This window comes from Poecile atricapillus, chromosome 8 (genome assembly GCF_030490865.1).
Source record: "Poecile atricapillus isolate bPoeAtr1 chromosome 8, bPoeAtr1.hap1, whole genome shotgun sequence".
Taxonomy (NCBI): domain Eukaryota; kingdom Metazoa; phylum Chordata; class Aves; order Passeriformes; family Paridae; genus Poecile; species Poecile atricapillus.
Genome location: NC_081256.1, coordinates 20,125,414 through 20,197,502, shown reverse-complemented (window position 1 = coordinate 20,197,502; position 72,089 = coordinate 20,125,414). Strand labels below are relative to the sequence as shown.

The window sequence follows — 72,089 nt, the reverse complement described above, 5'->3', positions numbered from 1 at the left end:
GTATACTCCTCTGGGTGACTTCCCTCTTTCCAGGAGAGGAATAAAAACTGCCTCTATTCTGTCCCAATGGGGCTGTCAGGCTTTGTGCTAATCCTGTCCATTATCCACTTGTCATTATCTTTGCAGGTTCCTACACTCAAGGCGGAGCTGTGGTTTTCCTACACCAGTGCCCAACTCCATGCCAGTTTTCTCAGCCTTGCTTTCAAGCTAAGTGGGAATTCTAATGGAAACACTAAATAATTTTGCTGTGGAAAGTAAGTCTGCTTTGTCTATTAGCTGTGATTAGCATTCACCCTTCCTGTTTTAAATGAGCACTCTGCTCTGGGATCCCCCTCTAAACACAACATTTTGCTCATTTTAGGTCTTTCTTCCCTTACTGGTAAATAAGTACCTTGAGAACTCCTCAGCTATCACAGCTCATCTTTCCTCAAGGCTGGGAGTTTATGATGAATTTGTACATTATTTATATAAACAATGGCTAACACAGTTGTGCAAATTATTTCCCTTTTGTACTAAAGAATGAATCATTAGCATGAACTTAAAACCTGTTAGTTTATGCTTTACACATTGAATTATCATTTATGTATATGAGATATGACTGTAAAAGTCTTCAAATTATTTTCTCTTTGCCTTGTGCAGCTCTAGGGATCAGCTTATGCAACATGTGAAAATAAAACCCATTGAGATAGATAATGACCCTTTCCAGCTCCATTCTGCCATTCTAGGGACTAAACTTACCAAAATCCTGGCGTGCCTGGGAATTTCTTGTTAGTAAATGGGCCTTCAGGGTGGGAGAGTGACCAAGTTATTGGCTGCCTCCTGCCTCCTGTCCTTGGACTATGATCTGGGAAATGCCCTCAGCCATGGTGCATCCTTTTCTGCAAGAATATCCCTTTGGGGCTGTGCCAGCCCATGATGCACCAGAGCAGCCTCTATTAGATGGCTCCGTGCCATGGAACCAAGCCAATCTCCAGCTGAAAACCGAAGAGAGAACAGAAGATTTAAGGTCACTTTACCCAAAGCTGTGCCTGCTGAGGGCAGTTTGGAGCACAGAGTTGCTACAGAAACGTGGTGCCAGCACCCGTGAAGTGTGTTTGTTGTGGGACTGAAAATGCCATTTGGACACAGTCATTTACATGGGAAATGGTAACTGTGCTGATGGGCTGCTGTAATTGATCCCTTTTGGGAGAATCCAGTGAAATGGATTCAGAAATGGAAGAGTCAAAAGGAAGAATAAGAGTTTGAAGGGGAAGGGGACACTTTTTTCTTTTTTAGGTTTTTTTTTTAAATACATGTTTTCTCTTCAGTGGTAGAAGGCAAAATAACTGAAGAATTTTAAAGTGGAGAAGGGGTTTGGACATGAAAAGGAAGGCAGTGCAGAACATCCAGACTATGAGCAGTGGGAAGCTGTGCAGAGGTGCTCTGTGACAGCTCAGGGAACATGAGATGTCAGAGCAGCAAGGTTTGGGCTGGGATTTTTAAAGTAACTCATCTGTTTTGCACTGGAGCAGATAAGCAATGCTCATCTGACCCATTTTGTTATTTCACTGCTGTGAAGTCCATCTGAAGGTGACTTTACTAGAGCCTAAAGCAGTAGTGAAGCACACAGGATGTTTCTCTGTGGTGGCCGAAGCTCAGAGCTAGGAGTGATCACTGCTTCAGGACACTGTCCAAAACACAGTGTCTGCCACCCTGTCACCTGCCCTTCATAAAATCTGTGCCCATCTCCACTGAATCCCGACCTCTGCAGTAACAGCTGCATCTGGGAACTAGGAAATGCACCAAGTTGGCCAGTACCAAGCAGGGCCACTTTGGATTAAATATTTACCAAAGTGTTTGCAGATAAAGGGGCTGGAAGAGCTGTCTGCTCCATCTCCTGCTGTTTGCACAGTAAATAACCCAGGCATGCAGCTGTCCCCTACATACACAGGTGCTCCCAATGCAGGGGAGTATAAAGCCTGGTGTTCTGCCTGCCTGGGTGGGCTTCTAAGACACAGACAAGTGAATTGATTGAGGAAATATTTAGATGCCTCAGGAATCTTCCATCCTTCATTGCTCACATCACATTCAGAGAGACATTTCTTCCACAGAACACTTGTTTTTGGAGGAGGGAAGGAATTTCTGAATGCCCAAATACTTTGGTAGGCTAAACATCAAAGTAGGCTTATGTTTAAACAGTCATCATGTAGTAAAAATTATGTAATTTCCAGGTTGTATGGAAAGAAATACACGGCTTGTGAGTCTCACTGCTTTTCCTCTTTAGACTAAAAGCACACCAGGATGAATGGGCAAAACTCACTGTTTTTGCACATGGCCCCAATCCCACAAGCCCAAACAGTGCAGCCTTTTCCCACAGTGGCTCTCTGCCAAGGTGATGGGCTACTGCCACAGCAAGCAGTGAATCAGAAATAGCAGAACCCCTCAGATAACTCACTCAGCACTTGAACTGCTGTTTAAAAACATGTCCTCAATCCTCAAGTTTATAGCAAGCTCAGACAAATCTGTTCACAGCCAAAATTTTGTCCTGAAACCACTATTTGGACTAAGCTGGAGGTGGTATTAGGAAGTACTAAATATTTATTTGGGGATTCTGATGATGCTGAGCATTTTTTTTTTTCATGTGGAATCTCCTATCCCAGTGACCATAAAGGAAGAACAGGACTTGGATGGAGCAGATGGTTCAGCAGATGGTGACTTGCTCCTTTTTTAACCAGGCTTTTGTGTAAACGGAGTGTGGCATGGATCTCTGTATGCTTTTTGACTTTGAGAGTGTGTATGTGTGCTTTTGGTCTTTAATAAGTATTTAGTTATGAAACCATGTATCATGATGATGGTGTAGATTTTATTGCCTTTTTAAAGACTTAGGAATCTCTTGAAAACGTGGGTTTTTTCAGTGATTTATGAAACCAGCACTGTGTTTGCCAAAAAGGTTTTGGTTCAGATTTTTAATTAAATGAGAGTAGCTACAAACCTTGACTGTGGGACTGGACAAAGCAAGATTTTATAACAGTCTCAAATTTTTTAGTTTTTTCTTGTTTTGGTTCTTCACCGTTTGGCTTAACTTTCCTCACTGCCCAGAGCATTAAGGCTGCAATGAACCTGAAAGAGGTAACTGGAGAAGGGTGAAGTGTGAGGTTCACTCTGCAAATGCTTCTCTCAAGCTGTCAAAAGTTCTAAAGTCCCCAGCACCTACTTACCATTCCTGTGCTGGAGGTAACAGCCCACTCAAACATGCCAGCAGCACTGCTTGTGTGTGTGCTCCCTAAGCCATTTTATTCAAAAATTAGATGGGTTAGTGAAAAAATAATACTGTTGAACCATTTCAACTAATGTGCCTTTTTTAGGCTGATAAAGGTCAAGGAAAAGTCACCTAAGCAGCCTGAGCATCAGCAGATCTGAGGCAGCATAATATCTGCCACAGAGAATCTGAGGATTTGCCATGAGGATTACAGTGAGAGTGGCAGGATACAGCACTGGCACAGCTGGAACAGAAGATCATGTCCTTTTACTGCCTAGGAAATAAATTAATTAAACCGATAGTGTCTTCTGTCTTAAAATTCACATTCCTGTAACTCATCTGTACATTTATTCCTAATTTCACATTATTTCTTAGGGCCACACAATGGTCTTCTAGGATCCAGCTTTGTGGTTGTCCTGTCTCTCCTTTCATGTAAATTTTTCTATCTTCTTTTAACGTTAGGTGTTTGTTCTTCTGCTCATTATTGTCTCAGGTAGGAGATTGTGGAGGCAAGATGTTGTTTCTGCTTCCAGAGCTCACAGGTTTTGCAGTCTGTTTTAAACTACACTGAAATATATTTTGGGTTCCAAGACAAAAGACAAGCTACTTGCAGAATTGTCCAGCTTCCCTTTGTCTCCTGCTTGAAGTGCTTCTAAGCTGAATATAATGAAGATCTATTCTAAGAATTCCTAAGGGATCTCTTTACACAGGATCTGGAACTGATCCATGGGTTTCAACACTTTAACCAATGCACCGTCTAATATTGATTTCCTTCAGAAGTCAAAGCAATTTGTTTTTCTTCCCTGGAGACTTTGGGTTTCTACCTTTGGCTGCAGTCCTTGAATTAATATGGAAATTGAGAACATCACTTAGGACTAGTCTCACATGCAGGCACAACGTGCAGTCTCATGGAGCCAGGTATTCATTTGGGCACTCAGAGGATTCCTCGGTCTCCTCTGGCAGCTGGACAACTCACACAGATCTTTTCTCACCCTGCTCTGAGCTCTTGTCAGAGGAGCAGAACACTAAGTGACTTATTTCTGATCTTTTTTTTCTTCTCCCCTTTCTTTTGATCACTCTTTTGTCATTTCACTGGAGAAAATGCCAGCACAGTCCTCTGGAAATTTTCTTAGGCTGGTGAGGTAATAAGGAGCTGATTACAAGCCAGAAGGCAGCTCCATGGAAAGCAGCCATCTCTCCCATCATTAATCCATAGTCACCCACAGGTGACTGTCTAGCAAGCCGAAAGTTTCAGATTTACAGCTAAAGCCTAATACCTTTCTGCTAATCAGCATTTCCAAGCTGCCAGTGAGTGTGATCACTGCCTGTGTGATGCTTTCTTCATCCCCTGGCAGTCTCAAGGCAGAGTGGCTCTCACTTGCTTTATACCACATAGACCTGGGGGTGAAACACCGGGGCAGCAGATGTCCCATGAGGGTGCTCCATGCTGGAATTCCTGGTGTAAGCCTCAGTATGACTGAGGCCTGAGGAGCTTGTGCTGTGCACATGTGGATTCAACAAAGCATGAAGAGAGCAGGGGCACTTGCAGCAGTACAGGTCATCAAAGTCATCCTTTTAAATGCCACCTGGTCTTGTGAATTTGTCACAATGCCAAAGGAGCTGAAACAATTCCTCTGGGACACGAAGACACGAGTGCAGGCAGGATGTAACCTGTTAGGATCACATCCAGCCTCGTTTGAAGGGTAAGGCTCTTGGTGGTGTTAAATGACAATCTGTTCTGAATTTCTCCTGCCCATATGTCATCAGTAACAACCTACAAAACACACCTCTCGTTTTAGATCCAAGTTTGCATCTGATCCAAGGAAAACATGTGCCATCTCCCTGTATGTCCCTAGCAAGTCTATATTAGACAACACAGGAGTAAGCTGAAACAGGAAAAATTCCTTTTGGTATTAATTATGGGAAAATTAATCAAAAGTCACTTTCATTTTGACTTGGCTTTGCATGAATATAAAATCTCAGAGGAGAAAACATCTCAAAATACTTCCCCATGGTTCCATGACATATGCAGGGTTATTGTAGCTCAGGTACTGTCCCTTAGCAGAAACATTCTGATGCTTCAGCTGTGATTTGCCCATCTGTGTTTGGTTGCTGCATCGTACAGGTAAAGAGCATCTTTTAAATCAGGATCCTAGCTGTGAGCAATCTATTCCTGGACACTGAGATGCCAATAGCTGATAAGGTTTATGAGAGGTTTTAGCTCCAAAGGAATTGATTTACGATTGTTTTCTATTTTTAAACATGGATCTGGACATCCAATATGATCTACAGAAGCATCTGACAGACTTACATGCTTAATATACATTGACTAAAACCAATGCTTATGTGCTTCTATAAATCTCCCTGGCTGTTTTTCTTGATCTCTAGATCAAGCAAATTCTTTGGAAAGCTGAAACAAAAAACTTAAGGCCTGATTTTCAAAATCTCATATCCCATATGACATCAATGGCCAGAAATTTAAAATTTTCTTTTCTCAGCATCCCGAACTCTTGCAAATTCTACCCATTTGCTGTCATAATTTGATATACACTTTTTCACGGGTTTTGAACTTGTAATCTGAAAGAAGTCAAGCCATATTGCATAGAAATTTGCAATCCCAGAGTATAAACATTCTAACACTAGTATTTACAATTAAATGAGATTTTTTTACTGTTATAGCGATGCAGGAAAAAACCCTCTAAAGTGAAATTCTGTTGAATAAAATGAACTAAATGAATCTTGTTGGTGCTTTGTTTGCTTAGCCTACTAATTTTCTACATATAATACACACACTTTACATTTTAATTTTTTTTTTTATGAAGAGAGAAGTCAAGGGAAAAAGAATCAAACACCTTTTCATACATTATTGTCAAGAGCAAAACTTCTGAAGCCTGGACTCTTCAGACTTTTAGACCAATGCCACTCCTGTGCCTTCAGGGAGCCCCTGAAAGGGAGGCCATGAAAATGTAGTGATTCTTCTGTTGTACAAAGTAGTAATATAAACACATTTCCATCCTCTTAGATGTGTCAGTTCCAGGAGGAATGGGAGAGCAAAAGTTTACTTGCAGCATCTAAGTGAGCAGCAATGTCAGACATCAACCTTGTTGAACAAGAAGGTGCCATGAGAGCTCTTCAGAACAAGCCTGTCTCAAGGGGTTTAAATAACTGTGTTTTATTCAATATTTAGAAGATATTTGAATTTCCAAATATTTTTCTAAGGGATCTTTCTGCTGAGCTGGCACTGAAATTCCAAGTTGTGGAACCGAGGAAGGGTTTTAAGATCCAATTACAATAAAAAAAGAAAGCAAATTATGTCCTACAGAAATGTTGATACCAACACAAACCCAGCCACATTCCCAAGTGCTGCCTTTGTTAATAATGTCCTTTTTTATACTTTTGTGGTAGGAGGTCACGCATGACAAATTTTTTGCTGGCATGAATATTAATGTCTTTTAGAATTCCTTCTCTTTCCCCATGAACCCTTCTTCCTGTTAGTGTGTCAATATGAATCAAAATTAGGCCAAAATTATTTTGATGATAAAACCTGAGCTGTGTCATAATTAAAATGATATTGCTGAACTGTGCTGCACTTTGAGATATTCTGCCAGCTTACTGAGAGTGGCTGAAATGTGTTGCACCATTTCATCCATCTGCTTCCCAAACCACCAGCCTCCCTAGGAGGAGAGATGGAGAGATGCTATGAGTTCCTCCTTGTTTCACAAGGCTATAGTTAGGGCTGCAAGCTCCTATTTTTGGACACTTCAGCGACTACTGTGAGAGTTTGTGTGATAAGGAAGGGAAAATTCACATCTTCCCAAATTAGCAGCCTCTATGCACCCATTTTCCTGCTCTTTGTCCCATTTTGCTCAAGACCAGCTGCCCCTGCGGGGGTACAGAGAAGGTGACAGCTGAATGCAGCCAGTGTGATGTGTTGTAGGATCTAAATGGCTCCTGACAAGAGCTTCAGGGTGGCTAAGAGCATTAGGGTTGTAGCTTGGCCTGCAATTTATTTTGTCTGTTTTGCCAGAATTTCATTGGTTTGCTGATGTTTCTCTAAAACTGGAATCCATACTTTAAAACGAGACAATTCAAGTCAGAAATGGTTTTGGGACAACTTCATAATTCAATAGAAAGCAAGGAGACACTCAGAAAGTTTAAAAATCCCTGTTTTCATATATTCAAACTCCAAGTTTAGGTTTTAAAATCACAGCAATTCGATTTCATTTTAAGGAGACTCCAGGATATTTCAAAAATCAGAAAGGACCTGAAAACGGCTTCTTATTAGATGGTAGGCACATATTAATGTGACCTGATCCAGTAAAAGATTTCCTAATTCAAAATAACCCAAATGCAATTTAAGCTCAATTATACATGAAAATGACTCAAGGAGTGTAGAGTTGGAAATTTTTTCAATAAATAATGTATAAAATTGACCCATTCCACCACATTGGTGTCACAAAGGCAACATGTCAAGGATACCACATTAAGAAAAATTGTGGATGAATATAGAAAACACAAAGTATAATTAATTCTGACTGCTATTACACTCGCTTTTCTTCTGCCTGATCAAAATTTAACTGAAATTAAATTTAAAATAATGGGGAAAAAAAATTGCCCAGCAACCTGAAACCTCTTCCTAAGCTTTGTGCACTTGCTGAAGTTTTCTTCCTGTAGTTCTGTTGACTTCAAATAGCTCAGAGCTGTAAATTTTCCAGCAGATAAATGTGGCATTTTGATAAAGGTCTGAGTAGGAAAAAGTGGAGAATCCAGTCTCTTCTGGTAGAGCACAAAACACCTGTGGGGACAGGCAGGCAGGAATAATGATGGGCTGAAAGGAGCAGTGTCAGGCCAGCTCCTGTCCCGCTGTCGGAGCCCCTTGCAGCGGACAAGGCTCAGCCCAGCTCACACCTCCAGCACCTCTTCCCACCCAGCCCAGCCTCTTGGCAATTCAAAATCAACACTGCTGACATCTCTTCCAATAGATGGGCCCAGCCAGCTCTGCCTCCCCCCCCTATCAAGGAGGGGGTTCCAGGGGTTTGTTGGTGCTCACTCTACACCTGAGAGGAGGAAAGAGTTTTGTGGCAGAAACAAAACCACCCGCAGTGAGGACGAGCTGCAGCCTAATTAAACCTAACTGTCCCCAAGTGCTTTCTTGAGAATAGTTGTTCAAAATTACCTAAACTAATCCACATTCTTAAAACCCCCTGAGGTTTTGTTTTCCTCTCATTTATTAGGATTCAACATGTCTAATTCCCATGATTGTGATAATGTTGCCTTTGATTTATTAGGAACCTGCAAGCAAAATTTGACGACTCAGCATTAAGGCTGAAATGCTCTCAGCCTAAGGAATGTTTTCATCTCTTGACCAGTAAGATAATCACAGAACTCTCCATCTGATAGCACAAGGAAATAGCAAGCTAAACTCTCTATTAGAAGTTTTGAGAATAACCAGAGTTAGACAGTGAAAACAGAAGTTCCCACTGACTGTTACAGTAGATTCAAAGACCCAGAAAGAAAATGAAAAAAACTTTCTTGCTAATGAGAAAATATAATTGTCTATTTATATAACTCCTTTTTTATTCTAGAGAACCTCATCAGTTTGGGCTTGACCTTCTCTTTCTCCCTATGTGTTCACCACTTACATATTTTCTGTGCAATGTCTCCCAATTAAGGGGACTGCAAAAGCAGAATTAGGCCCTTTCTAAGTCAGTAGCAATCTAACTATAAATGAGTAATAAACTAGCACTTAGGAAAAGCTTTAAGAGGGCAAAAGATCACTGCAGTGCTGTATAATGACTGTCACAGCTGAATTCAGGACAAGAGGAGGAGATCCCAAACGGAAAAGGGAGAATTTAGGGGCACAGATAAAATGAAATAAGAAACATGTGATTTGGCTTTGCTGACATTTCAATATCAGCATATAATAAGAGCTCATTGGGAATTTTCAGGAAGAATTTGTTTCCTTTGGGAAATGCTGATAATTTCAACATCAAAACTTTTATCTGGACTGTGTTCTATGACGCTCCCTCCCCAGAAATGAGACAAGGCAGGGAGTTCTGCCACATTCTGCATTGCCCAGGCCAGAGCTCACCCTTTGGCCAGCTGTGGTTTTTTCCCTGAATTTCAGGCATGGAACAAAAAACCATTCTGCATGCCAGAATTCAGAATTATTCATGCCTCTCTTTGTCAAGTCACTGTTAAAAAACCAGTTTAGGTAGTCACATCCCCCATCTCACATCATCACCACGTTCTCCTGTGCCATGTGGGCACTCCACATGATTCCCCACCCTGTCCCATGTGCTCCAGGGGGTTCTGTGCTCTTAGGAACACACAGAATTGGCCTGACACTGAAGAGCTGCTGGCCTGGAGAGTTTCATAGAGATGGGCCAAAAAGCTGCTTCTCAGTTATTGAAAAGTTGAAGGGAATTTTCTCCCCATTTGGTCATAATAATATTAATATTTACCTTCACAGGAAATGTTGAAATTTATATTTACATTTAGAATTTGTCATTTGCTTTGTTGTTTGGGGTTTTTTTGTTGTTTGCTTGTTTAAAAATAATAAATTACTATTTTCTGCAAGAATTATTTATTTGGTCTAATACCACAAAATTGAGCTTTTTTTTTTCTAACAATCAAGTCTTCAGACTTTTACTCTTTCCAGAAATTCAGAGACCTTGACCACGTGTGTGTTTTATTTAGCTTCAGGAGCAGATTATGGGTTTTATGAAGACTGATTGATGCATATACTTGGCCCTTGCCCTCGTGTTTAATTTCATTAGTATTCCATTCATTTTCCCATGGCTTTAATGAACATGTCATTTATAGCCCTATTTTTATCATAGAATTGCACTGGTGTAATTAAATCAGTTTCACCTAAGATGGTTAAACCAGTGCAGAAAAACTGAGGTTTCTTTTAGTTCAGTTTGTGTGGTTTATTTTGTTTCATTTTATTTAAAACTGTTAGAAGTATTTTAATCTAATTGATAACAAGCAACTCTTCTCAGTAAATAATAGGGTGTTAAATCTTTTGCTTTGCTGTAATTACTCTGGTAGGGAATCTGTTCATCTTGTATCAATGTTGCTTTCTCATATAATCATCCTTTGTACTCCAAAATTGTAAAGAAACTTATAGATTCTCTTGCATCTGATGATCTATTTGAACACTTGGCAACAGAAAATAAAGCAGCTGTAAAAAAATCTATTTTATATTCTTGGCTGCTAATTTTCTGTTTATGTGAACCTGAGCAGTCACATAAAGAATTTTATTTTTTTTCCATTTCAAACATATACAACAGTGGCCTTCTGGACCTTTTCCTAAGAAATACAAGATGTATTCCTAAGCATTTTATTCTGCCCTTGAAATGTGGGTCTATGCAGAGAGGTAACACTTCTGCTCACAAAAGCAAAGCCTGGTGCCATCTGCTTTAAGAATCACTCTCCAGCCTTTGCTGAGGACCTCTGATGCAGCTCCTCCTTGTGCTCTTACAGCCTCAGAGTCTGGCAATTGAGATCATAGAGGAGAAGGTGAAGTGGAAGCAGTTGTGACCTTGTCTGGTTTAGGGACAGTCCCGAACCCATTCAGTTTGCTCACACAGAATGAAGACTTTGTAGGGAAAAATGGAGATGAGAGACAGAAGGAGGATAAACACAGACTTACGCATTCAACAAACCAGAGGAGATTATTTTCCTGTTTCTCAGATGAATAGAGCTGAATCCCACTAAATGCAGTTTCTGCTTAGTGGGATTCTCTGTGTACTTTGATCAAAACCACAGGAAACCAGTAAAAAAGAATACAACCCTTTCCAAGCACCCCCTGGTATTTTGACCGGCTTTGATCTCTGAGGCAGCTTTTACTTGAAAACTTTAAGAAATGTATGTGGACTTAACAGCAAGGGAGCCAAAAATGTGAAATTCTGAACATATAAGAAAGATTTTTTGATAAAAAAAAGGATTATAACTGTATCTCTTGAAGACAAACACTAATATTTACCAGTTTTATATAACAGACCTGACACATTAGGTTCTACCTAGTTCAGGAAGATAAATTTCTGTGGCAATGCCAGATGCTCATTTTGGGAACCTGAACTTCATTTCCAGGTTATGAATTGACCTGAACATCAGTAATTTCTTTCTGAAATCCTTAAACACATCAAGGTGATGCAAATGTTTTGAAATCTTCTCTTTTCACTGATATTTCTGACCCACTGGAGGGTATTAGGCAAGGGATTTCACCTCTGTGTACCTTAATTTCCTCATCTAGATACTGAGGATCATCATACTTCTGTATATTACTTTGAGATCTAATGATTGTAAGTTCTATACAAAAGCAGTACTATTTTTATAAATAGTATTTTTATTTTTCTACAATACCTCCACTCTGTTAATTAAAACAGTTTGGTTTTATTTCAAAAGATAAGAGACTTAAATGCAACAGGGAAACTTGTGGATATATGAGGTTTATATTTTTGTTATGTTATTATTTTTTATATGAATTTATACTTCTCTGTGGATTTTTTGTATAGAAAATCTTCCTGAAAAGTCCAGGGCTCTCACCTCCCTGAGGCTACATTATTTTTTTTTATTTCTCTGTGCAACAAGTTGGACCTTGGGCATCATGGTATTCTTCTCTGTTTTAATAATTTCAAAGCATTGATGATATTTTAAATATTTTTAAACTATCAAAAAGCCAGATATTAAAGTACCTAAAGAAAAAAACATATATTCTATGTCTCCATCAGACAATAATCTCATTCAAATTGTAGCTCTGAGTCAGGTAAGATTTACTCTATTTCTCTTCACAGTGGGCAGAGAGGGAGTTTTTGTCCATAATTAGATCCGAGGAGCTGGACTCCTGTTAAGAGTTTGCTCATCAGCAAGAGAGGTGAGTTCTTGTTGTTGGCATCTTTGCTCCTCACAGCTGGGACCCAGCATTAACAAGGTGTCCTGGAGGAGAGCAGTGGCCTGGTGACACTCCTGGGAGCAGGAGGAGCAGCAGAGGTGTCCCAGGTAACCCTCGCCAGCCCCAGGCTGCGCTGATCAATCAGCCAGCGCCGGGAGAGCCGGCAGCCAGCAGAGCTTGGCTCTTCATCCCTCTCTGATCATTTCCCCTCTGCCTCATGGCTGGCACGTTTTAGTTTTGACTTCATTAGAGACGTGACTCAAAGCATTTAAGCGTTGGAGCCCAGGCATACAAGCAATTAATAGTGGATTTATAAATGTCACCGGCTGGTCGCCTCATTGTTGTGGCACACAAAAGGCTATCCTGAACTCTGGATTCCTTAAGGCACAAAATCAATGAGGAAAATGGTTTCAAAAATATGAGCCCATAGAGCTTTATGTCCTTGTGGCTCTTGCCAGAGTAAAATGCATTAGTTCCCTGGGGAACTGTGGGAACCACACTAATTTTCTCAAGAAAATAAAATTTGAAAGCCCTCAGCAAGAACTCAGGAAATGGCACTTTGCATTTGATGCTTGGTCACAATAAAAATATTTATTCAGTGGAATAACTGTAAGAGAACATCTTTAGAGCTTTTTTTTTCATTTTTCCACTCAAACTTACATCAAACAGAGGCTTGTCAACCACTTGAAATACACATTACAAAAACATGTCCAGAAAGTGCAAGGAAATGATTCTTTGAGACACAGGAGACTTCTGAGTTGGATTTTTTTTTTTAATTTTCTGTTTCCATTGTGACTTTTGGAAGTTCAGGCATGCCATTAATGGTTTGTGAGGATGAACTGGCCAGTCAATCACAACTGGCTCCTGAATTTGCTGCTCCAGGAAACAGCAGGCAAAGGGAAGCAGCAGAGTCTGTCAAGAGTTCAGCTGTTTGATCTGCTGCCTGGTAAAATCTCCAGGCTCTAAGCCCTGCTCTAACCTGTTTCTTATTACTTGTAGTTGAAGCTATTTTTGAGTGGGTCAGCAATCATATATTGTGCTATTTGCTGCAGACCTAATTAAAATAATATCGGTACAGGATCTAGTTATGTTGTTTTCCTTGGTGGAGTGTTTGCCTGAGCTGAATAGGGGTAATGTGGGAGTCACAGTGTAATACATTTCAGCCCTACTTTGGCCCCTAACACCAGTCTCCTGAGATTAGCTTCTCTCAAATGGTTCTTTTGCTCTAAGCCATAGGCCTCAAATTCAGCAGTGAGCTGAAATGGCTGCTAAATGGCTGAAAAAGTTATAACTGATACAGATATCCACTGAAACTGGATTTTAGAGAGAACATTCAGTTTATACAGAAAGAACACTGAATTACACCTCATTAGTCGTGAGTACAGTTTCATGTAAATGTTTTGCAGTAAATGTAATTGTGAGCTAATGCATTTGGGCTAAAATCACTGCTGTCCTGAGTGCTGTGACTTCACTAGTGTTTGCTGCCATCAAATCTGGCCTTCCCAGATCAGTATTAGCAGAAATGTTGTGGAGAGGGATGTAGCTTTTGGAATGCATGGGGATTTCAGCATGTTTTGAGGAGGTCCCAGAAAAACACACTCAGAGAAAGATCACAGGCAAATGCAGAGGCCATTCCTTAACAATACATCCCTGTTCAACATCACTTCAACATATCCTTGATCCAGAGGCTTACAGATCACATTATCATATGTCCTGATCTCTCCTGATTCTGTCTCGTGTGTGATGGTCTGTAGGCTCTGTTGTTACATCTGACACAGAAGAGAGTCACAGCCAGGAAAGAACTTCCCATGCTCAGGTGTCACCAGGGGTGCATCTACACCCCACAGAGAAACAGAGAGCAGTGAAACTGCTCTAACACAAAGTTCCTGAGCTGATGAGTCTTCCTGGGGAGCTGGTGTTCTTCATTACCTCAGATCTGGAACCTCACCAAGTGGTTTGGTTGCTGTTAAGCTCTCAGTGCTGTGTGCTGGTCACAGTGATGAGTTCTCCTCACGGAGCACCAGCTGCCACAGAGAGCTGCCGGCAGGATTTCTGTGTAAAAGGCATATCAAAACTGAAAGAAGTATGATAGATATGGCTGTGTATCGAAAGGAGGATCCTGAATTATGTCACAGCCCATCTAGAGCCATATGTGCAGGGGTTCCCAGGGACTGGGTGACAGGAACCAACCACAGGTGTCACCCAGTGTGGTCACATTCCAGGAGCACAGTCCAGCAGCATCGCCCCAGCTCTCTGTGAGCTGTGCTGCATCACCTGGAGGCACAGCACAGGAGAACACCATTCATTTTTCTCCCCTGGTGTTTGGCAAAAACAAATAATAGCTGGAAGTAAAATGGTTAGCACAGGTTTATTACCTTTGAGAGAAACAAATCACAAAAGGGTAAATTGAAATTAACTGGGTTGAACACAAGGTAAATCAATAGGATTATACCAGGTTCATAAAAAGGCAGGACTTCTATTCTGTGACCTTTTCTGAGGACAAGTTGGAGGAAAAACATGAGAATGAAGAGAGAAGATTCTGAGCTCTAGATAGCAGTAACCAGATGTTTATAGCAGGTGCTGTTAAGCCCTAAACAGTGGGATTTTGCTACATGGAGCCTTATTTGTCTAAATCCAAGAAAGGACTTAAGGCCAGATGGGTGCAGGTGGCCATGGACATTGCTTCCAAAGCTCAGTGGCATCTCATTTGCTCTGGTGGGAATATGGGAGGAAAATTTCTTCTCAACAGACAACTCATCTAAAAATAACTCCCTTAAACAGATTTTCAGGCATCTTTTTGTATGATGATGTTAAGTGGAAGTAGTTTATGACTACTGAGACAGATTTTGTTATTAGGAATTTGCATTTTAAGTTTAATTGAACTGGGGAAAAAAATCCTCTACATTACTTTCCTCTATTTTAAATTTCTATTTTGCATTTCAACTTCTTGATTTTAGGTCACCATCCAGGGAAGTTTATGTTATGGATTCCCAGTGTATTATGGCATTGATTACAGCTGCAAGCTTGCCAGACCTATTGCTGCAAGCAGCAGTTGCTGCAGTATCTATTACCAAAAACTGATTGAAATATGAACTATGAAATGCTGACTATGAAATATAAAATTTTCATCTGTGCAGTGAATCATACTCATTTTCATAAATACATCTGTTCATATATAAACCAAAATTGCAGATGTTTCCATTCCTGAAATAAGATTTAACTGCTATGACACCTTTTAATGTTGCCAAACAGTTGTTTGTTTCCTGAAGCTAACGGTGAGTCAAGAGTAATGTCAAGATGCAGTTTGGTAAATGGATGAATGCTGGGTTAGAATAAAGTGATTAATTTTACAGCAGAGATCACTTGTAGCTCCTGGGAAAATACAGTCACTAAGAACAAAGAAGTAAATTCCATGTTAATGAAACCTCCCGCATGTGCTTTGGATGAACTCTGGATGAGTTAGGGAAAAGTATAGAAGTATAGAAGTATAGAAAAGAACGGGGAAGCAAATAATCTGTTTCTTGGAGGTCTTAGAATCTCGATGAAATGCAAAAAAAAAATTGAATTCAACCCGGAAAAATGCCAGTTCATCTCAAGGAAAGGAGTTCGTGTTGTCCCTACTTCCTGTGAGGGGCAAATCTGGGAAGGAGTAACATGAAGGACTAAGAAATTGTTGCAATGCCTGTGCCCATGCAGCATGAAAAAGGAAGCATTGTTCATCTCCACATAATGCTGTCAGAAGAATACATGTGTTTTTAGGTAGCTCATTACAACAAACAAATTGAAGGTCATTCAGTATAGGGCAGAAATAACTACAGAGGGACTTTTGTATAGACAAAAAGGGAGGGTTGGAATGGATCAATATTTATAGGCTGGTGAAAAGAAGGTTAAGTGGTTGAGAACAAAGAACTTGCCAACAGTCTACAAATGGGATAAGCAGCAAGAAATAAGAGGAATTCTTTATAATGTTCTAAGGCAGAAAGGAGGAAGAAATTAAAATTTAAGCTGAACACCAAGATAAAAACTGTGATACAGAAATGAACTTGTAAAAATCTTGCAGGGAACTATTTGAACCTCACTGCTTGAAGACTTGGACACAGTCTAGACTAAATATATTTCTGGGAATAATTCATTTCCATTAGTATCAGGACATGACCTTCTCACCAACTCCCATTAATCTACATTGTGTAAGTGCCTTATGAGGCAGCAGCAGGGATGGGGCTGGCTGTTAATGCTTGGCTGGGGGACAGTAAACTCCAAACAAGTGCAGCTCAGACCCATGGCAGGCCCTGGGACCAGTCCCATCTCCCAGATGAGTCCATCTAGATCTACACTGAGTGAGAATCCCACAAAGACTTCAAAACTCGTAAGTCATTTGTATTAGCATAGGATCTACAGTAATTAAATTCTTTATCTATAATAACTCCAAAGTGAAATGGGATTTAAAAAATAATGTCTATCTTTCCTGTTTAGGAGTTTTCAGATTTTGGCTTTCCTTCTGGATTGACTTTTTGATAACTCAATGACTTTCTGTTCTGGTCCTTAGGGATTTTTCTCGTGGGAGCACTAAGTGTCTCACTGTCTTTGCTTGGGCTTCAGACAAAGCTCCTGTCATTTCCTAATTCCTCTTTTACCATGTGTGCCAGTGGGACCATCTTTACCAAATAGGCTCAGTTGCTTCCTCAGGAAGGAGCAGTCTCCCTGTGGGCTAGATGGGTCTGTCAAATTTGGACACTGTTTTAAGGAATATTCTCAGACTGAAAATGCCCAATTCAAACATTTACAGTCCGTTACAACCTCCCATAGTACTCATATCCCACCTCTAGTTCAGGCAGGTTCAGATAAAATTAAAACAAAACAGTCTCCAGACTGTTTGGTATCATATGTGAAAGTAGTTGTGACCTCAAATCACAGGTAATGCAGATAAAAAGTACTAAAAGCCACTGCTGCACCTGGCACTGACAGCTCTGTTGGAAGTCACAGCTAGGCATGCCACCTAAAGATGAATCAAACACAGATTTTCCACAGGAACCTGTGCAACCTAGCAGGAAGCATACGGCGTGTGGGGGGAAGTTTTTGCTGTTTGTGCTCATATGCTGAGACTACATTGCATGTTCACATTCACATTATTATTAAATTTAGTAAATAAGCGTCTATGCAATTATATCCAAAATCATTATTCTAAACCACTACAGCTGAGTAGCACAGAGCTGTACAAAAAGAGCACCACCTTTCTGGTGTTTTAGAACAGTGGAAGAGACCATTTTCATAGACAGAATCTTTTTATGTTTTACCCTATAGAAATACTCTCTGGTGTGTTTTGCTGAGGATTTTTTTAATGTCACTGTGGGAGTACGTGCTTGGGAGAAAATAATGACTCTTAAGATGATTAACATGTTATTAAACTCTGGGATAATCACTGTCCTGTCAAGTGTCAGCTCATGCATTTCATCAGCCCCATGTGACAGTGCTGGACTGCTTATTGCTTTCTTTTATCTAAGGAGAGTATTTTTCATGATCAGCTGCTGAATGTGACCCCTTTGGAAATGCAAATAGCATAAAGAAGACAAAAGTTGGTAAACATTACTAAGTCACACAAAAAAATAATCAACTGTTTTTTACCAGTTGAAGTAAGCCTAAGCTGACTTCCTCATGTGGCAATGTATGGGTGGGACTGGTAACAGTGAACAGCTGGGGCATAACAAAGTGTGAACTTTGCAAGAAATACAGATAATTCTGCTTTTCAGACTGGCTGATGAGTCACACACAAGCACCTGCATGATCACTGATCCTGACTCTCCTGTCATGCTCACCTTCTCTTCCACTCTCAGGTGGCCTTTGCTGCTCTTGCCTTGTCACTGTTGTGATTTCATGCATCTGAGTAACTGGGTTAACTCTGCTTGGTTTGGGACTTCCAAATAAAAATAAGTGAAGGGATGTAATAATTGCTTTCCAAGGCCCAAAATATTGCATGGTCCACAATTAAAATCAAACTTTGGTTTGTAAGCAATGGTGTATTTTATCCCAATAGAGGAGTGAGACCAAAGGCAGATAAAGACATCCTGAAGTGGTACATTCAAACTACAGTTCACCTGCTGAGTGACTTTGATTTCTACCACCCTGCTGCTGCCTCTTTTCAGCTGTGAGAGCCACTGTACAAGAGAACAGTGGCTTTCTCCACTGAAAAATTCATTTGTTTTGTTTTTTGGGTTTTGCCAGGGAGCCAGCATTTAATCACTAAGATGTGTCATGCTGCTAAGCTGTGTGACAGCTTGATGCACCGAGGGATGCTCCCCACTGAAAATGTAAACAATTTATGCTGTGTATTTTTCCACCTAAAGAATCTACAGATTTTTGCTAATAATGGCTTTCCTTTTTTCCTGTTACAAAGCAGTGTCTGCATTATTTGCAATTACAAAAAAGTGTCTGCATTTCCATTCAGGCATTGGTGAACCTAAACAGCTCTTGTACTCTTACTTTACAATATATTTATTTTTCTCTGTGATCATTATTTTAAAATACAAAGTAATAATATATTTACTTTGGGAAAAAAAAAAAGGGGGGGATTTTTATATCAGACTAGCCAGGCTACTGTCTTCTCCTGCTCTTTCTGGCTTCTAACACAGCTATTATAGACCAAAATGACTGTTTCATCTCTCAGCTGTGTGAGGTGCAGTTTCTGAAGTTGAATACAGAGGGTTATGGTCCATTTTAGGTACCAGCAGGAGCTAATGCTCAGAGCCTGCCATTACATCTTAGAGTTCCACAATAGCCCTAGTTATGTTTTGATACATTCATTTGGTCTCACTGAAAATATTGTGTATTCTTCTCTACTTTCCCCTGTCCTTTCCCTGTCATGTATCCTCCCTTTACATCCAGCTCTTGGTAGAGTGAAGTTTTTTGACAACACTTTGCCACAACTTGATTGGTCAAAGACTCTCCATAATTTCTGACCACCTAACCCTGTAAATCATCCTTACAAGAAGGCACTTCTAGCTCTGGGTAGAGAAAGCTTTTCCTTTTATCTCAGCACCCAATGCCAAAATAACCCTCACAAAAATGCTTCCCCCTTTTGAAATTTCCAAACCTCTTCTGGATTGCAGGAATCAGATCTCTCTCTGGATGCTGAAATTTATTTAAATTAACCAATTTTGAAGAAAAGCTGTTCTTCATATTTTTTAGCAGTACATTGTGATCACTCCCAACACAAGGCAGGCTTTTCCATCTTTAAAGAAATGAAGTGCTAAATTTGCATGATGAGATTACAAACCAGGTTAGAGAGGTAAAAAACAAAAAGTAATAGCAGGTTGCAATAAGGATCTGACAATTACCTGTTTTCCTGGCTGTCATTAGAATTTCTCAGAGGCACATTCTGGCAGTGGGGGCAAACCGAGCACTTCAACCATATCAGCCTGAAGTGTCACTTTTCAGGACCAGCCTTTTCCTGGGCTATTAACCTTCTGTTTAAACTTTCAATTGCACATATGTTATCTGGCCCTACACAAGCTTTACAGCATTTTTGAAAGTGCTACATCATTTCCTTGAAGCTTCACAACTAAGGAAACATTGTATTGGAGCTTTGATTAACCCCACTGTCACTGAAGATACAGATTAGAACTCCAGTAGCCTGAATTGTGCTTACAAGGATTTTGTTGATGCCTTTTTATAGACAGTATGCTGACATTTTGTACGGATGGAAAAATCTGGATTTCTTTCTCCCACTTACTGTTCTCCTACACACATACACACAGTCTCCCATGTATATATTTACCAGTTGTAGGAGGATCAGATCATCACAATTACAAGAGGGGAGTTTTAGACATCAGTGCTTTAGATTTGTATGTTTGTTTCTCACTCCCAATCAAATCAGCACAGAGTTACATCTGTAATTAGTTGCGACAGCAAACAATTCCATTTACATATGTCAAAAATTAATTTGTGGTATACTAATTATCATCCATTCTTGGGCCAGAATCACAAAGGTATTTACATGCCTAACTTATGGGTTTTTTATACCTTCTTAGGTATATTCTGTTATTTTAGCTGCCAATATCTTTAAAAATGCAATTTGGTATCAATTTCATAAAACGTGCTACAAAAGAGAGATGCATAGAATGCATAACTTGCATGTCAGGTTGTCTCTCTATTTGATTTGGGACACAGTATTGGAGGTTGGGGTTTTCTGATTTGGTTTGGGGTGTTTTGTAAGAAAGCAGTTCTAGCCCTTGCTGTACTTTTGGCAGGGGGCCATTTCTTCTGCTACAAGTCATGGCCATCACCTGCACACATACACATCTTTATTTCACAGTAGTATTTATTTTTTTCACATTTCAAGCTACCTCCTCCTGTTTCTGCTTTTGACTTTCCTCTGTTTCAGAGCCTCTATTCCCTGTAATTATTTATTTTGTTCAACTGCCTTAATAAGGCAAGAATCAAGAGGAAATCAACAGCTGTATATTTCTTATATTCCAGAAGCTCCAGCCAAACCATGTCTGGACTTTGACACTTGATTGCTCTGATTAAATCATAATTATGGACAGCAGGGAAAGCAAGTTTAGTTACCAATTTCTGTCTTTCATGCTTGACCTGAAACCTGCTGAAGTCAGTGGGACTCCCCAAAGTCTCAATCCAAAATCTCTCTGAGGCACAAAACTGCCCAATAAACCAGTGGCAGTTGATTTTGTCTCAGCCTTTTTAATTTCTTCACTGAGCCAAAAGAACATCAGGCAACAGGTTTTACAGATTTAAAAAGTTTTATGATAGAAACAGGAAGCCTCTAACAATAAATTACAAACCTAAAGACAAATATTAAATTCAGAGCAGATATCTTTTTTTTCCCCCATGGGTTGTTAATTTACTTGCAAATCATTCCAGCTTTCGGGATTCAACACTCTGAGAAATTCACCAAATGTTTAAACAAACAAATATCATATATATACATCAGTTTGGCATTCCACTGTTCCATCTGGCCTCTGCTTTTGGTTGATAGGAAAAACAAACCTGATCTGTTGAGAGACTAATGAATATCTACTTATGGCTGTTACTTACTGGAATTATATCGACCAGATAATTCTGTAATTAACTTCTCTTTCTGTTTCTAAAAGTATTCCTTAATCACTGTATTTCTGAAAATTCTATTGAGATAAAAATTAATTGGAAATCATATCACACCAATTCATCTTATCATTTTTAATGAGAGATTCACCTGCTAAAGACAAAATTAATTTTGGTACATTTTATTTGTTTTCAAGGTGTGCTTATGCATTAAATGGGAGCAAACATGAAGATAATTAATCTGTATTGTGAATTTGTATTGCCAACTGTTTAGCTCTTCATAAGTTAATTAAAGAAGTTTCAACTTTTTAGTTTTAGTGTAGTTTAAATAGTGACAAATTTAAAAGAAATGAGGAGGCTGCTAATTAGTTTGTGACAATGGTTACATGCCTGGTTCATTGATAGCAATTGAGAAAACAACAGATTTTCGTACATTGCTTTTTAGGCAGTATTTATTGCACATGTTGCACAAATAGAATGTTAGAGCAATTGACCATGAGATACATAAATAAGTAGGTTGTTTTACCAGAAATAGAAGAAATCCAACTGATTTAGATCTTCAAAATATTTTTAGAGACTTCTTTGAACAACTTTTGAAAGTTCATACATGTTCTAAGACAGTTATAAAGATGCAAATTTCTGGAAAAATCATTTTACAATCAAAACATGAATATTGCTCTGCTTCAAATGAGAGACTTAATAACAAAGAGAAGTTGCATGCTTAAAGATCTCTTTGTAGTGCTTGCAGCCTTGAGGTCAAATATTCACACTTTATTTTGCTACACTCTGGAAATGTAATTTTGAGCTCTAAGTAGTGATCTACTCAGTTGACAGGAAAGTTTTGATGCTGCTTTAAGGTGCAATCACTCTGAAACTTGAAAACCAGGATGACTCTCCCTTGCTATAAAGCAGGACGTGCTTGCTGGTGCCAGTCTGTGGAGTGTTAGAAGCTGGAAAACCCATGAAAACCTCACAAAAACCTGTCTGCTCAGCATACCTGCTGCTGAGCCCCCATGTATCAGGAATTTGCTCTGCAGGGAGGATTTCTAGATGTATCACAAGCTGTACAGGTGGGTGTGTACATATTGTCTGTGTCATGATTGCTGCTAAGCTGCCTGTCTGGGGTTCCTGCCAAATAAGCAAATTTCCATTCAACACAGCCTGGTTTTCATATTTAGAGTAAAAAAAATGTCAAGGGCAGCATTTCCTCCAGTAACCTTTTCCATTTCACCTGAAGCCTCTGAGCACCTGTCACTGCTCTGCAGGCACAAAACGCTGCGCTGGGTGCACAAGCTGAACTCACAGCGTACAAAGGCTCAGCAGTGCCACTGCCTGCAGCCTGACAGAAATCCACAGGACTCACAGGGGGGTCTCCACTGACATTTCTTAACCATTGTTTCCATTGTACTTCAGAAGGATCTAACTGTTCATTCAGAGCCTGGGCCGTTTCCACGGCCTGTCTTTCATATTTATAACATGCAAGTGACTATTCTTTGTCTACATGTTTTTAGAAATCTGAGAAGTGCAAAGGTCCTTGACACCAAAAACAGGTGCTGAGCACATTCCAGGTAAGTTTACATCGCTGAAACCGTACTCTCTTACAGATCATGCCAAAGCTGGACTGAACAATCAACTCATTACAAAGGGAATGCTTGAATGGCCATGACTTGGGTTGCTCCATCACTCTGAGTTTGGGGTTGTCTTCAGATTTCTCCCATCATATTTGGTGATTATACCTGCAGACATCTTGTTTTCCTCACAGTAGGGCTATTAACTGGCTAGCAGTTATTATGTGCTAAGAGTCCCTTTATCAGTCTTGAGCTTAATAATACCTTGGATATTGGACAGTCTCTTTGCTGCTTCATAAATTAGCAAGTCTAAGCAGCAGGACTGCTCTTGGCAGGATTTTCCGTAAGTCCAATACAGCTGGAAGCACAACTCCTCATGTTCATTCTCATTACTACTATTACCTTCCTCCTTCTTAGCCCAAAAGACATATTGAGTTGAATATTTCACTCCCATTTGCAACAGGCATTTGAAGATAAATGTGCCCAAAATTTTCAGAGAATAATACTTCGACATGTATGATCTTGGAGAATTTAATCTTTTTGTCAGTGATAAAATTTGGCTCTCGGCACAAAATCCTTTCCTGCGTGAGATTTTCTTGTAAGTTTCAGTGACATTGGATACTTGGCAACATTTGAGAAGCAGCTTGACCTTGTTGCATTCAAACTGTGCTCACTGGATTTGGATGAAAATCTGTTTAGTATTTCACATACCTACTTTGAAGTTCTATCCTGCCTACCAGTGTTGGGTTGTTCAGGGGCAGTATCCCTGTGAGTTTGACCCTGGGTTCAAAGCCGGCATGGTGTAAATTCATCGCCTTTTTACTGTGGGGGTTAAAGGTTGCAGGATGGATTTTGTGAGCTGCCTTTTAGCATGCACTGACCTGAACTGTCAGAAGATCTACATCGAGGGTGCTCAGACACACCTGGTTTAAATGCATCTGGAGTGTTCCTCCTCCAGAAGGATGAGATGTTGACTTGTATCGCTTCTCCTGCTGAATCAGGACACTCCTGCCCACCCTGTTTACTTAGCAGAGAGAGGATCAGGCACTACTCATCCAGGCAGTTCCTAAATCAATGGAACAAAGGATTAACAGCATATGGAGCATGCCCCATCCTCAGGCCTGGCATCTCCTCAGCAAGGTATATAGCCCTGGCTTTACTCCAAAATCTTCCATTTATCATTATTCCTGTCTGAATTGTGGTGGCTGCTATTCTCTTTTATCAAAAAAAATTCCTGTTGGGCAGCTGAAGTAAAGCAAGCAAAGAATGAAAAGTAAAGCACAAAACTTCCACCACTGAAAGGATGGAAAAGTATTTTTAAAATCATAGTGAATATCCAGGAAGTATCCTGTGAGAGAAAAGGATGCAAAAGCTTATGTGTGCCCTAGATGAGGTGGAACAATGTACAATATGTCATAGTCTTACATTACTTCTCAGTTTATTACTATAGCCTGAAAAACAGAAACATAAATTACAAGTTAACGGTCACATACTCTGCTCTGGCAAAGCTGTTTCTGAAGCTGGAATTATTTGGAATAATTTAGTTTGCTTGATTAAGATAATTTTAGGAAGTGATTGGCCCAGATAAAGAATGAATCACTTTAAATATGAAGTTAGCCCTCATGTTCAGGGACAACTAATCTACCTTTTGTGTATTAATGTGTCATAAATTACTGAATTTCCTGAAATGTAGTTGACTTTATACAAAGAAGAAAACATCTGTAAGAGTAATTTGTTGTAGGTGGTTGTGCTTTCACAGTGATTTTTTTCTGCTAAGTCCAGAAGTTGTAACACACTGTAAGTCTTTACTCATAATGTCTAATTTCTTGTACATTGCATGTGTATATCTGCATATGAGACTGGAGAAATGGAAAAATGCTTACACAAGCAGAGTTCATGCTTTAAACAACTTTTTTTTTTTTTAGCTCTTGTATTTGCTAAGCAACACCAATTAACTCTTACTCAAAATACCATTCCCTCAAATAAAACTGCTGCTATTTGCAGTTGTGCCACATGGCTCAGGACACTGCACTTGCCACATAACTCATCCAGGAAAGGCTCCTGCTTGCTGGATCCATGTAGGTGCATTAACCTTCCCATGTCAGCCTGTGTCTAATCAGTCTTAATGTCTAGAAATTTCCATCTGGTATTAACAGTGTTTCCCCACCATGGTAACCGGCAATCTAAGAGCACACCTGGTCTCATACAGATCAGGAAGGCTTTAAATCAAAATCTTGGCAGCTGTTTGGTACATAGTAAGCGTTGTGCCTCCTTTATCTTATTTTTTATTAAAACAGGGTGACATGAAATGAAACTAAGATATGCATTTGCCCTTCCAGTGTCTTCCCCAAGTCTGCTACACCAGTGATATCCCTGCTGGCTTTGAACCGAGCTTCTGAGCCCAGAGCCTTTGATATGATCCTTGCCCTCTCAGTCATGCTGCTTCCTAGAGGAGTCCGTGTCCCTGATCTGCTGACAGCCAGATTGCTATTTTTTCTTCAGTATTGTACTGAAGGGAGAAGTGACATTATGCTGTTTGCAGTGGGTTTTCTCCCCCACCCACCTCCCCTTTTAAAATTAATTATTAACTGCTATGCCAGGGACAAATTATTCTGGGGAGCTGAAAAATTGTGATCCTTCTAATAGGCTTGGGTTATTTCCAGCTGGTTTTAAGCACCTTTCTCCATTAGCTGGAGAGGTGATTAGCATGAAGAGCCTCCTGAGTGAAGTGTCATTTTAGCATGGAAAGTTAGCTCTGCGGAGCAGGGCGGCCGAGCCCGGCGCCAGGCCCGTGGCTGTGCCCTCGCCTTCTCCCGAGGGAATCCCGCATTCCCTGTTCCAGTAAAGCCAGGACGTCCCTGCCCGCACACGGTGTCACCCTTGGGCTGTGCCGAGGGGACCCTGGCCAGGCACAGAGCAAGGAAAGGGGATTAGGAACCCTGCGGAGCTGAGCCCCAGCCCCGAGCCGCCGCCTCACGCCCTCTCCTTTACTCACAGAATCACAGAACCAGTTGGGTTGGAAAAGATTTCTGAGATTATCGAGTCCGACCTGTGGCCCAACACCTTGTCAGACCACAGAACCAAGTGCCACTGTCAATCTTTTCGTAAACACGACACCACCTCCCTGGTCAGCCCGTTCTGATGTCTAATCACCCTTTCTATGAAGAAATTCTTCCAAGTGTCCAACCTAAACCTCCCCTGGAGAGCTGAGGCCAATCCCCTCGTCCTGTCCCTTGTTCCCTGGGAGCAGAGCATGACCCCACCTGGCCGCACCCTCCTGTCAGGGAGTGGCAGACAGTGAAAAGCTCCCCCCGAGCCCCCTTTTCTCCAGCTGAGCTCCCTCAGCAGCTCCTCAGTGCACTGGTGCCCAGCCCCTGGCCCAGCTCCGTTTCCATTCTCTGCACTCGACTGCCGTAACTCGGTGCCGGCACGGCAGCGCTCCGAGCCCTCCGAGCCCGCCCGTGCTGTCCCAGGCTCGCTCCAGACAGCGCCCGGAGAACGTAGCGGTGCCGGACCCGTGACACCCCCGGTTCGGGCAGGTGACATCCCCGGTTCGGGCCCGTGACACCCGCGGTTCGGGCCCGTGACATCCCCGGTTCGGACCCGTGACATCCCCGGTTCGGACCCGTGACATCCCCGGTTCGGACCCGTGACACCCGCGGTTCGGGCCCGAGACACCCGCGGTTCAGGCCCGTGACATCCCCGGTTCAAACCCGTGACATCCCCGGTTCGGGCCCGTGACATCCCCGGTTAGAACCCGTGACACCAGCGGTTCGAGCCCGTGACATCCCCGGTTCGTGCCCCGCTCTGGGCGCTCCGGGCCGGGGCCGGCGGGGGCGCAGCGCCCCCTCCCGACAGCGCTTCCGCGGGCACTGCCTGCACGGGCCGCCGCCGCCGAGCCGGACAGGATTCCCGCGGGCAAAACCTGTGTAATTTTTGCCGTGGACTTTAATTATTCTCTCTTTAACGACTCTCTGTTTATAAGCTAGAGACGGGTCCGCGAACAGGGCGGGCAGCGCCGCCGCCGCTCAGCGCGGTCCTCCCGCCCGCCGGGGGCGCTGCGGCCGCCCGGTCCCGCCCTGTCGCCGTTGCCCGTGCGGCGGTTCCCGTTCCGGGCGAGGCGGCGGCGGTGGCGCCGGGATGGATCGGGAGCTGCTCCGGCAGGCGCTGAACCACCACGGCCCCGCGCTGCTGTCGCTGCTCCGCGCCGAGCAGCACGACAACCCCGACTTCCGCGGGCTGCTGCCGCCGCCCGGGGCCGCCCCGGAGCCGCCTCGCGGGGCCCCGCCGGCCGCCTGGTGAGGGGCGCCGGGGCAGCGGCCGGGCGGGCCGTGAGGGGCCGCGGGGCGCGACTCACCGCGTTCTCCTTCCCCCAGGAAAGAGAGGGCGAGCATCGACACCGAGATAAAGCGCTTCATCGCCAAGAAGGCGGATCTGCTGTTCGCGCACTCGTGGAAACCCAACGGGCCGATCGAGGACACCATCGAGGAGAATGAGGGTGTGTGAGCTGGGGTGGGCGTCACTTTATAAGGACAGCGCTTGAATTTACGGTGTCTTTAAAAGCAGGCTTCAAATTTTTCCTGTTGATTTTTATGGGCAATACATAAGCTTCCTGTTAACACAAAAAAAATCATTCACGTGTTTTGCTGTTGTCAAATATTTTGTGATCTCAGGGTGTAGCTTGGCCATTTGTAACTGGCTGTGCCCTTGTTGCAGAGTGTTACGCAGTCATGCCACCCCTGGAGAGGTTCTTGGAGGTGCCCAGGGAGGAGAGGAGAGAGCTGTTCTTCCGTGACATTGAGCGTGGCGATATCGTGATTGGGAGGATTACCTCTATCCGTGAATTTGGCTTTTTCATGGTGTTGATTTGTCTGGGAAGTGGTGTCATACGGGAAATTGCAGATTTGGAAATCACTGTAAGATACAGCTTTGGTCAATACTTCATTTTTGACATAATTTTGTTGCCTCTTGCATCTCTGATGGAGTGGAACATGTAAAGGTGAAACAGCTTTGGGATGATGGGTAGTGCTTGATTTTGTGGGCAGTTTGAAATACTTTGCTCAGCCAGTGAACGTGTCTTGCTGTGACCCACATTATTGGCTTGAAAAGGTCATCATTTGTGGGCTTACGAATTTTTACTTGAACCAAGCCATGTTTTAAGAATTGCAGTTCTGATGTGCATTAAGCTTAAAATAATCTTTTTTGGCTTGGTCTTGGGGAAGAAAAAAACGCCAACCCTATGGCTTCATTTATGACATTCCTGCTCTGTTCTGTTTCAGGCCCTGTGTCCTGTGAGGGATGTGCCTCCTCAAAGCAACCATGGAGATCCTCTGTCGTATTATCAGACTGGTGATCTTATTCGAGGTGGGTAGCTGCAGAAGTTGTCAGGAATTAGTTTGTCTTGGGCTTGAGCCATTTCTGTAATTTTATCCTTTCCTGTATTGTTTCTGCAGCTGCACTCAAGGACGTTGACCGTTACCACGAGAAGCTGGCGGTGTCGCTTTACAGCTCAGCTCTTCCACCCAACCTTTCCAGTACAAAACTGGGCGTGATCACCTCTGATGATTTCCCACTGCATTATAAGTAAGGATGTGCTGTTTGGCTGCATTTGCTGGGTGCAGTCAGGGTGTCTGAAGAGCATCTCTGACAGGCTGGCTGTCCCTTACACTCCTCAGTGGGCTTTCTGATTTAATTGGGTGATCACGTCCTCCTTGTTGTTCCTCTCTTTAGCATACTTGTGTCTGGATATGTAGGTGTGGTTGGCTTTTTAGCTTCTTTCCAAAAATAAAAGGAAAGCAAAAGGCAAGGTGAGATATCTGTTGTTCCTTTTGGACTGTGTTAAAAATTAAAAAACCCTCAAAACCTTGGGGGACTGAATATGAATTCTTAGCGTTTTAAAATTCCCCTTAGAAAATGGGGACACAGCTGTCTGTAATATTTGTAATGTTTTTGCATGTCCTGGCGATACAGGGTGGGTGCCTAGATAGGTTTCTCACTTGGGGAAAGGACAGAAGGGTTGGTAAATAGCAAGGAAATACATGCCTGTAGAAGAGGACAGTTTGTGAGCAGTAATGCAGATACCATACAGACATTTTTATTCTAAACATAAGCATGATGAAGTAGGGTACAGAGCCTGAGGTCTCATTTGTGTACATTGGTGCTGTTTTTAAGGCGAAGCCTGGAAGTTGCCAGCACAGGAGAGACATTCGAAGAGGTTTTGCATCGTTCCCCAGGATTCGCTAATCCATCATTAGTTGAATATTTAGCAGAAAAACTGGGACTAAGTGAGTCAAATCCACCGTCTTTGCTGAGAAGTCTTCAAATGTAAGTGATTTCTACATTGTTCCTCTCCTGTAGCTCTGTGGAGATTATTCTAATCCATTGAAATAGACTTGTGAGTGGGAGTCTTCGACCACTTAAACCTTTTATGTTTTCACTTGCATGACTGCAGCATACACGTCCTTAAATACTTAAAACCAAACTCCTCTAGAGTAAGAAATCTGCATTTGAAATCCTATTGCTCTGAATAAGCAAGACACCTTACCACACACCATGTTTGATATCAGATGCTTATGGAATTTATTGTGTAGCTCCTGTCATCATCTGTGGATTGAAATGCAGGATGTTTAGGTTTTAATGTCTTCCCACAGATGTTTATTCGCAGTGTTTATTTTAGTAATAGGTTTGACCCCTTTTGTGATTGATGTTGTGACCCCTATGTATGTTAGGCACAAAGCAGGTGTGGGCTTTGGATGCTTTTGTTAAATGTACTCCAGTTGTACTGGTTCCGTTCAGCACTTCTAGAATGGTTTGGGAAAAATTTGTTTCAGAGATATGAAAGAACAGACCTGACTAAGGGAGAGCAGTAAGGCATGAACAAATAATTTTTCATCTTATTTCAACTGCACTGCATACTGTAACCTTAACCTTGTAGACTCAGACAGCCAGCTTGATGTTTTTATTTGTTTGTTCCTTAAAGCAAAAATTTTAATGAAGAAGATTTTGCCCCTGCCTTGAGGAAAAAGCAGTCTGCATCTTGGGCCTTGAAATGGTATGTGATACTTTTTCTTATCAAAGGTTGTTGTTAGATTGGGTTACAGATTATATTTCTGCAGTTTTTCCTCTCTATGTGTAGCAATGTAACCAGAATCTTATTGCAAATAAACCTACTTATATGCCAAGTAGGAATGTGACAGATAAAGTCCTGAGATTCAATTCCAAAATCTGTGTCAGGTTTAAGTGAGTTTTCTTAGAATACTTTTAATATCCTGACCCATTCTAGAGTTGAGAGCAAGATTTGTGATAACACCAAGCACACAATTTTCTGTTTTATAATTGAGTGTTGAATGACCTCATACTTGTCAAGTCATTTAAGCCTCAGACTGTAGATGTAACAAGTGCACTTGCTGTCTTTGCAAAGTTAAATGGAGCAGCAGCCCTGGATATTTACTTGTGCTTTTACACTATGCTTTGTATTTGCAATGTTGATTAATTGCAGAAAAGGTTGCTTATAATGTTAAATTAAATTTTAATTTTTAAGAAAAGTCTGTAATGAATTGCTCTGAAAATCAACTTATATTGATTCTTTTCTAATAAGTTAATCTCTTGGAAAATGTGCAAGAAATGTTCAGGTAATATGAAATGTAAAACCTTAGGACATTTGTGTGAGATGAGCTGGTTTGAGTGTGTACCATCTGCCCATATCACCTTGTGCCATCACTCTAATGGGGATTTTTAGCTTTGGATATAATTAAGCCTGTTCAAGGTTAATGGTGGTAGGTCACACATAGTTTTGTGCAGGAAATTGTTTAAACAATAATTCCATAAATCAGAAACAATGTAATATAGTAGCACTGTCTGCAGAAATGCTCTTGAGTGCCTTAAGATACTGGATTAAAGACAATACATTTTTGTGTAATTAGGTCAATATCACCTAACTGAAGTGCCAGTGTGAAGTACACAATAACAAGGACAAGTTTTAACCTGTCTCTTGTTTGGAATAATAATTTGTGAGTACCAGAACAATCTGCATGGACTAACAGTACATACTATTTTCTCAATATTTTTTTCTCCAGTGTAAAGGCTGGGGTGGATTATTTTAAGGTTGGGCGACATGTGGAAGCCATGAATGAGTACAACAAGGCTTTGGAAATTGATCCACAGAATGTTGAAGCTTTGGTAGCACGTGGAGCTCTGTAAGTCTGTTTAATTTTTTTTCCCTTTTCTGAAAGAGAAGCATCATATGTTTCATATACAACTTTCTGTTGCTCTAGGTATGCAACCAAAGGAAGTCTGAACAAAGCCATAGGGGATTTTGAAACCGCTTTAGAAAATTGTCCTACCCATAGAAATGCAAGGAAATACCTGTGTCAGACCCTTGTGGAAAGAGGCGGGCAGTAAGTGTTGGGGTTATGAGTTTGGTTGGTTGTTAACAAGTTTTCTCATAATATATATTTTTAATACCATTCTAGTGAGGACGCAGAATGGCATCTTTCCTTCCTGGCTATGTGTTTAAAGAAAAATAAAAGTCCTTGGAAAGAGCCATCCTTGTGTAATTGTGGTTTAGACTTGGTCCTCTGTCCCAGTTAAAATCCTGGAAAAATATTTGAGGTTTAATCCTCAATATCCTTTTTAATCCTTGATACCCTTTCACTGGTAGGATATCAGGCTTGCATAAAGTCCTGTGAATTGTTTGAATATATTCCAAAAGGTTGAGGATTGTTTAGTTATTTTTTTTTAAAGTTTTGAAACAAAATTATGTTCTGTTACTCTGCTGAAATACTGGTGACCCACTCTAATGCAAAATAATTTTAGTTTTGAATATTCAGGGAATAGGTTTCTTTTAACCCATGTGTTAAGAAGAGAGAGACAAATACTTGCAAATAAGAAATAGCTGTCAAAATCTGTGTCCTAACTGTATCTGAATTATCACTTGAATTTTAGGTTGGAAGAGGAAGAGAAACTGCTTAATGCTGAAAGTTATTATAAAAAAGCTTTAAGTTTGGATGAGACTTTTCAGGAAGCAGAAGAGGCCTTAACAAAACTCCGTAAGCACATGCAGGTGATTCTTTACTTTCTTTTCATATGGTGCTCTCGGTGACAATAAATAAACATCAAAAATCATATTAAGTCCTTTGAATAGAGAGGGCTTAAATTGATGGTTTGTCTTATTCTCTGCTTCCCGACTCCACAGTAAATGTTTTCTAGTGAGCATTATGGCTGTACCTACCAGAAGAAAGGTACCTCTTGGTGACTCCACTGTTTTGGGATAGTAAAGAAATGCCAGACAGTGGAGACAGGGAAAGAGCAAAGCAGGGATAAGAATATCCCATCACACAGTGCGATTAATAAGGTTAATTTAAAACATTCCGTGAATACAAATGTTCAAAGTGTAAAACACTTACCCTAGCCATATAATCATTGTTACCATAGTCTGGCCAGACCCTTGGTCCTTGGGGTAATTAGAGAAAGAGAGTAGCACCAGGCAAAGCTGAGGCACAGGGAGCTCACATGAGAGGGAAATGAAAATGTAATTGAAATGAAAACAGCAGGAGGTGGAGGGTGGGCGGGCAGACAGTTTGAGTATCTCAGCTTTCTCCTCTGCTGTCTGGTGGTTTTTCTCTCTTCCCTTGCACGCAGCATGTTTCCCAGGTGAGCCTGCTGGGTCTCTGTGCTAATCTGAGTTGTCATCTTTTCCCTTTTATTTACCTCCTTTGCTTGTGTTGTCTTCCAGAGTGGGTCAAAGAGTAGAGCACTGAGGAACAGGCTTGTGTTGTTCTGTGCTTCTGCATGTGAGGATGTACACAGGCTGGGGTAGAGGGCCTTAGTCAGCAGTTCTTCAGTTGGTGGAGCCATAATGCTGACAGGATGTGTGGAAACAAGGGGGAAGAGGAGATAGGACAATCTGATAAAACTGAGCTACACCAGAGATAAAGAGGTGCACGTTATTTGAGCAGTACCTGCATTTGGCTGCTTTAGAAAGAGGTGTCAGTTAAAATGATGAAGAATATTCTCATCAAGTAGGAGATAAATGTTATTCCTTTGACATTCTCCTGTAGTCATTGATGCAGCAGATAAAGAATATGACAGCTATTGTTTGTTGCTATGCATGGCCTTGGCTGCACTGAAGGGTTTTCTTTCTTACAGCTGTTAAGACAGTTGCTGAGTTTTGAAAACTAATCAGACTTCTGCTCAATCTCAATAGAGCAACTCTGTAGGGCTGTAAGTGGCAGAAGTCTGATCTCTTATGGACTTAAGTAGTTTAAGGATTATTTTTCTGCTTAGATGCTCTCTTGCATTTACCTGTAACTTAGTACATAAGTCTGATATTGTCCCTGCTGTGTAGAATGGCTGAAACAACTGCTGTGTGTTTTCCTGTAATACTGATTATGTGTTTTTCTCCAATGCATTTCCCTCTGAATGGAACTGTTGCTGCTGTGCCTGCTGTCTGGTGCTGCTCATCACCACCAAACCCCTGGAACTTGATTTCTTACGTAAACTATGCATCAAACTGCTCTGTGAAATTGTTACAAAACGGTTTGTATTCAAACATGGCCAACTTGAATTCATCTTCAACTGGGTTCTGCCATGTTTCTCTTGTAAACTACAATAATGATGACATGTTCCCTCAAACTCTCCTTTCTGTTTTGGTTGTTTGGGGGTTTTTTCCTTATTTTTCTACATGTTGGTAATATTGGGAAATTTTTGCATATTCTATCTGTAACTTTTGGGCTCTATGCTTCCTGGTGTGCTGGATCATGGGTACCACTGCAATGACTGGTCAAATATATTTTTTAATGGAATAAAAACTGCAATATGGTCCTTAAATATAAACCTGTCACAATGGCCAATACCAAATTCCTGAACAATATTCATTTTTGGTCTGGGAATCCTGGTAAAACATTCCTGGTGTATACATTTGGATGGGGTTGAATGGGGTTTAATACCCGTGTTAACACTACTAATGTAATCTTTTTTATGATGCTTGGGTTCAAAAAAGAAATCTTTGGAAATGAGGGAGAAACAAGCTGCCAAAGAAGAGAGACAGAAAGCAAAGAAAATAGAAACGAGTGCAGAAAAATTGCGTAAGCTCTTAAAAGAAGAAAAAAGGTAACTGTTACATTCAGTGTACTGGTTATGTGGCAATTAGTGCAGATGACACTGTGAGCAATCCATCTCAACAAACAGTAAGCTGGGGAGAACTTCTCCCTGGGTAAGCTGCTTTTCCCTCAGAATGTTTTTGTAGACAGTGTCCTTTAGTGCATACAACCTTTAATGGAGGTGTGTGTGGAAGAGAAGCTGTTTAAGGAATACTTTGCAATGTGACATATTTACAAAGTGTAATGCCATGTGAAATTGGGAAAGAGGTCTTTCATAACAAAATGTTCAGTGGATTTAATCTTTTGATGAAGAAATGACATTTCAAATTATCTTGCCAGTCAAGCTCAATTTCTGTTCCCACCTTACAGTCCAAGCTGGGGGATGCAGATTTGCTTTCTATGTGTAGTTTTGCCTGATACCGAAGGTCATCTCACAAGTTAATTATTTTTTAGGTTAAAGAAGAAAAGGAAAGTATCGACTTCATCCTCCTCTACTTCTTCATCCTCCTCCTCCTCTTCCTCCTCCTCATCATCATCATCCAGCGATTCATCATCAGATGTATCAGCTTCTTCCTCCTCTTCCTCTGATCACAAGAAACGTAGGAAAAAGCGTCGGCATAGATCTGAGTCTGCTCGCAGCTCCAAAAAAAGCTCATCTAGAGCTTCTTCCCATTATAAAGATCAGAATAGGAAAGAGGAGTGGTATTCCCCTCCAGCTGATACCTCTGCTTCCTTTCTTAACCAAAGTTTTGAAGTGGAAAAACTGCTGGAAAGGCAGGACAGCGTAGCGTGCTCAAAAATGGAGGTAAAAGAGAAAGACAGACACTGTTCTTTTTCGAGGACTTCAGGTGATGATGAAGACACTTTTGGAGGTAGGTCTGAAGATTCAAGAGATTCTTACAGTAGCTCCAGAAGTCAGCCAAGTCATAGCAAAACTGAAAAATACAGTAAACCAGAGAGATTTTTCTCCAGTTGGAGGGGTCCTTCAGGTTCGTATCATAAACCAGATTATAAACCCAGGATGCATTATTACAGGAGATTTGAAAGGGATGGAGAGTGGAGAAGAGAGCAGTTTAAGAGACATGGCTCAGGTCAAGACAGGTATTACATGTCCCCAGGGTCTGACTATTCTGGCAGGTCAGGGGGGAGGTACAGGTCATATTCTAGCAGCTGCTCGCATGAAGGTGACAAAGGTTATGATAGTGACAGGCAGCATAAAAATGAAAGCGAGTCTAACAGTAGAAAAAGAAGTTATGAGGAGGCTGATAAAACAAAGGAACCAGATGAGGAAGTGTCATTAAATGGTACAGAACAAGCAGAAAGTAGTAAAAGAAATCTGCCTCAGAACTTGGTTAACATATTCAATCAGATAGCTGAGTTTGAGAGGGAAAAAGGAACTAAGCAGAAGAAACAGTGAAGTATCTGAGAACACACTACTTGAATGAGTGTAGTTATGTGAACTTTTAACTTAGTATCTTGTGAGGAAATACATACAAAGAATGAAAGGCAGAATTTTTTCTGCCTTTCAGAATGTCAAACTCTTCTAAAAGATCCTATGTTGAAAAGAGATGGAAGAATATCTTACATAAAACATCGGTTATTATTTAAAATACAAGTTTCCTGTGCTCTTAATTTGAGGTGTTCCTGTACAATATTCTGTCTGATGGGCTGAAATCCCTTGACACCCCAGGGCATAGTTAACTGTGCTCACATCAAATGTGCACTTTAACAACAGCTGGGCTCGGTTTTCCTTGTCCCTGGGGTACTATTGACTCTTGATATTCTTCTATCAAACTTAACTTCCAGCTATAGGAAAGGGATAACAGAATGAGGTCATGTGCCATCAATGTATATAGCCCATTTGATCATTAAATTTTCTTAATTTTTCTTAAATTTTTGTGTCTGGGTTTTTGTGAATGTTGCTGGGGTGTTTCATCCTGGTGGACTGCTACATGTGCTGTCTACTCCATGGAACCTTGCTGTGAAGGCAAGTGTATTGCATGTGCTCTAAGAGTTAAAAAAAAAAAAAAAAGCCAAAAACCCAACTTGAAGTAGAAGAGCAAGTTTTGAAACACCATTTATTGTCTAGGTAAGCTCAAGTGTGAACCCTTGGTTTGAGCTTTGGTGGGGATTTGCTTTACAAGCAGGCAGGAGGCAGCAGTTGTGTTGCTGAAGGAAATGTTACATGGTTTACAAGGAGATCTGCAAAGGTGTGTGGCAGAACCACACAATGACAACTGTACTTCAGCTGCAAGTTTTCCAGGTAACTCCATGGATAGAAGTTAGTTGCAAAAATTAAGAAATCTCAACTAGTGTGGCCTTCAAGAAATGACTTAAGACTTCTTGTGTTCAGAAATCCCAGAGATGCTGCCTCTGCTGGCTGGCTGTGAGCCAAGAGCTTCTGCTTCCTCAGGGGCGGGGATAGACAAGGTCAGCTCCACAATTTTGGCTGATGAAGCCTGACTAGAGGCTGAACTTTTCCTTCTGGGGAATCTGAAAGACAAAAATTTACTAATTAGGATACAGAAACCCCTGCATCTAAAACAGAGCTGCCAAGGGTGGCTCACAACAAATCCACTCAGTAGCCATGTTCATTCCAGGTGAAATCCCCTAAAACATCTCTGTAGTCACCACTAAATGGCTTCAGTAACACCTGGGAATGTTGGATTATAACTGGGTCAGCATGGCACAGGCTCTGTTTGAGCATAGCTTGAACAGGGGAAGAAGGTACCAGTAAAAGCGTCAATATCTTCTCTAATTAAGAAGGGGTGTTCACACTAACAAGTGTAAAATGTGGCTCAAAATTGTGCTTTTATAACATCAAACCACTTTTTTTTTTTTTTTTTAGTTAGAGCAAGTAAACAAAAGTAAATATAATTATTCTGTTATTACTGGGTTTTCTAAACTGATGGATGCTGAAGTAAACTTCCTCATGTGCTAGAAAAATGTAGTAAAATTAAAGGACAGAGTAAGGAGAAAGTTTTTATAGAGTCTTCAGCAAAAAGACAATTAAGATGACCTACAAGAGTAAAGAATTCTTTCACTTAGGGACTAATTTTGCTGGTTGAAACTTGTTCTTAAAAAAAAATCTCAAAGCAACCCAAGAGTGTTAGAACTTACCTGGTAGGAGGTCGTGAGCTCTGTGGGGTCTGAGTTTGACTACCATTGGGAGAATCAGCTGTAGGAAGCTCTAAATTGAACTAGAAAATTTGGAAAGAAAAAACAAGTTGACCTGATGGTTGGGATTAATAGGATAATAGGATTGGGATATCAGGAGCATTTACAGTGCTTGGCATTTGAAGAGATGTAGAAAGCAGGTGAACACTTCCCTGTTTTCCCATATTGTGAGTTGTCCTTGAAAGACACTCAGTAATAGGCTGGAGGTCTCACTCAAGATTTTGGTGCAGTTAACTGGAAAGCTCACCTTGTCAAAGTACATTTGAAAGGCTGCAGTTAACTCGGGATTTGCTTCTAGAACATCAGCTATCACTTGGTTGACAATTCTGTTGAAGTCTTTCAGTTCACGAAGATGAATGTCTCTCTCTTCCAGTGTTTTTGTTCCACCTTCCCTCTGAGACTTAATTTCTCTGGACAGTTTGGAACACTTAACACAAATATTTTGAAAACATTACTCTTAGGAAAATACAACACTTTTTCAGAAACCTGCTAAGTTAAAACCAAGGAGTTTAACCCACAGAGCTTTACCCAGACTACTGTCTATCACTATAAAGTTAGAAGCTCCCATCAATAAACACACAAACCTGTTGTATAACCCTCTCTAGTTTTGGCTTCTGTTCTTCAATGTCTTTCTTCAGCTGCAAAATAAGAGCTTGTTTTTCCTTCTTTTGCTCTTTGAAGAGGGCCTCCTGCTTCTGTATTACATCAAACTCTTGTTGCATGCTCTGCAAATTCATTTGAACAGTAATATTAGTTTATATAGCAGGTTTGGTATCTGTTCACTCTTTGTTTTTGTGGAAGGGTCTGTTGTCATTACTATTTGTTTCTAAATGTGACTCAAGCAATTAGTGCTAATGTTAACTCAGAACTTTCTGCCTGTTTGGTGGATACAGACCTGGACAAAGAAATTTCCAGTTAATTTACATCTCTTTTAAAGGTATTGTTAATGAAGTTACAGGTATGTCTTTTCAGATGTGTCTCATAGTGGCTACAAACTATTTACTTGGCACCCTACCAACTTACCAGTGCAAACTATCCTAAAAAAAAAAAAAACCCAACATTGTTTCCTGTAGGAAAAGAGGGATACCTTTGACTGGAATGAATAAAATCAGCTCCTTAAGGGCAGGTGGGTTTTTTAATTAATTAATAAATTAACTAACTAACTAACTAACTAAATAAATCTTTAAAAAATTTAAAGGCAGGAATGGGTTTGCTGTTACACCTCATTATATCCCAGGACTTACTCCCTGATGAAGATCTGTGTCCCTTTTCTTTACCTTAGAAAATAACATCTCTGAAGTAAGACCTGTATATGTCCTGTGATGGTAGAATAAGCAATAGGAATGGTTGTTGACTGTAGGCAGTGACTCAGGGCTTAGAACAGTCATGTGGAATATCACCATGTGCCTTCGCTTTCTTCTGCCTAATAAAATTATAACTGAAATGTCACACATCAGAATTAAGTGTTGCTCTTTCCAAGGTCCAAGAGCCTTTTTGATAACCAAGGGAACCATGAGTGAGTCCTTGCTATGGAGCCTGAAAACACAAGCTCTTGTTTGCCTGCATTTAGTCCTCAGCGTGCTAAACTGCAAGTCAGCTAATTTAATCCTGTTTAACTGAGGCACCCTCAGTTCTAATAAAACTGAATCTGTTCCAGAAAAATCCTGGGATGTAGGTGTCAGAGGTATCAGGATATGTGGATTTTAACCTGCAGTGCTGGACAGGATGGTACAATAGTGGTGTGTGCTGCACATGAACACAGCTGCTTTAGTGGCTGCCAGAACAGCAGCTGTCAGTGCATGTGGGATTCTGAAACTTCTAGCTGTGTCCCTGAACACATGAAGTTTTGATGTGATTTAGGAAAATTCAAATAATCACTCACTTTTTGAAAGGGGATGTAGAGCCTTCTAAAAGTCGTATCTTAATAAAAGAACAGAAAAAAAATTGCACCAGAATTTCCTATTATTCATCTAGGATGACTTGCATGGATTAAGCTACATGCTGCAGTCTTATCTGACTGGAACATTACTTGTATTTTACCTGGAGGTTGTCCTGAAGTTCCTTGATCTGTCTTTGTTTGTATTTGTATTTTTCATCAGCATCCCTTTTGTCCTTTTCTAGTTTCAATCTTTCCTCAAGTTCCTCACCTGTGATCCCAAACAATGAAGGAGCATTAATGCTGTGCATACAACTCCATTTTCACTTGAAAATAACTGCATCTCAGAATATTACTGCATTGGTGTTGGCAGTACACCAAGGTTTGAGGGGATTTTACTCATACTCTCCTACTAACTCCAAATCACTATGAAAAAGTAGCTGACTGTATGAGGGAGAATGATTTAAGAGCTACTGGTTCCAGAGCCAGCAGAGGGCACAAAAGTTAAGTAATAAGTATTATTTAGAATTAAGTTCTATTTACTATCTAATTTCTATTTCACATACTTGTCTCAGGGACTGCCTTGAGAGAGTTTTTGTAATGTCTATTCCAGTTTTTAAGTACACACAAACTGTTTTCCATAGCGATGATTTCTTTCTGAGCTTTGCAGATCTTCGCATCCAAATCATCACCTTCTTGTTGAAGTGCTTCCTTTTCCTGTGCAGCCTGAAAGCAAACCAAATATTTTAGGTGACTGTAGACATACTGAAAATATTAAGATAATTATACAGCAAATATTTATTATAGAGCAATATTTCGGACTTAAAACCACTTGAACTGAGATTTGGGTGCCTAGGGAACTGGAAGGAGGAGTTATTTACAGTATTGAAATTCTCTGAGGTGTTTCATCCATGTGCATTTCATTCTGGGTACCTGCCTCAGCTCACTGAGTCCTGCCCAGCAGCATCTACACCTTGCACAGAGCAGTGTCTATGCCCCACACTGCTGATGTGAACTACAGCACATGCTTCACCTCTGCTTACTTCACCCATAAAATCTAAGATTTCAGATTGTACCATCATATAATCACTGAGAGACTGATAGAAGCCATCCAATTTGGGAATTAGTCACTTGTAACTTCTCATTGATCTGACCAGTAGATATAAGTAACAGCCAACAGGTGAAGTATTTTTTACAGCCCCCTGGAAAGTCTGTCACAGTGAAAAATCTCCATAGGTGTAGAGGGTATTTTATACAGCCACAGTGACCACGTGGCTTCTGCAGAGGGTCTTCTGCTCTCCTGGATCTCACAGCAGCACAAATACCATCATTAAGAAATTTAACATTTAAGAGTAAGAAAAAGGTGAAGTTCAGAACCAAGCACACAGCTGGAAATGTGTTGATTTAACAGGAAATTGGAGAATTTGTGGAGATCAAAATAAACAGATTCTTGTTCAAGAACCAAGCTATTGCACAAAGACTGATTTTCTCTTTTTTCCAGTGAAAAGCTGAAGTATGCATAGGTGATGGATAAGTGAAAGGGGAAAGCAGACATTCTTCAAGGTATAACTGAATATATATATATATTTTTTACTGGAAATAACTGTTGGGTAGAAGAACTTAAAATCGTGTGAGATTCCAATGTCTCCAGTTCAGAGTGGATTATCACTTGACCACTAATTCTTGTGTATTTGTAAATCAATGAGCACTGAAGTTTTCAAACTGCTCAGAATTAAGGCTCCACATAAATTACTGTATCACTTAAATAATCAATGGTGTCAGATAACATAAAACAATTGGACTCAAAGTAGACAGTAGGCAAGGAGGTTGTCTAAGAGTTCAGGGAAATCTATAGCTTAAATAACTGAATTATAATGAATAATGTTAATAAAATACCTTAATTACATAGTAGGCCTGACTTTTCATCTCCTCTCCTTCAGGTGGCATCATGGAAAGAGTAAACATTTCGTATCTGCATTTCAGTTTATCAATTTTCCATAGGCGATCTTGAAATTCAGCACTGAATGATTTGTTTGGGGAGAAAATAAATGGGTTTAGAAAGTGTTTGTCTGGTAGCATTTTGTGGGCAGTTCTTGCTGCAGCAGTTTAAATTCCTGGTGTTATTCCAGCAGCCTGTACCAGGAATTGTGCTGCTACAGCTCTTGGTGGTTTTCTGTGTTCTCCCAGCCACAAATATCCCTTGTTCTGGTTACCTCTGTGCCTTCTGCAGCTCTAAATGGAGTCAAATCTATTTTTACATCCCAGATCACTGCATCCTGGGAGGCTGTGCCACAGTCCTTCCCCAGATGTACAGCTTTGGCATTTCAGTTCCAGAGCTGTCCCAGCTACCTCCAGCTGATGGTACCCTAACATTCCCACTGCAGGATGAGTGTGAGGAACAGCCAGGAACAGCCCCAAATCAGACTCTGTGAATATCCAAGAGCTGGGTGTTACCAAAGGAAGAAGGTTACAGTCTGCTCTCAGTCACACTAAATCACTCTAATTCCTATTGTGAGGGGCGTGGTCAGCAGGGCAGTTCATCCCAACTTCAAAAATGAAGTGTTCATTTTTGGCTGAATCTAGATACTGGGATTTCAGGGCTAAAACCATCCCAGATACTTTGGAATTATTATTACAGGAAGGAAACATTATTTCTTTGTCACTGCTTTATAAGAGGGTGCACATGTAATTAATAATATTTAATTTGTTATATAGGATACATAATGGAAAGCTCATTAGTTAAGAAGAAGAAAAAGCCCAAACAAACAAAATACACCACAAAGCAAACCAGTCTTACTGTTTGAATCAAAGAAATTAGAGTTTTCTCAAGCAGCTGGGAGTAAACACTATTTAAAAGCAACTTTTCTGTTTCATATACTTTGGCATACCTCCAGACACATGGTTTCACATGTCCAGATTATTGTGGAAAAGGCAGAGTCACACACACAGTGTTTACTGTAAAAAGATGTTTCTGGCTGAGGTTTCCTCTCACTTCTGCTGAGGCTCCTCACCCACAGTAAGGCCACTGATCTGTTCAACAAGGGGTTAAAGCTGCAGCCTAGGGGTCATAGACAGGGTCTCCTGCAGGCCTCAGCTGTCTTGGTAGATAACTTTGAGCAAGATTTATTTAATCTTCAATTTCTCTAACAGTGTAGCTGGGTAAAATGCTTCTCTTTTTATTAAGTCCCCATAAAATATGTACTCAGTCAAAGCTACAAGTTTAATTTCTCTAAGAACAGTTACCTCATGCGATGCCTTTCCTGATCCAGCAATCTTATCTGGGAATCCAGCATTGCTTTATGGATCCTGATTTCCTCAGTTCTTTCTGTTATGGCTTTCTTTAACTCCAGTTGTTGTTTTTCCAGTGTTAGAACTTTCTCTGCTTTATTACACAGAGTATTTCGAAGGCGCTTCAGTTCTAGTTTTAGGAGATTATCTTCAACCATCATCTCCTAATAAATGCCAAATGGTATCAAAATAAGAAATCATTGTTTTAATTATTTATAATTTAGTAAATTAATATTTATTCATTATTTCACCTTTAATATATATAAAAGTGCAAGACTCATTTTGCTCTGCATTTAAAAATCTTGTTATTTCCTCATTTGCCAGCAGTTTAACATGGTGACTGTGACGGGGATAGATTGTTTCCTAAATGGTTTTATATAAATTCATCAGACTTTCTAATTCAGACTGCATTTTGGGTTATTAGACTTTTCCTTCTACAACTTTTTGGTTTCAAATAAAGTAAGAGACCTTACAAGGAGCTTTCTGGAGCAGTTAATATCTCACTTGAATCAACTTAGAACTGTCTTAGAGTATATTCTAGATTCTGTAGCCCTGCAAATCATGTTGTACATGAGCAAATTTTGTACATACCAAAGCTTATGAAAACAGCAAGTGGTGAACTTCATTAGCATGCAAATACGTTAAATCATTATTTTAAAATCTTGTATGATTACAACTCAACCAATTTTTATCCAAGTGCTTTTAGGTCATCAGCTTCTTTTGTTCCCCCAGATTTCATTCCCCAAAAAAAGTTCCATGTTTAGGGAGTTTTCATTGAGGAGGAAGTGCACCAGTTAAGTCAAAGGCAAAACTCTTTCCCCTGCTAGTTAGACACTGTGTTTTTCTATGTTAGTGCTTCCTTTAGGAAGGCTAAAGCTTACTGCAGAGAAAAAATTGTGCACTAATTAGAGGAGTGGGAACTGTATTTTTCTGCTTATCAAAATATGAGGAAAGGATTTACACTTTGTTTCTAATTCCTTAAACCAGAATACAAATTTATTCAAACCATCTGTCAGAAAAAAATGCTTAGAGTTTAATAACAAAAGATTGCCAATCTTATTAGTAGTCATCACAGATTGAGAGTAAAAACTCAGTGTTATGTAAAGCCATCCTTGAACAGTAAATGTATTTTCTATTTTAAAGGTAATTTTTTCTCAGGGGAAAAAACCCTAACATCCGCTGACCTGGTGGATATTGTGCTATAACTGATGTGGGATTAAATTGATATTTCAGCAAACTTTAAGCTGTGTAGAGAGGAGAAGCAACACTTTGCCTAGTAAGACAATAGTGTTGAAGATGACTTCAAAGTTTGGGAAAGAAGTGTAAATTAGAAAATTACAGAAAGTGTACTTATGGATGTAATGATGTAGCACTGTGGAAGGCAGATGACACCCCAAACAAACAAGAGTGTCCTGTATTAGTAAAACTGTAAAATAATACTGTACCTGCTTAATGTGCTTTGCTTTTCTTAACTCCTGAAGTGATCTCTCATTGAAAAGAGTTAATTCTTCTATCTTTTCTATCAAACCACTTGTTTCTTCTCTTGTCTTATCAATTGTTCTCTTGGTGATTTGGATGTCATTCTGTTTCAAAATAAGTTATATTGGACTTATTTCAGTGAATGTAAATTGCCACAAAACCTACCAGTTAAATTTAAATGAAATATATTTATGTCCTGGAACCAGGAACCATCATCATGACGTGTCCAATATGCTGCTCTGCAAACTGCATGGCATGACCTCATGCAGAGTGCTGCATGGGGACTTTGGACAACTTTAAATGCAATTGTACTTACCAATTTATGAAAACTATAGAAGTAATGACTTTAGAAAACAGCATTCTCCTATTTCTGCATGGGCCTAATGATAAATTCAGACATTTGCAAGCAGTCAGTCATGTTGATGAAAGCTCAGCTTGTCTTTCCAACATTCAAAGCTTGTCTTTATGCTATGGTGTCTCACTTAATAATAATCAGTAATAATCTATTTTTCTAAAAGTTATAGGAATTTTTTTAAGTTTTCCACATGGGTGGAAAACTTACACAAAGTTCAGATACCCTCTAGTCTAATACCAGCTTCTTAATTACTAAGACCCAGTCTAATTCTCTGAGCTTTCTAAATTACACAGTTTCTAAAATACATAGTGAAAATTATATTCTAAGGAAGTTACCTGAAGTTTCCTGTATAGTGACTGTAGCACATCATATGCCTTTTTCTTTTCTTCTACAGTTTTCTTAAGTTCAGCAACTTTTCCTTCCAAAACTTCTTTTTCATCTGAATTAACCTCCCCTTCTAACCGTGACAGCCGTCTCTGTATTTGCTGAATATAAAAATCCTGTTAAAATAAATTTGAAGAGAATTAAGTCTGAGATAAGCAATAAACTTGGATCTAAATGTTGGCTTTAGGACAGTCACCCAATTAAGCTATTGTTTTTATAATAGTTTCTGGCTTTTAGACCTCATTAGCAAAATATCTTAGATGACTGATGAGCAGTGATGGTTTGGGGTAATCTTCTAGAAGAGCAACAAAGCACACTCAGCACAGGCTGCTGTAGGGAGGCTTATGGTGGAGTTGCCATCTTGTTGCTATGAGTGGATGCTGATATAAAAGAACAAATTTTCAAAGTGGTGCATAGGAAATATGCACATAATCCAATTAGTAAATAACAGGATTTTGGCATGTACCTCTTGTATTGCTTTAAAAATATACCCTAAGGTGTCTGTGGTTCAGAGGGATCAAAGTAAAGAATGGATTTTAGGAATTAGTGGGAAAAGCAGCAGATCCAAAAAATAATGAAACACACAAGTGCAAAATGTAGGTGATACTTTGGCAAGTTTCAGTAATTTCAATTTTATCTGTACATCTACAAACAAATAAATGCAGGCTTCAAATGATATTGCGTAACATTTCCAAAATGGAAGACTGTTAAAGATTACAGAAATCAAGCAACGTGCTATCAGTAGACTCAAGAAACAATCTTAGTATGAAAATACATTAATGTTTTACCTGGCTATATATTAACTCTTGTTGTTTTAACAGATCTGTGTCAAGTTTGCGCAGTCGACTCTTGAGATTTTTAAGTGATTTTTGACCTCCTTCAATTTCTGCCAGAATAGTCTTCTCCTTATCGCTCTGCGCTTTTAACTCCTGAGTCTTCTTGAAAAGTTGTTCCTTTAACTGTCTCATTTCATTTTCTCTTTCCTGGTGACAAATTGATCGTTAAGTAAAAGAAAGAAGTAATTAATCACAGCAGAATTAATTGCTGAGGAAGTATTTGTTTTTATTAATCATATGTAGAAAAAAATATTAGTACTATGTCCATTACTGTGAACATGGAATTGTAAGTTTTCAAAATGGTTGGCAAAAAAAGTATTTAACTTAAAGAGAAAGTAGTATTTTTTATTCATTTTTTAAAAACCTAATCCTACCCTACAATTACATGGGATTTTTTCCCAGTTACAGGAATGCTACTCTTTTCAGCCTTTCAGAAAAATAAATTCCTGTCATTCTTTTCAAAAAACCTCCTTACTGCCTCCAGCATCTGTGAATATTTGAGGACTATAATACAAAGCTTTTCAATGGTTTAATTACTCTTGTAAGGCTGTGTGTGCACATATATGTACGTGTGTGTTTATCTAAGATGGAATAATTCTGAAAAATTACAATTTCTAAAATATCTAAAACCTTTTTCTCAGAGGTAAGTTGCCATTAACACATAACTCGGTGCAGGAAAGGTTTTAGTAGGATAAAAAACAATGCTGAACACGTCAGGTAACCTGAAATGGACTGAAAACAACCAAAATTGAGATTATTTTATTTTTGTAACCCTAATAAGGAAAACAATTTTATTCTTTCCCTCCCTCCTTCCACCTCTGCCACTCAAGTAGCCAAAGATCTTCCAAAGCTCAAGCCACTGAGCACGCCAGTTTCCTGTGAGGTACATTCTAAAAGAAGTGATGTGATTGCCCCTTCCTGTTTCAAAGGACTCATTTACATTTAGCTCAAGTCTGGTACAGAATTAGAAGATATACATTTAAATTAATATGCAAAACACCTGAGAACTCACTTTTCTACATTGATTAACAATGTGTTTCTGGATTTAATATGTATGTAACCATCTTGCTGGCTCAAATAATGGTGAGAGATAATTTAATGCCTTCTCTAAGGGTTTGTAATCACATTGCATATTATATCCAACTGAATTTTTTTGTAGTTGAACTTGCTGTAAATGCAATTCCAAATTCAAAACTTAGGATGTAGAAGGCAAGTGTAAGTTTGATATGAAATTATTATGGACTGTAGCACGTATCAGTGGCCTTTGCATCATGCTTGAACAAAGGAACTTTCTTCTGGAAGCAAACTGGATTTAAGCATGTGCCAGATGTTGAGCTGTATTTCTGAAGCTAATGACAATTATAAATTCATCCACTGACACTGGATCATGACTTGACCTTCACCTCATGGTCTTTATTGCATATCTAAATTAATTTCTTTAACAGAAATTTTTGCTCTCCCTTTAAGTGAGGTTGTTAACAGAGGTAAGATATTCAATAAGCCTCACTGTGCAATAGTGCCACAAATGGAACAGGGAGAAGTACCACAGAACTAGAGAGCAAAACAGTGACATTTCATCCACATTGTTCCTGTAAATATCTCTTCACAGTAAATTAACAGATGCAGCAAATAGCCATGTGTGTCTAATGGTGATGGAAGGGAGGCTTCTGACTAATACATTACAGACATTGTTCAAGAACAGTTCATCCTAGCTAAAATATTCCCCTGCAGCTGTGGAGCTGCCAAGCTCAATGTCATCTTGGGTTATCTGCCACAGACATGGGTAAAGAAACCCTGCTAAGGCTTTTGCCACCCTGGAAACTGTCTTAAGGGGAAGCAAAGAAGGTTTTCATTTAAAGGAAATGCTACACCATTACTTGTTTCCAAATTATCTGAAAAGCCAAAACAGTAAGGCTAGTAATTTAAGAAACTCTCTATAAAGGAGACATCCCATCTCTAGTTTCTGAAAGTATATTTAAAATGTGTGATTATTGCCTGTGGAGTTAAAAAATTTGAAAAATGACATTCAATCTCCTGCAAGGCATTATTTCACATGCATGCTCTAGGAAACACAAAAAAAGGAAGAAAAAGAAAGAGCATAGAGTGGTATGAAAGAGCATGCAGAGGTACAGCTTTGTTGTCAGTCGTGTGGGACACCTGCTGTCACATTAATTTAACCTGGTCATTCTAGAGCAACAAAAAATTCAGCATATCCAATGCTCAGCTGTCCAGCAAAATGTAAAAGAATATTTCTGTCACGTTCAGTCAGAAGCTAAGTAGTGAAAATACTTTAGGAGAATTAGTAGCAAAATGACAAAACAGTATTAGCATTTCCTGAAATGCAGGAAAGTTCAGAAGATTGCACTACAACACTGCATTTATTCAAAAGCTCTTTACAGCTCAGCAGATGATAACGAATTTTTTTTCCTATACTTAATTTGCAGCCCAAGAAGTTGGTTTTTAATTTTATAGAAGTATTATTAGGCATGTTAAAAAAATAGTCACCTTATTATAGCTTGTATATGCCACTTCCCAGATCAAAATCTTTATTCATGAAAATGAATCTAAAGTGAGCCAGTAATTATTTAACAGTCCACAAGTTAGATGTGTCGGAGTATCATGTAGTAGAATTAAAATAATGAAGAGCAGACCAGGCCAACCAAATCTGATTAAAAGATTTCTAAATATTTTTTAAACTGTTTGCCAAAATCACAGCTCTTTTCAGGTTTATAAATTTTGGTGATGTTTTACTAGAGCCAAGAAGTTTTTGGTGGCAGTGATACTGAAAAGATTCCCACTCTTTAAAAACCTTATTGATGGGTATCAGTATCCTGAACTGAATACAGCTGGAATTACTAGGATAATTTCTTTTCCTCCAGAGTTTTCTCAGCACAGACATATCTAAATGCACACTTACTTCAGTATTTGATGTAATAGCTACATGTAATATCAACACTTTCATTTCAATAGAAAATTTTAAAATTAAAAAGGTAATTTTAAAATATAAAACTTGCAAATAAAAATGACTCTTCATTTCTAGAAACCATGAAAAACATTTTACCTCAACACTTTTTTCTTCTTCCTTCAATATTTCTTCCAACCTCAAAGCTTTCTCTTCTGCACTGAGCGTCTCCTCAATTGCAAGCTTCAGTTTATCAGAAAGACTTGCATTTTTTTCATTAAGAAGTTTTAATCTAAACAAAATGACAGAAGTTAAATGTAGGTTGCCTAGACAGTGCTGCCAAAAGGAAACAGCAAATCTGACTGAGCAGTTGCCTCAGTCTAAATTTCAACCTTTGATAAGCAAGGCCATTTTTTTTTCCCCCACCCTTTAAAAACAAGGATTACCAGGAGTATTTTCCCTAAATTACCCAGTGCCAAATCTATGCAGGACATGAAGTAATCAGAAAGTTGAAGTCTTCAGTCATCAACATTATTTAAGGTTATTTTCTATCTCAAGGATTTGATTGTATTTCTAATCCTTACAAATGTTATCTTTAAAGGTCTGTTTCGTACCTGGCTTGTTTTCCCTGAATTTCTTTCTTCAGATTGGTTATTTGTGTTCTCAAAGACTCTAGATCAGAAGCAGTTCTGTTCACAATGGATTTCAAAGCCTGCAGCTAATAAATTACAAAATGGAGCAATTGAGCTCTTATTTACTTTGGTACATGTTAAGATATTTAAAATGATATTTTCCTATTTATTGGAAAGTATTCCATTACTTTTGAACAGTGCTCTCCAAATGAAGAGTGCTGCAAATTCTGAAGTACTGTAAATTGGCCCAGCTAGTAAATTCAATCTACTAATTACGTAGTATGAGTACTGGGGAAAAATAATAATAATTAAGAACATAGAATGAATTATGGAGGTGCTATGAGCTGCAATTCCTGTCCAACAGCATCTGTATGAGTGGAACCACAGTTTTATAGTGCCAGCTGACTTTGCTGAAGTTCTTTGTGAACATGGATAACCTTATATATCTAATAAACATTTCTATGTCAAACTTGCTGAATACATGAAATTATTTTGATTAGATATCACTGTGACAGAAGTACACAGATATTTAATTTGGTAAAAAATATATGACAGCATACACTTATTCAACAGGATAGGAATACTTTACAATCAGTAGCTCTTTCATCTTCACTGTATCACTTAACAGCATAAGTTTAACTGTTTTCACTTTCATAGATGAAGAAAACTGACCAAGGGCAAGTACAGCAGGTTTCTTAGAGGTCACAAGTTGTTGGCTGAACTGTCTCCTTCTTTCCTTGTTTCTCACATGCATCCCACAGATGTACTAATAAGAGAAGACTGTTCTATTATTCCATCATGGAGTATTAATTGTGAAAAACTTCAAGCAAGAATCTCACAGCTTGAGATGAAAACCAACCAATTTTACAAACCCTCAAGCTTGCATGAATTATAGGGTAATCCAATAGCCTACACCTTGTTTGAGCTACCTACAGTTTAATTAGGAGATCAGTCTATGAACCACCTGCTACAGAAAAGCTATCCAAAGTTAAGGCAACAGCAGATGCAGTGCTTTTCAAAAATCACTAAACTTGCTGAGTACCCCAGTGTTACCATTTTCTTGTTAAGAAAAACTTACTCAGATATTACAAGTGTATCCCTTCTCAGCAGAGCCATGAAACTTGAATTACTTCTTAGAAATACTTCTACAGCCTTTAAGTAACTAAGCAGTGCCGCTCATTCCCAGATTTAAGTGCAGATTCAGTATGGACAGCACCAAGCATGGCTTGTTCACAGGGCAGCCCTGTCCCACTGCCTCTTGATTAGAAAGCCATGTGAAAGCACTGGGTGTTTTTCCCAGGAATTGGAACCTGCCTACCAGGCCATCAACAGACACTTCTGAGAACACAGGACAGGAATTGTTTGGAATCTGGAAGAGATTTCTTTCATCTTTATACAATACTGCAGTCTATGTGTGCTAAGGGAAAGAATCCTCATGGGGCATCTAACAGTGTTAGACCATTTAAGAGAAAATTCATCCATTTTACACCTACACAACAGAGAATACATTCCAATCTTTTCAGCACTCTCAATGGCTAGAATTAAGTTGAAAGTTCAGATCCCAATAAACAGGAGTTGGCTGAGAAAAGCAACATTTTCTTGAATTATTAAGAGCCTAGTATAAAACCAGAGAAAAGAAAATGTTATCCCTGTATTTCCTCCATCTGGTCCTCAGTTATAGTTTCACAGTTTTTAACAGTTTTCCTGAATTGTTTGCTCACCCTTACCTCATCCTGCAGCTGAGTCCTGCGAGTATCCTGAGTCTGGAACTCCTTTCGGAGGTTGTTTGCTTCCCGCTCAGCAGAAAATATTTTCTTTTCATACTCCATATTATTAACAGTTTCATTTACCAAAAAGGCAGTCTTCTCCCTCAGCAAAATTTCTTTGTTTCGGATCTCCTGTTTTATCTCTGCAATTAGCTATCAGGATAAAAACTTTTTCAATTTTCTTGCATTAGTTAAGATGTGTTAGATTAATAAATGGTACAACCAGAAGATCAATTCCTATTATTACTATTTGCCTGAGACGGCCCAGTTATCATTCTTAAAATTACTTTATTCCATGGATATATCACACCAAACACTACAGTGGTTTTGACCTGGAAATTTCCAAAATATTCCAATAATTTAAAACCAAAAAGACACTGTAAACTCATATGAAAATAAAATAATTATTGATTGATTGAATTGAGGGAAAGAAAAACCTAAGCAACACTTCAGGTAGACTTGAAACAGATGAAATTAAACAGGAAAATTACCAACATTAGTGATGCTTACTTTATCTGACAGATTTATAGCTACTCAGTGAAAATTATGCAATTTGAAAGATTTGGTAAAACATTAGCTACCCAGAAAATTATACTGTAGTTTTGAAGTTAATAAAAACAAAAAAAAAAAAGCCCCACATCAAACCCAAACCCCAAATCGCCATGGACCAGTTACAGCAGTTTTACCAAAGCACACTGATCAATCTCCTGATCTCTTTTTTGCATCTGATGAATTGCATTCTCCCACTGCCTGATGACTTCTTGCCTTTCTTGATGAACCCTGCGAAAATCTTCAGCTGCTCTGTCAAGCTCCATCTGTTTAAAAGAAAGCACCTCCATGGTTTCTGAAGTCAAAACTTTCACATATAAACAAGGGATCTTTGAGAACCTTAAGCACAAACCTGAGCTGTCATGGTTTCTGTAAGCTCATTATCCAGAGCTCTGCGCTTCTGGTTTGCTTCCATGGTCAACTTCTCTATTTGAAGGGTTAATGTCTAAAATGAATGGATATGAAAATATTTGAAAATTAAGTATTTGAAAATAAATAGATCACATTTTATAAATTCTAAAAGCCCTGCTACAATCACGGGTTAAATTATTGAGGCATCAATTTTATTGTGTTTTAGAAAACAAGATTATAATGTAGCCTCCCAAATTTTCAGTCAATACAAGTGGCCATAAGAACCAAACTGCAGCAAGGCCAAAGTAACCCTCCACTGTAATGTGTGTAAATGTGCATAAATGTGTGTAAATGTGTGTAAAGGGGTATAAATGGGTGTAAATGGGTGTAAATGGGTGTAAATGGGTGTAAATGTGTGTGTGGTGTCCTTGGCATACAGCAGTGAGAGTGTTTGTGTAAACCAAAGTTTTTTGGTTACGTATTTAATGAGTAAAAATCACTCTATTTAAAGGCTGTAAAGAATAATAACCAGGGTTACTTATCTCTACATTATTAATATACTTGGGAACTCACCCTTATAAACCCTGAACTTTTGACTGGACTTCTTCTTTATACCGATATATATGTTTATGTCTTCCAGTATTTCAGTAGTCTTACTGAAGTAGCTGTAATTTGTCCTCAACAGTATTAATAAATTCAGTTCTAAAAGGAAATCATACACTATTCATCCATGCTTGGTGTGAAGTTTTGAACAAACTCCTCTTAATTCAGTAGCACGGCTTTCTAGACTTTATTATCTATTTACACACCCTCCCAAAAATATTTAAATCTTACCCAGATGAATAAGCAAATTAATGTCTTCAATTATGTCTCTCATTATTGTAAAACCTGTTCTCTCAGCTTCAAAATGAGCCTCATATGGAATTGTACTGTTGTGCTAAAAGGAAACCCGTTTCAAAGCAGTGTTGAACAAAATCTTGTCTTCATTTTATTTGTCTTGATAACATAACAAGGTCTTCAACTGATGGAATGGTTCTTCCTTTGGTTCCTGAAAATTGCTGTCATTTCTACTTACTCCTAGTTTCCCTTCATCTTGCAGTGCATACTTCTGGATTGCAATAGCATCATTATCTGTACGATTTAATTCCTTTAGCCAGCTCTCCAGAAGTTCCTCATCCCAGTTCATCTGTTGTTTTAAGTTTTCCAGCTTCTTAGTGGTTTTATTTATAGTATTCTAATAAAAGAAGAGAAAATTAAAGTTTCAATATCGAATGTCTAATATTCATTGAATAGTAATTGAAGGAACAAGTCCAAGCTACTGTAACAAGTCTACCAACATCTTGTCCACAGAATTGATAGTTTTCTTTTTTATTAATTGTGTGTTGTACTTGAGGAATGCTATTGGACATCCTGGTCTTAAAGAAGAAACAAGACAGTAGGTTGCCAAAAATTTAAAATGCAGATAATTTTAAACAGAAAAGTCAGCCTCTGATACCATATACCCATCTGCAGGGTATTTGTTCCATTTAATAACTGATCTGAGGCATCCAAAGGTGAAGTTTCTCCCTCACTCATTAAGGCCCAGTTGTTAGACCCTAATCCTATATATTCATTTTCAAATGTGACCTATTCACATGACTGTGAAAAGACTTTCTGACACAAAAATGGGAGAATTGATCCAGCTGAACTGTGTGAATATCTCATCCTGCTACCCATTCTGAGAGACTGGAGATTACAAACAGATTTAAGAAGAAAAAGAGCAAATTTTTAAAATTATATTATTAAATAATGAAAGGAAAGAAAAAGAAACAGTCCAAACACAGAAGACCACCTGTAATTGAGTAGCACTAGATTATTTTGTAACTTAAATCAAATCTTTGATCTTGGAATCATGACCCAAGTTTATTTTATGTAGAGAAGAAGATTTGCCACCAACCATTTGATTTTTAAACCATTAAGAAAATACCTTGGAGAATTAGAAATACAGTGATATGGATGTGTGGCTGTGAATCTGGTATTAAGAACAGAATTGTTTCAATATCTAATTAATATTTGCTATGTCTTGATCAGTCTATGCAGTAACATCCTCAGTGTCATTCTACTTGCCTACACAGGAAAAGCCCATCCAGATCATCTACTACAGTTTATAAGCTTTAATTATAATTAGCTATTCTTGACTTATACTGCTGTGGGTGTATGTGCAAGTGAGGACAAGGCATAAAATTTTGCAATATAGATGTTCCCTTCCAAAAATTTCAAACCTTACTTCTTGAGTGTTTTTCTTCTGTCTCAAGGAAGCTATCTCATCTTTTAGTCGTTTAATGTCGTTTTTAAGACGTCCATATTCTCTCTCAGCAAGGGCTTTAAAGTGATGTTCAGTTTCAATTTCATTTTCTTTGGCTTTGTAAAGAGACTGCAGAATAATAAAGTTCAGTATTTTACAATAAACAAAAGGTATACATCAACCAACTTTTCTTTTACATACAAACAAATCCCAAGTCAGAGATGGTTTCACCATGTAAATGAAGGAATTTTCAGAGAAAGTTTATTGGTTTGATTTTAGTATCTCAAATACACATATTCTTATATGTACACATTGTATCAAGTATCCACAGATCAACCTTTTGTAGCCCTAAAATCACAATTCTAAGATTTTTCACCCAAAATTCAAAATCTTAATATTTCAACATCAAAATCTTAGTCTCTTCATCACCAGTGACTTTACATCAGATCCAGGAGGCACAGCAAAAAAAAAATATTTTATTGTTTTGTGCTGAGACAGACCTCCCCTTCTGGCCTATAGCAGTATCTGGATATTGCCTAACCTTTCTTTCTTTTAATTCAAATTAACACTTTAAACTGGCCAAAAAAATTAAGAAGTTGTTCATCTGCAGGGAAGTTTCTTAAGACTTTTTCACCTAGGATATTTTATCTGGAAGGTGTAATTCTTTGTCTCAAGACTAGAAATCTAAACCAGCCCTTTTGGTCAGTTAATTCAGAATGTAGGTAAAACCTCAGAGATCTTGACCATCTCACTTCATTTTTCATGTCTGTGAATTAAGTCTTCACCAGAATTTCACATTTCACAGCTAACTCTTCATCATTATAAAGATTATTATTTTTTTCCCCTTACACAGTTGTTTTCCTTGACCAGTTTTTTTTAAGCCATATCTACAAAAGTCCCCATTCAGGAAGAATTCTAAAATGCACCCTTCCTGGCTTTTTCCTCCGTAGAGTAATTTGAGTTTGGATGCTCTTAATGACCACCAAATCATATCACTGAGGCACATAGTTTAACTTTTGTTTCCTGTGGAAATCCTGGAATAAAGGCCTAACAAATTTCTAACAAAGCTGGCAAAATAGAATGGGATAGCAGCCAGAGAGAGATATTCAGGTTACAGGTCTGCCTGACCAAATGGATCCGCTAGAGGTATTGATTTACCTCAGAGAAGCTGATCTCTTGTCTCACGTTTTTCAAATGAGACGTCATCGCTTCTATACGCTCCTCAAAGTTGGTCAACTCATTCTGCAGGTTCTCCTTTTCCTTCTGCATCTTCTGCAGCTGTTTAAGAGTTAGAATCGTCAAATTACTGTTTGGGGTTGAGGGCTTATTACCTGCAATTATCTAAAAATAGTCATTACAATTATTAATGAAAAAATTATGTAAGTAATAGCTGTTATATTGCTCCAAAGCAGTGAAATGAAGGATTTCAGGCGAAAACCCGGAGCTTTGCTAAGGGAACGGGCAGCCCGCACTGCTCCTCCTGCGGGGCTCGGGGGATGCGGGTCCCACGCTCGGAGGCGGGGATTGCCCTCCCGATTCCCCGGGAGCCCGGCAGGTTTCCTTCTATTCCTCCATCCCTCCCGGCCCCGGGGAAGGACGGGCTCCTCTCCCTGCCGGCCGCGGCCCCGCTCTCACTTCGTCCTCCAGCGCCTTGTTCTCGGCGTTGGCCACGGGCACGGCGTAGCCGGGCTCCCATTGCAGCTCTGCCAGCACCGAGGCGGCGGCGGAGGGGCTCCACAGGCTCTCCATGGTCGCGGAGGAGCCCACAAGGGCCGGGGCTTCGGCAAGGCCGGGGCTGCGGCGGCTCCGGGGCTGAGGCGGCTCCGGGCGCTTGGCAACGGCGGCAACGGCGGCTCCGGCCGGGAGGGGCCTCGGGCGGTGCCGCCCGCGCTGAGGGCCCGGTGCGATGGGCTCCGTGAGATGGGCCCGGTGCGATGGGCCCGGTGCGATGGGCCCGGTGCGATGGGCCCGGTGCGATGGGCCCGGCTCTTTGCGGGCCGGGCACGGGGCTGTACCGTTCGTGGCCGTGCTGAAGAGGCGGGTGTCAGCCTCAGCGCCTCAGGCAGCGCCTCAGAGCCCCCCGGCTCCACTGCCACAGCCAGCTGCACCGGGTCTGGGGCCGGCAGAGTAGCGGCTCCAGCTCGGCTGGGGACTCCAAATAGGTCTGGAGCTGACACCACCTGCCACTGGTGACACCGACTGACAGGTGTCTGTGCATGTCGTGTTTCTGAACAGGCCTTTGGCATTATCTCCACAGCTAACAGGTGGGTTTCCTGAACCACGCTGCATTCAGGTGACCATGAACTCAGATGCAATGTCCCCTGGGAACTTGCCCATCACCTTTTGAAACCATCTGTACTTCTGGGTTGCAAATTACCCTGTGCCACTGAGTTCCACCCATTCGCAGACCAAGACAGACACAACGCTCTTGGCAGGAATCATCGAGTCCTAGAATGGTTTGGGTTGGAAGGGACATTAAAGATCGTTTGGTTCCATCCCCTGCCGTGGGCAGGAACACCTTCCACTAGACCAGGTTGCTCCAAACCCCATCGAACCTGGCCTTGAACTCTTGTAGGCATGAGGCATCCACTGGAGAACATGTGCCAGTGTCTCACCACCCTCACAGAAAAGAACATCCTCCTAATATCTAATCTAAACCTACTCTCTTTTAGTTTGGATCCATTCCTCCCTGTCCTGTCATTACATGCTCTTGTAAAAAGTCCCGAAAAAAAGGAAGGGTAGCCTTGATAGAGAAACCCTCTTTTGATGACAATTGTCTGTCTAAAGCATCTGAAAAGACATTAAAGAAATTAGTGAAAGCATGATTCAAAGATGCCTGAGCCAAACAGCAATAAGCACTGACAAATGTTTGGGAGGTGGTTTGGAGGAGCAAGGAGTTTTCAGTAAGATTTCTTGCAAACAAGGGCCCATGGCAGACTACCAACACAGACCACAGAAGACATTGGTCATGCTACATATTTGTAAATGTATTATGGGATATTTTTAGAGAAGAAAAGTTTGCTGAAAGACAGTGGAAGTCAGGCCTGATGGGGACGCACCAAAGGTGTGACTTGAAGTGTTGTGCAGACTATTGCTGGTCATTTCACTGGTCATCCCTTGAGAACAGTCCTGCATTATTCTTAAAGTATTGAAAGAAAAAGGAACAACAATGTATGAAGGCAACAGTTTCTTAAAAATAAAGGAATGGTGCAGAGTTCAGTGCCTCAAGCTACCTGTGAAAAAAACATAGATGTCATGAGGAAGATCTTTTTTGCCTCTTGTCTTACCTGGCACAGTTGGCAGTGGATACTTGTAAGAAGTGCTGAATAATATTTTTGAAGAATTAAAGAATGTGTAGTGTCTTGAGACAGTAATTGGCAGCAAGCAGCCTTCTGTCACCTTCTTGTTTGCCCTCTGGCGTGTATGAAGTTGTGATGGCCACTGTCCTGTGTTTTGATCTTGCTGTACACTTTCCCAGTCTGCAGCTCAGTGATGATGTGTCTGATTGTGAGAATGATGTGCTGAGTACAGTTAGTGTCTTCAAAAGGAACCTGGGATGATTAGACCTTATTACCAATGTGGGCAAGACAAAGATACCGATGATGCAGAAAGATAGCTGAGATACATGGCCATTAAGAAGAAGGGAAACTTCTGTAGGCAGAAAATTCAGACTTAAGATATATATATATATTCCTGATTCTGGCATACATGGAGGACACTTCTAGAAGCTGGACGTGTGTTGCCAGGTGTCTTTTCAAAATGAAATCTTAGGACCAGTAGCTCGTAGCGCTGTGTCAGAAATGGGGATTAGCACAAAAGGATCAGTACAGAGGTGATGCAGGGGTGTGATGACAAGGAGGGAACCTCAGCTGAGCCTCAGCTGCTTGGACAGTGTTGGGTGAGTGCGTGACCTGCGGAGGACTGAGCCTTTTGACCCCCTCAAGCACTGTGTGCCAAGAGCCACCTATTGCAGAGTGCAGTGAGGTGACCTGGCTCAATGGAAAGGTGGAATTCCAAAGACACTACAAGCTGCTAGAGAGACAGCAGAGACTACAATGGCACATCCCTGTGTACATATTAGGGGGCTCTTCCTTTCCTACCCAAAATGAGAAGCTCCTTTTACTCATTGTATGTGAAGAATAAATGCAGCTTGCCTTGCAGGGGTTTTAAACTGACACCTGTAATTCATTGTGGCTTTGCAGTGATGAGCACCTGATAATCTTGTATTATCAAAGCTGAGCTTGTGTATGAAGGAACGTGAGACCATATAGTGCCTGAGAAGAAAGCAAATTACTGGAAAACTATTATTAGGTGAGCAATCAGTCCTGTTCACTAAACAAGGCTTCCAGTGAAATAATGGTAATTTATAAGCACGTGCCTTAATGCGTGCATAAAAGAAATCAAATTAAATAAATCTTGGTGCAGTTAATTAAATTACATACCAAACTTTTGAATATCTGTCCTCATAAGTGTACTGTTCACATATTTTTGAGTGCAGATTTATACATAGTGTCTGAAAAGTATAGTGTTATATGAGTAATGAGTATTGTTTCACAATTTCATGAAAATTCCACCCTGCTCACTTTCTCTTGCCTGAGGCTGACTAAACAAATCTCCATTATATGCTTTTGTTCATACGGTTTCTCCCTTCTCCTGCCTGTGGAAATGTGTTCAGTAAATGCAGGACTGTTTTCCAGACTTGGTAATCCACCAGATGGTGCTGCATGTCTGTGGATTCAGGGTGGTTTTGTTGGTGGCTTTTTAAAATAGCACCAGTCAGTTATCGACTCTTCAGTTAAAAGGGAATATAAAATTCCTGTCCTTATATACATATACATATACATATACATATACATATACATATACATATACATATACATATACATATACATATACATATACATATACATGTACATGTACATGTACATGTACATGTACATGTACATGTACATATGTATAAACATACACAGAAGGTTGTTTTGGTTTATTTTTTAAATTATAGATCTTATTTTTAAAGGTATTAGAGTAACAGGAGTACTTGTAGCATGACAAGCTATTTTCCTGTTAACATTCCTTTTGGGTTGAATTTTCACTTATGTAGACCACTGTGCCCATTTGTTCAAAAGACTTAAATGTAAAACCAGTGCTTCTGGCCTTCAAAAAACTTAAAGCTCCTCTTGTACTTGTTAAAAACATCATTTTTAAACAAACATTTTGTTTGTTTAATCTCATTAAACACTTATCTTTGTGAAAATAAAGATTTCAATTATGGATCTCTTTCTGATACATGATATTTTTACTATATAAAATATGGGAAAATATTTTTTCCTGACTGTACATCTAAGCCATCCTCTGAAAAAAGACTCATTGAAGGGATTATTGGCTTATTTATAACTAACCCAGTGTAGGCAGTTGGTGTCAGTTAATCATTGTTGATAATCAATTTCCCACATGAACCTGCAAGTGGCAGGGTGTTTGATAATGGGATGTAATGGCCTCACTGTATCTTCTCTTTCAGATGGCTGCACTAAGGCTGCTGGCACAATGAAAGAAGCGAAAATAGGAAGAGAGATTGAGGGGACCACACAAGTGAGTGTGAGATCAGGACATGCAGGAAGTCTGAAGGATGAAGAATCTGGCATGATAATGACTGAAGTATTGACTAAAAGCCCAAAGTCTTTATTGAAATCTGGACCTCCTGACTTGGGTAAGAGCAGCACAATTGGATAAAAAAGGAGAATTGCTTGTAATCCAGGTCTGATGTGTTATCAGTATTGTTTATTGCTAACCAGTGAGTGACATAAACTAATGGCAATTTAATACATTGGTCTTGGGGAGAAAAAAACCCAAAAAATAAAGACAAATATGTGTCAAAATCAAATACTTTTGAAGTCTGAGGAAGCTAAAATTTGTTCTCTTTATCCTGTTCTACACTTTTTGCATAACTGTGCTGGCAAAGGCTGCAATATTCCAGGTATAGTGCGGTGGCTTTTGTGTGCTGGAGATGGAAAGCCCCATCCTTTTGCTGCAATATCCATTTGAAAAGTTACCATAAGACAATGTGCCATGGGGTAATTTATTTTACTTGTAGGTCCCGAGTTTTAGCAAGCACTGGGAGGGCAGCAGTGAGAGGAATGCCTTTGGTAAGGCAGGAGCGATTTGTGGAGGGGCAGAGCAGCCCCTCCGTGCCCCGCCCGGCAAAGGCGCTGCCCGGCGGGGCGGGGTGTGCCTTCTCCAAACACTGCTCAGAAAACGTTCATGTAAAACCATTACCAGGTTTTATTTAATAACCTCCTAACCCTCTCTCTCTCTCCTCCTCCTCCCCTCTGTTCCTCTAATGCCTTTTACAGCTCTTGCTGCACAGCATGAAGCCTCAGAGCTGTATTCATCAATGACTCACACCCTTGCTTAGGGGCCAATTTTCATGGAAGCTATACAGGAAAATTTTGAAATGCACCTATCTCATGCAGGGCACAAGATGATTTCTCTATTCATTACTATTCCAAAAGGACTTGTTGTCCTTTGGAAATGTTCACATATTACTTACATTTGTGTGTGCATGCATACATGTGCAGAGCTAACTTGCCTTTAGATTTGAGTGGTCGAAAAATAAAAATGTATTATTGTTATCATTGACTAGTCAGCTGCAGGGTCACTAAGGGCGTGCTTACACTGAGTGAAAGCAGACAAATGCTAAGGAAAATGCAACATTGTGCATTAGGTGAACAAATTCTACAGATTCGAGCACAAAACTTGTTAAAAACCACCCTTTTGTTTGATGCCATGAGTAGCAGCTTTCTGAGGAATTTGGGAGTAAAGCCAAGGACTTACTCTGAGAAATAAAACTGCAGTTTTGCCTCTGAAAGCTATTCATGTTGGTCAAGGTTATAATACCTTTCAAAAACACTCCAAGAAAACGTTCATTTCCCTTAAGACACCACAAGTTAAGTCAAGTTTTAACTTTGAGGGGAAAGAGAGGTAAAATCATAGAAATTATTATCCCAAATGACCTTTCATAAAACCCATTTGACAGGAAAGGAATCGTTACTGCAAAATGCCAGTCATAGACTAATTGCATTCTCAGGGGTTGCTAATTATATCCAAAATTACTTTAAACAGTTTTGGGGAAGAGACTGAGACTTACTGCTTAGCATAAAGCAGTTTATTTACGCATGTACAAAGTAGCTTACATCCCTAAGGGATTAAACCAATTTCAATATTTTACTGTAAGTTGTTGTAAAAATTGTGTCATGCAATGATGAATCAGAAGTGGTACAAAAAAAGAGGGCAAAATATATTTTTGCTTTTCATAATTTTTCCAACAGGCATTTCAAATTATAATTCTAAAAATAACATTTTCCTTCACTTTATTTCTTAAAGAGAATGAAAAAATCTCTTTCTGTAGATTAGGCCCATCCACTGACATTAATTTCTACCTTCTGTCTGTGCAGGTGAATTCCTCAAGAATGTGTTAAAGATCAGATTTGGGTTTTCCTTATTTGTTGATGTTGTTTTGCTGAATGAATTTTGCTGACAAAACTTTCTGCTTGACAGATGAGCTTTGTCCATGGCCTAACAAGGCAGCATTGTCTTACAGGAATGCACAGAATTACCGAGCTCCACATGTATGTACATAGATCAGAAAAAATCATGGCTCTGTCAGAGCCAAAAAAATAGCAGTGAATCCTGTGAAGGCAGCAGTGTGATCCTTGTTTTAGAGATGACAGGACAGAGGCATGAAGAGGTTAAGTAAATTCCCTTGTATTGCCCAGAATAGCAAGTAGGAAATTAGAAATTTTTAATTTGTGTTTTATTTCAGAGCACAGCTTTAGCACCTCTGGGGAAGTAATGGCTGTTTTGTTTACAATAGGTAGCCTGTATCCAGCTCTTCCTTCCCAAAGCCCATTTGTGCTGTAGAGAATATGCAGGGATTGTGAATGTACTCATAAGTAGCATTCCACAGTTGAACTAATTGCCAGGCCAAGCGAGGGACCACAGTAAATGGGTGAATAATTTGATCCAAGATGGATTTGTACTCTACCAACACAGCCTGAAATCTTCTAATGCTTTTGGATTTGGCTGTGAGCTGTTCATTGTTGTTTGAGCCTGTTCTTTTCTATTACCATTTTTCTCTGGATATCATTTCTGTGTTCCTTATCTTTGTATAAAAGGCTGCATCTTTACCATATTTCCAGGGAGTAGTCAGTAGAGGCATACAAAATTTACTGCTGTAGACCAAAATATGACAGATAAAGGTAGTGCATTACAAAGTTCTTGCCCTCAATCATGCAGAAGGCTCTCTATGCTTCTGTGAGCAGTGGCATGAATGTGGCTGCACTGTAATGGGAGACAGGTTAACAGCAAACCAAGACATTTTCTGCAGCAAAAAGAGATGGAATTGTCTCCAAGCAATTGCCTTTTATGTAATAAACAGTGTCAGTGGTCAATAGAGGGAGTTTTCTTACCCTAATACCCTTCCATTTAGCTTAAAATAGAAGTGCTATTAGTTTGACTAGCAGGTTGGTGTATCATGAAGCCTTGTCATACCTGGTTGCATGTCAAATTTAACTGCTAGCAGAAAGGTTGCTCCAGTAGCTTTTGTCTATGCTTTCCTTGAATAAAATACAATAATGCATGCTAGAGCTTCAGTGGTCTTAGGTGCTTTTGTCAGATGTGTCTATTGATATGCTGCAGCCTTTTGGAATACAGAGTGCATTGCTTTTTATTACAGATTTTATTGGCATCATGAAGTTGTGAGTAGCTTCCCCTGTACTTTTAGTTTCTATTGGTTCTGAAAATCCAGCTGTAATTACTAATGGATACTTTCCAAAATAATTTCTTTTTGGTAAAGGATGCACATAACCTGTTATCTTTAGGTATCTGCTGGCAGTACACACAGCTTGTGCTTTGGCTAACCCTTGAAGATTTGATAAATGAGAAAAGGCAAAAGTGCTTAAGATAAGGAGGAATTTAAAGATTACAACAGCATATCTGTCTTTCTATATATGAACTGTTGCCTTCAATGGATGTGATGTTCCTCATGGATGCAGTGAGAGGTGACAGGATGGTTACAGAGCTGAGTATTCCATGGCTGAGTAACCCTGAGCTCAGTCACAGGACACAGAAAAACAGAGCTTCAAGGCACCATGTTTCTTTTGTGTTACATACAAACAGCACCTCTGTCTGCTGTCCTTTCTAGTAGAGTGCAGCTACTGTGATCTTTTTCCTGACGATCAGTTTTTTTGTGTCTTCTTTTTTGCTTCAAAAATACATTTATTTGAAGCACAGTTGAAGTAAAAAAATAAAAATGCAGCACAAAATTAGAAATTAAGGATGTTAGTCCTACTTAATATTATGAAAAGTTATACATGAAAGCAGTGAAAACTACAAACCTTTTAAAATTGTTTTTAGTGTTGTTTTAATTTTGTTTACATCACCTTCTTTATAAAGAGTGCAATGTTAAAACAAGGGCAGTGCCATGGAAGGCCAGAGGCCTCCCAGTTACAGAAGGGTGATGGAAGAGGAGCCTTAGTTTGACCCCAGCTACAGCCATTCCCAGCTCTTTGCTGAAATCTCAAGCAACTGCAATTTCTTCTGTTCCCTACCTGTGTTTGTGAATTCTCATGTGAGTGCTTGAATCCTGCTGCTTCTGGCTTATAAAATTGTGTCTGTAGCAAGTTTCTTCATTTTCTTTCTGTTTTTGGCACTACTGAAGGAATCAGAACACTTTTAATTGTTTATTCCTTTGCAGTTTTGAATTTTATGAAATAAAATTGGCCGTCCTCCTGCCAGCATCTGTGGAGCCAGAGAATACCCCAGAGTTGTCAAGGCAACAGCTTTTGCTTGGGGAGCTGCAAAAGAGAAAGGGACAGGAACGTCCTCTGGAGAACCAAGGGCTTTTGTTGCAGGGCACAGAAACCTGTCCGTGGCTCCTTTACTGCAAACACCATCTTTGGGTGGCTCAGGGACAGCAGAAGGCATTCCCAGTGCAGCATAATGAGGTGGAGATTCTGAGAACAGTGTCATGATTTACACTCAGATCTGAAATCACAGGCCCAGACTGGGCTTCTCCAGTGTGTTTGTTCTGTTGTGCAAGGTCAGATTGAAATAATAGCATAAATCAAGTGGTTTTGGAAGGAAAGGAAGCTTAGTTCTCTGTACTACCTAGAACTTTTAGCAAGCAAAGCTTTCTATTTAAAAATTTTATCACTATTCAGTTCTCCGGAAGGGTGTCTATTGTCCTAAGTACTAACTGGATTCCTGTGGTGATCTTGCTCACCTCTGCTGGGAGATTTGCCTCTCATGCTGGACAAACCTTAGAGTGAACAAGACCCTTAGCTAGAATAAGACACAGGGCTCACCTGAACCAACAGATCTATGCTAAAATTTACCTGGTGCAGACTGTGAGCTGCATGATTTCAACACAGAAAACAGCATTGCAAGAGCCCTAGAAATGCATATAACCTAGCAAAAGTTCCTTCATTCTGCCCCAAGGACAGGATCCAAGGATACTGTCAGCATTGGAGTATTCCTGGTATTTCTTCTGCTTCAGCAGCCAACAAAGTCTTACACCTGTATTTTATAGTTGGAATACTCAATGCATATTTCTATGGAGGCATGAGAAATTATGCGTTTCCCGTTAGACATACAATGAGGCTATCAAAGGGTTTAACAAAGTGTTTCGTATGGAGAGATCAGATGGCCCCAAGACCTGTTGCTGTGCTTAGTATTTGGCACCCAGTGTCACCCTCTTCATGCAGTAGCTACTTGATAACTCTGAAATGCATATTTGCTGTCATGTTCCTGCTATGTGCACAGTAAAATGCTATATAGGACATAGCATAATCTTGTTTGATATTATGATCCTGTAATTTACTTTAAAAAGATTAATCTTGTAAATACTGTAAAGTTATATTAGTAGCTGCAGTAAGCTGTTTAAGATTTATGCAGCAGCATTATTTATATTTATAGTCAGTGACCTTGATACCTTCTACTTAGAGTTGAGATATTTTTATGTTACTTTGTTTCTTTATTTTCTTGGCCTTGGTTAAAGAAGAAAAGCACTGCAAAAAAATAAACAAAAGCACTGATAGATTTTTGATTTTCAAAAGATCTCCCAAACTTCTGCCAGCTGTGATACACAGAGATTTTGGAGGTTATAACAGTTATTGCCATTTCATGTAGTCATTTAAGTCATTAGGGCATGAGTAAGGTACACTTAGAAAGACAGGACATTATCTATGTATTAGACTCTTTGAAGTGCATTTTATTGTTGTATCAGTCATTCCAGAAACAGGTTCTGAGCCTAAGAGCACAGATGAAAATATATACAATCCCTTTAAAAGGTGGAATATTTGAATTTAGCTTGCAACATAGTTGCATGAAATTATCACTCCTGTCATGTCAGCTGAAATATCAGAAATCCTATTTCTAATCCCTTCCATGTAATGTGGCACAGGGACATAGATACGTATCAGCCACAAAGGGAGCCAGCACAGCCCTTCCGACAGACTCCGCAGGCTGCCTACAATTCAATTCCCCTTCTCCAGCCCCTCCACCCACTGGTTGAGCCTCTTGTTGCCCTTCCAACACCTAATGCACTCCTGACACAATGGAGGGAGGGCAGGAGCAGTGTGGTGAAAAATCAGACACTGCAGACAAAAACTTGACAGACTGTCTTCCTCCCAGTGCCACAATATGAACTGGCCAAGTGAAAAGTGATGGCCATTATCCTGTCTCACTGAATGACTTAAATGACTTACAGCCACATGCAGAGAAAGTTCTTTGGACTATTTCCATGGGGGGTTTTAATTTAATTTGCATGATAAAATGTACAAGGTAGGTTTTCACAGTTTGAGGCAGCTGCATTTTCCTCTGACTCCTGTGTAAAGTAAGGATAATTTCACCCAAGTCACTGGAGTAACTTCATTGTCAAATGGATGTTGGGAGACCATTTTCACAATCCTTAGGCAACTTTCCAGTTGTTGCTCCTCAATGCTCAACATAAGCTCCTATTTCAACTCCTATCTGTCTTCTCTGAGGCTGAGGGTTCAGGGCACACTGGGCACTCATCCTGCACTGCACATCAGGAAAGAGGGCTCCTGATGGATTGCTCAGTGTTGTACAGGACATAACCTGAGTCAACAGCCAGAAGTCTCATGCACCCAAGCAACTTCTGTATTGACAACAACCTGGAAAATGTAGGTGTTCTCATAGGCACAGGGTTGTATTTCTAACTTTACAAATGCTGCCTCAGGTCCACTTGAGCACTTTGTCTTTGACATTTCAGGCTAGTACCTCTATCTTGGGATGCTGGCCATGCATCTCTTTCTTTGCTTTGTCACAAATCTTGACTTGAGATACTTTTCTCTCTGAAAGATCCATTTCTCTCTGAAAGTTTTTTTCTCAAAAATTGATAAACTCCTGTGAAAAGTTTCAATTCAGAAAACTGATTTCTTGAAGAATTCCCAGCAAGTTCTTTATGAAAGCTCTGACAAAAGCAATTGCTCTGTGCCTCCATGTCCAGTGACTCCTGGTGACTCAAAAGCATATCCATGAGCTTGAGAATAGCAGCTGTGAGAGCAGAAGAGGCAGAGACTTCATGTAAGCAGAGAGGTGATGGACCAAGATCTGTGTACTTTTGTATCACATGGGAACTTGAGACACCAAGCCTTGCTATTCCCTGTTGTGTGCTACAGCTTCTGGAGCCTGACCTGAGCAGTAAATCCTTTCATTATTTACAATTGGGCCATGCTTTTGTACATGTCCAAGAGCCAGGAGGAGGCTGCTTGGACCCACTCACCAATTGCTGTCAGTGTGTACAGATAGAAAGCACACATGCAGCTGCCAGGAAGTATGACTTGAGAGGCAACAAAAGATGCTGCTTGTCTTGTATTTATCCCTAATGTATATAAGATGCTGTAAATAATGACAAACCAAAAAAAAAAAAAAAAAAAAAACCAAAGAAACAATAACAACAAAAAAACCCAGACTGTTGCAAGTGCAACATACCAGAAAGTGTTTTTTTCACTTTGCAGAGGAAATGCATTTAGCAATCTCTTCCCATTTATTATTTCTGATGGAAGCAAAATCTTACTACATTATAAGACAATATTTCATAAACCTGAATCCATGTTCATCCTTCCAGCAACAGCCTCCATCTTTTCTCCCTTTAATTTTTTTGGAATTTAAGGTTGGGCAGTATTTATAATAAAATAATATTTTTTATGAATTATTACTTGCAGAAAATCAAATCATAATGTGTGTTATTTTTAGTTTTTTTCATCTTTGTTCTGATGTGCTAAAGTCATGTTTTTTGGCAGTTGAGCACTCTGTTGATGAAGCCTGAAGTACATGACAATATGAGTGAAATTCATTATCAAGCAAAGAGTGTAGTGAACTTTGCAGCAAATCATCACAAAGTAATCTTGCTTTTCTCTCTGGTCTTACTCTAAATGTGATTTGCACTCTTATGGAAAGGACTTTGTGCTGGTTTTGATGTTACATACAAATAGTCTTGCTTTGTAAAATTCCCATTATGCCTGTTTACGTTTAGCAGCAGTGCTATTGATTCAAGCTGTACTGATTGGAAAGCAGAAGTCTTTAACACTAAGCCCCTTCAAAGTTTTTCATAAATTTGTGGCATTTTTCCAGCGTTGCTCACAAAACAGCACAGAGCTGCTGGAAGGAGATGCTCCAGCTGCAGGGATAAGTGCAGCCAAAAAGTAACATCCAAACAGAAATTATCCAGTTCGTGATTTCACTTTGATCACCAGATGTTTGCCATGTGACTTCAGCATTTAGAACACAAGAGAGGAGAATGTGGTGTGGTACTTACCTTAAATCTAACACTGGGGCTCATAGCTCAGCAATGGATATACACAAACAGTTATTGACTTTCTCCATTTTTTGATAAATTCCTTGCATTATCATGATATTGATTACAGCAAACTATGTCCTCATGCCAAGTTCTGTTTTGGTTTTTCAGTTCTTTAAATTCTGAAAGACTGGAAGAGAAAGAGACACTCTAGCTTGATTGTGCAGTTCACTCTGTTTTGGTTGGTAATTTGTCTCTGTGAAGACCCTGGTTAGTGATGTTAGTAAATCATAAAGAGCATTATTCTCCACCTCTAATTAGATTTAGATTCCACCTCAGATTTAGATTTATATCTTTTTCCTAGTTTTAACACTGGCAGTCATTTCATTTAACTGCTTCCAATACAACGTACTTGAGGGACATTTTTCAGCTTTTCTTAGTTAAGAATTAGTCGAGACATTTCAAAATGTACAGAATTGAAAGGACAATTTAGAGTTTTCATGTTGTAACCCTTTATCACCTTTGTCAACCATCTCACACAGTGCAAAGCTCCATCTAAAATCTTACAATTTCTGCTTTAATTAACCTCACAGGATGGCTGGTGCAAATTTTGGATGCTTCAGAGAATAAAAAGTCTCTTGAAATGTTCATTTGAAACTTATTTAGGGTCTGTTTATAGCCACTTAATCTCCTAATTGAATAATTATGTTATGCATGCCATAGAATTTCTAAGTGAATTTGGATAAATGACTCAATCTCTATGTATTACCTATCCCAAAGCAGGAGTTCTTCCCCCTCCAGCCTCTCCCAGCTGGACACACATTTTTGTCTCTTGCTGCCTCAGGTATTTGCCAGTTCCTTTACTGATCTGCGTCAGTACCTTACTGTGCCTGGTTTTGAAGGAATATTTTTATGCTGGAATAGTGACCTAGGACAGCTCAGCAAGTGGCCTGAGGAGCACATAGAGAGGCAGGGCCTGGCAGTTACACTTCTGGTTTAGCTTGCTCTGGAACTACAGCCTCAATCCTAGACTGATAAAGGAACGATAATTCTTTCTTTCTTTCCCTACATTTTGAATGATAATTCTTCCTTTTCCAATATTTTTACCAAATTATCTGTTTGGATTTTAAGTTCTGCAGATCAAAGACTGTCTTTTAGTGACTTGCACAGTGACAGCCACACTGGATCCCCACATTTAGATATCAAGACAGTGCAGATAGATACAAGACCACCAGAGAGCCTTTCTGATTGCTGACCTTCTACCCCTGCTTTTTGTGTTGTGCTGCAAATGTATCTGGCTTCACTGAAAACATATATCCTATAGAGTCTATATATATGAAAATATGTATTCTATGTCATTTTTCTTCCAGCTTAATATTTACCATTATATATGATATAATGTGAACTTTTAATTAAGTCAACATCATTTTTCATTAGTGCAACAGCACAGATTTCATTAACCATATAAATTCCCACTTTTCTTTATTACATGAAAGTTTCTTGCTTGTGAACTTCCTTGACCTACTTTGTGGTCCTAACAGTGAATAACATTGATCCTCTTTATCTATTAAGCTCTGAAATGTGTGATATTGACTTACACAGGTTTTAATGTAAGATGAAATAATGCCACCTATTACTTTGGAATCTGGACAAAAAAATTGTATTTTATAATAGGTTCTTTTATGTGAAACAAAGTGTTCTTAACATTTTTAACAATTTCTGAATGTACTGTCTCCACCCATCACTATAGTATTTTCCATACGTCTGGGATTTCTGGGTCTGTTTCTCACAGCAGTGTTGAGAAAATTTCATGCTTTCACATTTTTCAGCTGTAATACTATTTACTTTGAAGAGAACTGAATATCCTCTAGTATTCTGCCAGGTCTCTCTCTAGACTTCCACACTGAGGTAGTTTTATTTGATCCTTTTATGTGAAAGATTAAATTTCCTTGTGTTATATGGTGAGATACCAGTGCTTATTTTCAGGGAATTATCTCATGGAATGTTCTATGTTCTAAATTATTTGAACCCAAATGCAAAATGCCAGGAGCCTTTGTTTCAGTAACAGAACATGTGATTTGCTCTTGCAGTTCCAGGGAGTCTATTCCCGAATATATTCATATGTTTTCCATCTTCCATTAAGGAGTCAACCCCTTAATTCTACTTTAAAAAAAATACAATTAATTATAGTTATTAATATTCCAAAGATAAATGGATAAACTTACATTGAGTAGATTGCTGGGAAGGAATTCACTGAGAAATTTTGAATGTTCATTGGTTTTCAGATATATGAGCTTAAACTGAACTTAAGGCATTTATTCCAAAACTTTATGCAATTTAGTAATTCTTGACTTTCTGAGATGTTCATTTAATTTACTGTGTGAATGCCATAGGTAATTCAGAGCCTGATCACACTTTCTGTGTTCAGATAAATATGCACTGTCTCCATTGAGGAATTTTACATTGTGATCTAAGTTTTGGCTGAGGAGAGGAAGCTGGATCAGTCCCACATAGTGTGGAGACTTAAAATCAGGAATTAATATGCAGCAGAGCTATGACACTGGCTTTAATTCTACTCACATTAATTTTCACTGTTATTATTAATTAAACCCTGAAAATCAGGGATTTAATGGAAACTCTGACAGACCTTTAATTATAGCATTTCAACAGACTTATAGTATAGGATGTCCTCTACAAGCACACAGGACATTCTGTACTTGAGAGGGTATAAAAAGAAGTCATAGTTTTTGGTGTACTTTTTATTCAAAACATTTTTTAATTCTTGATAGGCTTTTACCCAGTGTTGTCTGCTGCATCCAGGAAAGTTATACAGAGCAAATACTTTAAGTGTTGTGTTCACAAACAGTTTGGAAACAGAATTTTAAATATTTTTAATGCAATTGTTAATTATTGTTCAAAACCATCTGTCATTGTTTTAGGAGATGGGCTTTTCACCAGCTGCTTGGGCAGCAGAGCACATTATGCTCATAGATACATCTACAACTTAAATTATTTCAATTGCAAATCTCCAACATTTTTTTCCCCCTGTTTGTGTGCCATCTACCATAGGTCCTGATTAGAATTCCTATGTGTACACATAATATAAGCCATAAATTCCAGTCATTCATCCCACATAATTTGTGCCACTGTGTCTTAAGTCTTTGCTTTATGGCCATTCCATTGAGGCCTCATGATGCACGGCTTAGGTCTTGGCTGTGCAGGGTGAGAGTTCTATCAAAGTGATTCACAGATATGGAATTGTCAGGAGGGAGAGGAAACTGTCAGAAATTGTGGGCAGCAGTGTACTGTAATGTTTAGTACATCATATTTCAATTTGTCCAAGTATACAACCATATAATGAGCATTTATTTGTGTGAAAATCAGTATTATACCCTACTGGCTAATTTTTTACAATTTTACCACAAATTTTGCAACACATACTTTCCAACAAAGAATGTTCCTGGATTCACAGGGATGTATGATAATTGAAAATGTCATTGAAGAGTGGAGAGAAATGGATGTAAAGCTCTAACCCTGGAAGAGGTACAGTCTAAAAATGAAGGAGGTGCAGTCTAAAAACCTCAATATCAGAGACAGGTTTGAAGTATTTGTATCTATTTGCAATAATTGTAGCTAAAACAATGAATGATTTTGGAGTAGCTGAGTAATGAGTTTTTAAATATTTTTGATACTGGTAAAAACTGGTGTTTAATCAGTTAGCCACCTGTTCTGTTGATTAGATAACTGAACCACAAGAAACAAGTAGAATGTGTATATTCTAAAATGAATAGGGAAAGGAATTTGAGGAAGTTTCATAACAGAAAGGATTTAAACTTTTCTTGACTAATTCTGAGATTTCTAAATTTGCATATTATACAATAAAGTTTGGATTAATATGTTTGCTTTTACATCAAACACTTCCAGAAACATTTTAGGCAGCTAAAAAAGTGTTTTTTACTAGGAATCTAGTGAAAACTGTGTATTTCCATTGCATGTTCTATTCAAATGTATCATGCAGGAAGTCTGTTCAACTTAGTTCACTTTTATAAACCTACATAAGAAGTAATGTGAATCACTGAATAGATCCAGTGATTCACTCTGCATTAAAAACCACTACTGAGAGAAACACTCCTAAGAATTAAAAACTTCTGGATTGTGTTAGGGGGGATAAACACATGGGTGGCTGTGATGAGAAGTTCTCTGAGGTCCCAGTCCCAAGCACTCTGGTTGGCTTTTCTCCCATCATTACCCCGAGTGAGGCAAAAGTTACTGATGTGAATAAAGCTTAAATAGACACATGAGTTCAGAAGTATTCTCCTCTCCACAGGCAGGACCTCTGCTGGCCATGCACACACAGAAGTGGCTTAAAACTCAGCTGAAGTTCTTGAGTGCTGGCCCAGGGACTCACATCAGCACAGGGGAAGATTGCCAGGCCCAGAAACCAGAGGGATCACTACACTCTGTGCCACCTGCCAGAGGGAGAGCCCAGAGCTGAGCACCTCCTGAACCCTGTGTTCACATTAAATTTAGAACCAG

At 39.6% G+C, this 72,089-nt stretch overlaps 2 protein-coding genes across 2 annotated transcripts; one reads left to right on the top strand and one right to left on the bottom strand.

Annotated features, from left to right (window-relative positions):
• The first annotated feature begins 26,852 nt into the window (after nt 1-26,852).
• Nucleotides 26,853-35,710, top strand: TTC14 (tetratricopeptide repeat domain 14). The gene is made up of 12 exons (XM_058844147.1): nt 26,853-27,057; nt 27,136-27,257; nt 27,476-27,675; nt 28,039-28,123; nt 28,213-28,342; nt 28,931-29,083; nt 29,739-29,810; nt 30,835-30,954; nt 31,033-31,155; nt 31,703-31,820; nt 33,759-33,868; nt 34,312-35,710. Exons 1-12 carry the CDS (start codon nt 26,900-26,902, stop codon nt 35,273-35,275), a joined length of 2,355 nt encoding a protein of 784 aa, XP_058700130.1. The 5' UTR covers nt 26,853-26,899; the 3' UTR covers nt 35,276-35,710.
• Nucleotides 35,711-35,829: 119 nt separating this feature from the next.
• CCDC39 (coiled-coil domain containing 39) lies at nt 35,830-55,486 on the bottom strand. The gene is made up of 20 exons (XM_058844146.1): nt 55,373-55,486; nt 54,896-55,015; nt 53,720-53,866; nt 52,529-52,687; nt 51,455-51,547; nt 51,240-51,368; nt 50,515-50,706; nt 48,770-48,873; nt 48,315-48,447; nt 45,206-45,400; nt 44,369-44,533; nt 43,645-43,782; nt 42,155-42,363; nt 40,808-40,931; nt 39,478-39,637; nt 39,076-39,182; nt 37,620-37,760; nt 37,283-37,462; nt 36,979-37,058; nt 35,830-36,351 (listed from the first exon to the last, which is right to left on the bottom strand). Exons 1-20 carry the CDS (start codon nt 55,484-55,486, stop codon nt 36,192-36,194), a joined length of 2,850 nt encoding a protein of 949 aa, XP_058700129.1. The 3' UTR covers nt 35,830-36,191.
• Nucleotides 55,487-72,089: the final 16,603 nt, after the last annotated feature.

Bases quoted from the DNA above. Each gene is read 5' to 3' on its own strand.
- CCDC39 (XM_058844146.1), bottom strand. From the start codon at position 55,486: ATGGAGAGCCTGTGGAGCCCCTCCGCCGCCGCCTCGGTGCTGGCAGAG. The intron at 51,548-52,528 runs GTAAGTAGAAAT...CATTCATTTTAG, and splicing joins AAGATGAAGGGAAACTAGGA to ACATTAACCCTTCAAATAGA. The intron at 39,183-39,477 runs GTATGTGAAATA...TTGGGATCACAG, and splicing joins CAAGGCAGTCCCTGAGACAA to GTGAGGAACTTGAGGAAAGA.
- TTC14 (XM_058844147.1), top strand. From the start codon at position 26,900: ATGGATCGGGAGCTGCTCCGGCAGGCGCTGAACCACCACGGCCCCGCG. The intron at 27,258-27,475 runs GTGTGTGAGCTG...CCCTTGTTGCAG, and splicing joins CACCATCGAGGAGAATGAGG to AGTGTTACGCAGTCATGCCA. The intron at 28,343-28,930 runs GTAAGGATGTGC...GCTGTTTTTAAG, and splicing joins GATTTCCCACTGCATTATAA to GCGAAGCCTGGAAGTTGCCA.